The sequence below is a fragment of the Aythya fuligula genome, unplaced genomic scaffold (genome assembly GCF_009819795.1).
Source record: "Aythya fuligula isolate bAytFul2 unplaced genomic scaffold, bAytFul2.pri scaffold_31_arrow_ctg1_3, whole genome shotgun sequence".
Taxonomy (NCBI): Eukaryota; Metazoa; Chordata; class Aves; order Anseriformes; family Anatidae; genus Aythya; species Aythya fuligula.
The window spans coordinates 1-67,492 of NW_022473981.1; the positions used below are offsets into that span (position 1 = coordinate 1).

At 53.0% G+C, this 67,492-nt stretch overlaps 6 protein-coding genes across 9 annotated transcripts; 5 read left to right on the top strand and 1 right to left on the bottom strand.

Annotated features, from left to right (window-relative positions):
* Positions 1-428: 428 nt before the first annotated feature.
* CUNH19orf47 (chromosome unknown C19orf47 homolog) lies at positions 429-4,754 on the bottom strand. The gene is made up of 9 exons (XM_032207163.1): positions 4,710-4,754; positions 3,737-3,821; positions 3,464-3,551; positions 2,819-2,933; positions 2,635-2,710; positions 2,409-2,531; positions 2,004-2,153; positions 1,562-1,629; positions 429-1,154 (listed from the first exon to the last, which is right to left on the bottom strand). The coding sequence occupies exons 2-9, from the start codon at positions 3,753-3,755 to the stop codon at positions 756-758; spliced, it is 1,038 nt and encodes a 345-aa protein (XP_032063054.1). The 5' UTR covers positions 3,756-3,821; positions 4,710-4,754; the 3' UTR covers positions 429-755.
* An 85-nt stretch (positions 4,755-4,839) lies between these two features.
* On the top strand, positions 4,840-10,862 carry PLD3 (phospholipase D family member 3). The gene is made up of 12 exons (XM_032207151.1): positions 4,840-4,931; positions 6,295-6,346; positions 6,926-6,976; positions 7,091-7,209; positions 7,284-7,461; positions 8,382-8,502; positions 8,609-8,736; positions 8,933-9,133; positions 9,211-9,350; positions 9,424-9,589; positions 9,677-9,776; positions 10,640-10,862. Exons 2-12 carry the CDS (start codon positions 6,320-6,322, stop codon positions 10,831-10,833), a joined length of 1,425 nt encoding a protein of 474 aa, XP_032063042.1. The 5' UTR covers positions 4,840-4,931; positions 6,295-6,319; the 3' UTR covers positions 10,834-10,862.
* A 1,263-nt stretch (positions 10,863-12,125) lies between these two features.
* Positions 12,126-16,544, top strand: CCDC9 (coiled-coil domain containing 9; the record flags this gene model as incomplete). The annotated part of the gene is made up of 11 exons (XM_032207159.1): positions 12,126-12,197; positions 13,009-13,113; positions 13,364-13,471; positions 13,984-14,193; positions 14,291-14,374; positions 14,978-15,133; positions 15,215-15,375; positions 15,477-15,505; positions 15,601-15,706; positions 15,822-15,900; positions 16,413-16,544. Coding segments are annotated over exons 1-11 (1,173 nt in total), but the record flags the coding sequence as incomplete, so codon positions are not given.
* Positions 16,545-16,769: 225 nt separating this feature from the next.
* Positions 16,770-22,148, top strand: LOC116501551 (C5a anaphylatoxin chemotactic receptor 1-like). Of its 3 annotated transcripts, XM_032207154.1 has the most exons (5): positions 16,776-16,786; positions 16,939-17,019; positions 17,172-17,236; positions 18,506-18,620; positions 20,630-22,148. In XM_032207154.1, exon 5 carries the CDS (start codon positions 20,637-20,639, stop codon positions 21,687-21,689), a length of 1,053 nt encoding a protein of 350 aa, XP_032063045.1. In that variant the 5' UTR covers positions 16,776-16,786; positions 16,939-17,019; positions 17,172-17,236; positions 18,506-18,620; positions 20,630-20,636; the 3' UTR covers positions 21,690-22,148. The 3 variants fall into 3 exon arrangements, 2 of the variants coding, with proteins under 2 accessions (XP_032063045.1, XP_032063044.1); XR_004254452.1 differs by lacking the exons at positions 18,506-18,620; positions 20,630-22,148 and adding an exon at positions 17,433-17,656 and having other exon boundaries at positions 16,770-16,786; XM_032207153.1 differs by lacking the exons at positions 16,776-16,786; positions 16,939-17,019; positions 17,172-17,236 and having other exon boundaries at positions 18,075-18,620.
* Positions 22,149-23,052: 904 nt separating this feature from the next.
* LOC116501547 (C5a anaphylatoxin chemotactic receptor 1-like) lies at positions 23,053-24,030 on the top strand. Its single transcript, XM_032207148.1, has one exon. It carries the CDS (start codon positions 23,053-23,055, stop codon positions 24,028-24,030), a length of 978 nt encoding a protein of 325 aa, XP_032063039.1.
* Positions 24,031-25,311: 1,281 nt separating this feature from the next.
* Positions 25,312-36,015, top strand: DHX34 (DExH-box helicase 34). 2 transcript variants are annotated; one of them, XM_032207161.1, is made up of 19 exons: positions 25,312-26,019; positions 26,979-27,290; positions 27,698-27,961; positions 28,053-28,155; positions 28,229-28,446; positions 28,574-28,748; positions 28,833-29,026; positions 29,114-29,215; positions 29,332-29,571; positions 29,654-29,821; positions 29,928-30,039; positions 30,178-30,278; positions 30,365-30,610; positions 31,941-32,117; positions 32,198-32,321; positions 32,541-32,846; positions 33,081-33,268; positions 33,547-33,619; positions 35,993-36,015. In XM_032207161.1, the coding sequence occupies exons 1-16, from the start codon at positions 25,366-25,368 to the stop codon at positions 32,672-32,674; spliced, it is 3,324 nt and encodes a 1,107-aa protein (XP_032063052.1). In that variant the 5' UTR covers positions 25,312-25,365; the 3' UTR covers positions 32,675-32,846; positions 33,081-33,268; positions 33,547-33,619; positions 35,993-36,015. The 2 variants fall into 2 exon arrangements, with proteins under 2 accessions (XP_032063052.1, XP_032063053.1); XM_032207162.1 differs by lacking the exons at positions 33,547-33,619; positions 35,993-36,015 and having other exon boundaries at positions 33,081-33,293.
* Positions 36,016-67,492: the final 31,477 nt, after the last annotated feature.

The following is a 67,492-nucleotide window of genomic DNA, read 5'->3' on the forward strand; positions in this document are numbered from 1 at the left end:
GAAGGTAAGTCCAGATTTTGAACAAAACTAGGATGAGAAGCCCGGATTTTGAACAAAATCGGGAAGATAAGACCAGGATTTGAACACAACCAGGAGGAGAAGCCCAGAATTAGAAGAAAAACATGAAAATAAACCCAAAATATGAAGAAAAACGTGAATATAAGCCTGGATTTCCAATAAAACTGTGAAAAGAAAACCAGATTTCGAACAAAACTGGGATGGAAAGCCCAGATTTTGAAGAAAACTGGGACGGAAAGCCCAGAATTTGAATAAAACCGTGAAGACAAGCCAAGAACTTGAAAAAAAAAAAAAAAACATGAAAATAAACCCGGATTTCAAACAAAATTGGGATGGAAAGCCCAGAATTTGAATGAAACCACAAAAATAAATTCAGATTTCACACAAAACCGTGAAGATAAGCCCAGAACTTGAATGAAACTGTAAAATAAATCTGGATTTCGAGCAAAACTGGGATGGAAAGCCCAAATTTTGAACAAAACTGTGGCGATAAGCCTGGATTTCAAACAAAACCGTGAAGATAAGCACAGAACTTGAACAAAACCGTAAAATAAACCCGGCTTTCAAACAAAACCACAAAGATAAGCCTGGAATTTCAACAAAACCATGAAAATAAACCTGGATTTTCAACCAAACCGTGAAGGTAAGCCCAGAACTCGAACGCAACCGTAAACTAAACCCAAATTTTGACCAAAACGAGGACGAAACGCCCAGGTTTTGGCCACGTGGAGCTGGCGTCAGTCCGCTTTTTTCCCCAGTCTCTGGAAGACGCTGACGGCGCCGGCGTCGTCCATGCGGGCGCTGAGGGCGTCGCTGCTGCTGCTCACCTTGGCGCTGCCCCAAGTCCTCTTGATGGTCACCCGAAATTCGGGCTGGTTTTTGCTCCGGCTGCTGCTGACGCTGCTGTCCTGAGCTTCCAGGCTGCTTTGGGGGGGCTGCGTTTTGCCCCCGGCGCGGCGCCGGGGGGGTTCCGAGGTTTGGGCTTTGGCTTTGATGATTTTCCCCGTTTCGGGGGCGTCCTTGGGGGGTTTCTTGAGGACGCCGGCGTAGGGCAGGACGGAGCCTTCGTCGTCGTCGCTCTCCGCGTTCTTGCCGCCGGCTGGAGTGTCGCCCAGCCTGCTGAACACCCCTGTGGGCTGGGGGGGGAACAAGGGGGGCGTAAGAACAAAGTTTGGGTCCCCCCGCCCCCATTTTGGGTGCTGGCTTTGCCTTCACCCTGTTTGTGCAATAATGAAGGAATCCCCCCACGCGTTTTGGGGTGAAAATCACCAAAAAACAGCCAGTAAAATAAAATTCTCTATTTTTTTCCAGCTTCCAGAGCACCAAAAAACCCTACTGCATCCCAAATTGAAGGGTGAAAATTGAGGCATAGGAAGAGAATCATCATTTTGGTGGTCGGGCTCCACGATCCTGAAGGTTTTTCCAACCTAAATTCTACGACACCCGGGACCACCGAAGAATCCCCCAAATTTCCTCCAGTGCATTTCCAGTTTGGGCTTTTTCCTCAAGGTTTTCCCCCAAAACGCATCCCCGCTGCGCTCACCTTGCCAGCTGCCGTGTCTGCTTTTGTTTCAGCTCCCAGGCGGTCGAAAACCGATGTCCTCTGCAGACCTGGTGGGGTTTTTTTGAGGGAGAAAACACAGTTTTAAGAATTTTAGGGGGGAAAGTGGAAGAGGATGGGGAGGCACCGCCAGTGCACGTGAAAACACCGCAGAAATCCCATTAAATAAATGCTTCGAGAGTGGTTTCTGCTCCTCCTGGTGCCTGTTTTCCCTTTTTTAATTTATAAATGTGGTTTTTAGAGAAATAAAAGCCAACTTTATGGGTCACAGCAACTCGTTGTCTTTATAAAAATCACGTAATTGAGACGAGATTTTTTAATAGCTTGGGATCGCCGCGGAACGGAGGACACGGGGCTCATCCCCCGGGTTTTTGGGGCCCCAAAACGTCCCCGTGGTGGTACCGAGAGGCTGTGGGGTCGCTACCTTTGGCCGCCTGCTGCTCCAGGATCTTCTTGGTGCGCGGCGTGGTGCCCTTGGGCATGGTGATCACGTATTTGCCCTCCATCTCCGCCGTCACGCGGCGCCGCTTGGCTTGCACCGGCGCGGGGCTCCCGGTTTCCGCCTCACGCAGACCTCAGGAGGGGGGAAAAACCAGGGAGAAGCTCAGACCGGTGGCTAAAACAGCAAGAATTGACCCCAAAAGAGCAGCTGGGGGGGAAAAACCACCTCCTAAACCCCCACGGATTTTGGGAGAGGTGTGATTTGGGGCAAAAAGTCCCCCGGGGAGGCCGTGCGAGCGCTCCCTCTGTACTCAACACTCTTCCTCCCCACCCATGCTCTTCCTCCCTGCCCACCCTCTTCTTCCTCGCCCGTGCTCTTCCTCCCTACCCGCGCTCTTCGCCGCCAGCTTGTTGGAGACGGTGACGGAGATTTTGGAGGTGTCGGGCCGGCGGGTGGGGGTGGCGGGCGGCGAGTCCCGGCTCAGGCTGTTGGCGATCATGCGGGAGGCGGCTGGAAACAGAACCGGGGGGGCCACCGTGAATTAAAGCTCCCTAAAACGACTTTTTTTTTCTTAAAAAACAAGGATTTTCGGGGTTGTTGAGCCCGCACTCACCGCTGCTGGCATTGCGGCGCAGCTCCGCCGGCGCGCTCGGGGGGCTCAGCGCCTCGGTGGCCGCTTTGCACATCTCCTGCGGGGCGTGAGCTCCATCAGCACCCCTAAAATCCCCCCCCAACCCACCCTTCCCGGGCCAAAAACCAGTTCGTCCCAGTCCCAAACTGGTCAGGGAGGCTCGTACCTGCCTGTAAACGACTTTGGCGTGCTTGAGGATGGCGATGATGTCCCCCACGATGGTGATGCCCAGCTCGTTCATGATCTCCTTGTTGAGGTCCAGCAGCATGTTCTTCTGGATCCTGCGGGGACATCGGGAAGGAATCCGCTCCCAATGGGGCTGGAGGTTTGGGATAATCCCTCTCCTCCCTAATTACAAGCTTAATTAAACCCCAGCGAGCCTAATTAAGCCCAGGATTAATCCAGCAGGAGCTACGACGCGACACGGCGGTGCCAATAACGAAGCTCAGCCCAGATTAATTAAAAAAAAATAATGAAACGAAAGGAAAATTGGATGGATTGTTGGGTTCTGCTCCTCCTTGCACAATTTTGGGTCAAAAAGAAGAGTTTAGAGGCACAGAAGGTAAGAAAAACAAAGTTTGGCCCAGATTAATTATCAAAATGAGCAGAAAATGAGGCAGGCTGCTGGGTTTTGCTCTTCCTCGCCCAGTTTTGGGTCAAAAAGAGGAGTTTAGAGGCGTGGGAGAGAACAAAAACAAAGCTCGGCCCAGATTAATTAATAAAATGAGCAGAAAATGGGATAAAATGCTGGGTTTTGCTCTTCCTTGTGCATTTTCAGGTAAAAAACGATGGATTTGGGGGCTCTCCCCACCTGTTATCCACGAACATCACGGCGTAGTTGACGGCGGGGCCGGGGGGGATCCCCGCTTCCTTGAAGAACTGGATCCACTCCGACGTCGCTGCCAGCAGGACAAAAAGTTCCAAAAAAGAACAAAAACGAGTCAAATTAGTAAAATTCACAATTTATTCTCTGCGTCCACCCCCCTGCAGATCCCGTAGGGTTTTTTGTTTTTTTTTTTGGGGTGGTTTTGCAGGGTTTTGGAGCTCCCCAGCCCTTGTTTTTTTAGGGTTTTAGGACACTCACCCATTGTCACTGACACCATCACCGGGCCCCCCTCCCCCTGCCCAGGGGGGGGCACAGCGCCTGGGGCTCAGCCCTCGCCGCCTGCCTGGAATAGGGCAAGGGGGGGTGAAACACCCCCCAACACACCCCCAGACCCCAAATACCTCCCTCTAAACCCCTTTCTGCCCCCCCCCCCGGCCCCCATACCCCCCTCCAACCCCCCCTTGCCCCACAACTCCCACCCCCCAGACCCTCTTCTGTCCCCCAATGCCCCCCAGCCCCCAAAATATCCCCATCCAACCCCCCCAGCCTTCCAAATAACCCCCTCCAAACCCCCCTCTACACCCCCCCAACCTCAATACCCCCCCAGACTCCCTTCTACTCCTCTAGCCCCCCAAATCCTCTACTCAAAACCCCCCTTCTGCCTCCTGCAGACCCCAAATCCCCCCCAAAACCCCCTAAATCCCCCCCAGACCCCCAAATACCCCCTCCAAACCCCCCTTCTAACCCCCCCAGGTCCCCAAATACCCCCCCAGCCCCTCCTGCCCAACAGCTCCAAGCCCTCCAGGCCCCCAAATACCCCCCTTAGCCCCCATCTGCCCCCCCAGGCCTCTTCTGCCCCCCCCCAAGGCCCCCTCAGGCCCCCAATGCCCCCCTCCGACCCCCCCCCAGCCCCCCTTCTGCCCCTCCCAGGCCCCCAAATACCCCCCCAAGCCTCCTTCTGCCCCCCCAAAACCCCCCCAGGCCCCAAATGCCCCGCTTCGACCACCCCCCAGCCCCACTTCTGCCCCTCCCAGGCCCCCAAATACCCCCCTCAGCCCCCTTCTGCCCCCCCAACCCCACCCCAGGCCCCCTTCTGCCCCTCCCAGGCCTCCTTCTGCCCACCCCCGGACCCCAAATACCCCCCTCAGCCCCTCCTGCCCCACAGTTCCACCCCCCCAGACCCTTTTTTGCCCCCCAAAACCCCTCCAGACCCCCCCGGCCCCCCCCTCACCTCCCGGCCCCCGCCGCGCCCCATCCCGCCGGCTCCAGGCCCGTACCGGAAGTAGCCACCACCGAGATGCCGGAAGCAGCCAAGAGCGCCGCTCTAACCCCACGCACGCGCCGTGGCCGCTCTAGGCAGCGGCGGCCCCGTTGGGAGCAAAGGGCGCGGCGACCATAGAGACGACCGCTGGAGGACCCGGGGCCTCCCGCCCCCCCCCCCCCGGGACCTCCGGTACGGGGTGGGGGGGGGAACCGGGCCCCGGCCCTAAATAAGGCCCTAAATAGGATCCTGGCCCTAAAACAGTGCCTGATCCTAAACCTGCCCCCCTAGGCGTGCCCTAAATCGTGTCCCGGCCCCAAATCTGCCCAAATTTTGTCCTGGATTTTGGGGTTTTTTAGTCCTGGCCCCAAATGTGGCCCCGGTCCTAAATAACGCCCTGGTCCTGGCCCTGAACCCAGTTCTGGACCTAAATCCACTTCTGACCCTAAACCCAATTCCTAAACCCAGTTGTGGTCCCTAAACCCCCTAAATTCAGATCCTAAACCCAGATCCTAAACCCTTAAACCCAGTTCCTAAATCCGTAAACCCAGTTCCTAAACCCAGTTCTTACCCTAAGCCCAGTTCCTAAACCCCTAAACCCAGTTCCTAAACCGAGTTCTTACCTAAACCCAGTTCCTAAACCCCTAAACCCACTTGCTAAACCCCTAAATCCACATCCTAAACCCAATTCCTCAACCCAGATCCTAAACCCAATTCCTAAACCCTAAACCCAGTTCCTAAACCCAGTTCTGACCCTAAGCCCAGTTCCTAAACCCCTAAACCCGACCCTAAACGTGGCTCTGGCCCTAAATGTGCCCCAAACGCTGTCCTAATCCTAGCCCTAAACGTGTCTTGGCCCTAAACTGGGCTCCGACCCCAAAAAGGGCCCCGCAGGTGGCCCTAAATGTGTTCCTAACCCTTAACGTGCCTGAAATTGAGTCCTAATCCCAGACATGGCCCTAAATAGGTCCCTGGTCCTGAACGTACCCGAAACCTTGTCGTAATCCTGGCCCTAAGCGTGCCCCTGAACCTGGTCCTGATCCTAAACATGCCCCAAGTGTTGTAGGAAGCCTGGTCCTGGCTTTAATGCCTGCCCTAAACACGTTCCTGGCCCTTAACATGCCCTAAACATTGTCCTAATCTTTGCTCTGCCCCTAAATCTGTCCTTTGCCCTAAACATCCCTCAAATATTGTCCTAATCCTGTCCCTAAACATGTTCCTGATCCCAAACCCCTCTCCGACCCTAAATTACGGCTGGGAAAGGGCCAAACCCCAAATAAACCCAACTCACCCCCACCCACGGCCCCATCCCAACCCCGCTGCCGTCCCCGGGCGGGGTTTTGGGGAACCCTAAAAGCCCCCAGACAGGGTTTTGGGGAACCCTAAAAGCCCTGTTTTGGGGCGGGAGGGAAATAGGGGCATGGCCAGGCACGGCCGAGTTCCCCTCCCCGTCCCCGGGGCACGTGAGCGCGTCAGCCCCGTGAGTCAGCGCGGGGCTCGCTGTGGGGTGGCCCCAAAACCACTGAAATCCCGATCTGGTTTTCTTTTCCCACAGCCTCGGCCCCCGGAGACCCGCGACAATGAAGCCTTATGGGGTCTACGAGCAGGTACGGCGCTGGCGGCACCCCCAAAACCCCAAATTGGGGGGTCCCGAAGCTCCCTGCCCCTTGCTAGCACCCCAAAACCCCAAATAGGGGTGTCTCTGAGCTCCCAGCCCCCTCCTAGCACCCCAAAAATCCCAAATTGGGGTGTCCCAAACCTCCCTGCCCCCTGCTAGCACCCCAAAAATCCCAAATTGGGGCATCCTGAAGCTCCCTGCCCCCTCCTAGCACCCCAAAATCTCAAATTGGGGTGTCCCGAAGCTCCCTGCCCCTTGCTAGCACCCCAAAAATCCCAAACTGGGGCATTCTGAAGCTCCCTGCCCCCTGCTAGCACCCCAGAATCCCAAATTGGGGCGTCCTGAAGCTCTCTGCCCCCTCCTAGCACCCCAAAATCCCCAATTGGGGTGTCCCAAACCTCCCTTCCCCCTCCTAGCACCCCAAAAATCCCCAATTGCGGTGTCCTGAAGCTCCCTGCCCCATGCCAGCACCCCAAAATCAGCTTCATGACCATTTTTTTGGGGGGATTCACCCTAAAAAATACCTGCTTTGGGGTCTCCCCCAAATCCTCTCCGCCCCCCCTCGCAGCTGGAGCCTCCCGAGGAGCCGCCGGCGCAACCCGGCCGATTCTCACCCAAGGTAAAACCCCCACGCCGAAAAAAAAAAAAAAAACAAAAACAAAAAAACGGGCCGAAAACCCCTTTTTTTGGGGCTGGCTTCCCCTTTCTCACCCCCGGCTCGTCCTCTCCGCAGCCCGCCCTGCTGGCCGCCGTCCTCGTCACCCTCCTCTTCCTCTTCTTCATCCACTTCTTCCACCTCTGCTCCAGCTCGGCGCTTCGACGCCGCGCCGAGCCCTGCGCCGACCCGTGCCGGTGCGTGCGGCCTCCCCGAGCTCCCCTTGGTGTTTTTTTTTCCCAAATCTCCTTTTTTTCACCTTTTTTTTTAGGATCGTTCTGGTTGAGAGCATCCCCGAGGGAATGAGCTACGGCGGACCCGGGAACCCTTCCACTTTCGACGCGTGGTTGAACCTCGTCGGCGGCGCCCGGCGCAGCCTCGACGTCGCCGCCTTCTACTGGACCATGACCAACGAGGACACGCACACCCAGGAGCCTTCGGCCTCGCAGGTCAGCGGGGCGAGGATGAGGAGGCCGAGCTCACGCTTGGTGTGGTGAGCAGGGCTGGATGCCCCCCCTGCCGTGAATTATCGCGATAAACCACCGGGGTGGGAGCCGGATCGCTTTTTGCCGTGGGTTATCGCGATAAACCACTGGTGGGGAGCCGGATCCCCTGCTGCTGGATCCCTGACTGCTGTGAGTTATCGCGATAAACCACCAGCGGGGAGCCATATCCTTTGTTGCTGTGAATTATCGCGATAAACCACACTGATAAACCACACCAGATCCCCCTCTGCCATGAATTACCGCGATAAACCACCAACGGGGAGACAGATCTCTTGTTGCCATGAATTATCATGATAAACCACACTGATTGGGAGCCAGATCCCCCTCTGCCATGAATTATCGCGATAAACCACCAACGGGGAGACAGATCCCTTGCTGCTGTGAATTATCACGATAAACCACCAGTGTGGGAGCTGGATCCCTTACTACTGTGAATTATCGCGATAAACCACACTGATGGGGAACCAGATCCCTTACTGCCATGAATTATCGCGATAAACCACACTGATGGGGAGCCAGAACCCCTGCTGCCATGAATTATCGCGATAAACTGCCGGTGAGGAGCCAGATCCTTTGTTGCTGTGAATTATCGCGATAAACCACACTGATGGGGAGCCAGATCCCTTGTTGCCATGAATTATCGCGATACACCACCAGAAGGGAGCCAGATCCCTTGTTGCTGCCATGAATTATCACGATAAACCACCGTCGAAGGAGCCGGCTCGCGCCCGTCGCAGCTCACTGCGCGCGTCCGCTCAAGCGTTGGGTGTTTTTTATTTATTTATTTTTTTTTTTTTTTGCGTTTTCCGGTGGTTTTTGACCACTTCTCTCTTTTTTTCTCCCCCGCCCCCGTCTCCGAGCAGGGCGAGCAGATCCTGGAGGAGCTCCTCAAGCTGCCGGCCCGCGGCGTCTCCGTCCGGGTGGCCGTCAACACCCCGACCTCCAAATTCCCCCAGAGCGACCTGCGGGCGCTCGAGCTCAGCGGTGAGCCAACCCCCCAAAAACCGGGACGGCCTCGACGGGGTTGGGGGGCGACCCCGAGGGAGACCCCAACCCCGTTCCCTTCGCCCCCTTTCCCCCCAACTTGTAGGCGCCGCGGTGCGGACGGTCGACATGCCCCGGCTCACCCGGGGGGTGCTGCACACCAAATTTTGGATCGTGGACGGCGCCCACCTCTACATCGGCAGCGCCAACATGGACTGGCGCTCCCTCACCCAGGTGAGCCCCAATTTTAATGCAAAATTTCACAATTTCAACGCTCCCAACCACGCTCCTCTCCCCCCAAAACACAACCAGGCATCGCCACGGGGCCGGGACCCTCTGACTACAACCCGTCGCGTCTCGCAGGGGGACAAACGCCCCCCAAAATCCCCCTCGCCGCTGAGGGGAGGGGGTCGTTGGCTCGTTGGCGCAGGTGAAGGAGTTGGGAGCGGCCGTCTACAACTGCAGCTGCTTGGCGCGGGACCTGGGCAAGGTTTTTGAAGCCTACTGGGTGCTGGGTTTGCCCAACGCCTCCATCCCCGCGCCGTGGCCGGCGACGTTCTCCACCTCCTTCAACATGGAGACGCCGTTGGAGCTCAACCTCAACGACACGCCGGCCGCCGTCTACTTCTCGGTGCGGGCCGGGGCGGGTGGGTTTTTGATTTTTTGGGGGGGTCTTCGGCGTGCTGATGCCCCCTCCTCGCTCCGCAGAGCGCCCCGCCGGCCCTCTGCGCCCCGGGGCGCACCGAGGACCTCCGCGCCCTGCTCGGCGTCATCGACGCCGCCGAGGACTTCGTGCACGTGGCGGTGATGAGCTACTTACCCACCATGGAGTTCTCCTACCCCAAGAGGTGCGTGAGGCCCCGAAACACCCGAGCGCGTTGGTTAGGCTCACAAATAACGCTTTTTTTTTCCCCAAAAAAGATTTTGGCCGGCCATCGATAACCGGCTCCGGAAGGCGGTCTTCGAGCGGCGGGTGAAGGTTCGCCTCCTGGTGGGCTGCTGGCCCCACTCCAAGGCGGAGATGTTCCCCTTCCTCAAATCCCTGGCCGCCGTCGGCGACAACCGGACCCGTTACAGCGTGGAGGTGGTGGGTACCGGGCGGGGGGACGCCGCGACCCCCTGGCGTGTCCCCCCCTACCCCGTCCCGGTGACGTTTTCCACCCCGGCCCCGTAGAGGCTCTTCATGGTGCCGTCGAGCGAGGCGCAAGCCCGGATCCCCTACGCCCGGGTCAACCACAACAAGTACATGGTGACGGAGAAGGCGGCCTACATCGGTGAGCCCCTCGGCGGTGCCGGCGCCGAAAAACGGTGGCGGTGCTGGTGGGGTCGGCTCTTGGGGTGCCCTGGTCCCCTTCCTCTTTTCCTGCTCCTCTTCCTCATCCTCTGGCCCCCTTCCTCTTCCCCTGTTCCTCATCCTCTGCCCTTGGTCCCTTTCCCCTGCTCCTCTTCCTCTGTCCCCTTCCTCTTCCCCTGGCCCCTTTCTCTTTTCCTGCTCCCCTTCCTCTCCCCCTGCTCCCCTTCCCCATTTCCCCTTCCTCTTCCCCATTTCCCCTTCCTCTTCCCTGCTCCCCTTCCTCATTCTCTGGTCCCTTCCTCTTCCTCTGCCCCCTTCCTCTCCCCCTGCTCCTCTTCCTCTTCCCCTCGTCCCTTCCTCTTCCCCATTTCCCCTTCCTCATCCTCTGGCCCCCTTCCTTTACCCCGGTCCCTCTTCCCCTGTCCCCTTCCTCTTCCCCTGCTCCTCTTCCTCATCCCCTGGCCCCCTTCCTCTTGTCCCCTTCCTCTCCCCCGGCCCCTTCCTCTTCCCCTTTTTCTCTTCCTCTTCCCCTGCTCCTCTTCCTCTCCCCCTGCTCCCCTTCCCCATCCCCATTTCCCCTTCCCCATCCCCATTCCCCCTTCCCCATCACCATTTCCCCTTCCCCATCCCCAATTCCCCCTTCCCCATCCCCAATTTCCCCTTCCCCATCCCCAATTTCCCCTTCCTCTTCCCCATTTCCCCATCCCCAATTTCCCCTTCCCCATCCCCATTCCCCCTTCTTCTTCCCCATTCCCCCTTCCCCATCCCCATTCCCCCTTCCCCATCCCCATTTCCCCTTCCTCACCCCAATTTCCCCTTCCTCACCCCCATTTCTCCCCGCAGGGACCTCCAACTGGTCCGGGGACTACTTCGTGCAGACGGCGGGCTCGGCGCTGGTGGTGCAGCAGCCGGGGGGCGGCGCGGGGGCCACGGTGCCGGAGCAGCTGCGGGCGGTGTTCGAGCGGGACTGGAGCTCCCAGTACAGCGCCGACATCGGCGACGCCGCGCGCTGGGAGCGGCTCTGCGGGTCCCGCTAGGCGAGGAGGGGCTCCGGGTGGGGTTTTTTTTGGGGGGGAAAAATACTTTTTTTGGAGATTTTTGTTGAGATTAAAGGTGGGTGATGTACTGTCAGGTGGTGTGTGTGTGCTTTGGGATGCTCCGAGTGGTGTGCCAGTCCTGGGGCACCCCATAATCCCGGGACACCCCATAATCCTGGGACACCCCACGGTCCTGGGGCACCCCATAATCCTGGGACACCCCATGATCCCGGGACACCCCATAATCCTGGGACACTCCGCGGTCCTGGGACATCCCACAATCCTGGGACACCCCATGATCCCGGGACACCCCACAGTCCTGGGACACCCCATGATCCAGGGACACCCCATAATCCTGGGACACTCCGCGATCCTGGGACATCCCATAATCCTGGGACACCCCCTAATCCCAGGACATCCCACAATCATGGGACACCCCATAATCCCAGCACACCCCATAATCCTGGGACACCCCACGGTCCTGGGACACCGCACAATCCTGAGACACCCCATAATCCCAGGTCACCCCATAATCCCGGGACATCCCGCAATCCCAGGACATCCCACAATCCTGGGACACCCTGCAGTCCTGGGACACCCCATGATCCCGGGACACCCCATAATCCTGGGACACTCTGCGATCCTGGGACACCCCATAATCCCAGGTCACCCCATAATCCCGGGACATCCCGCAATCCCAGGACATCCCACAATCCTGGGACACCCCATGATCCAGGGACACCCCATAATCCTGGGACACCCAAAAAGCAGGGACCCCGAAAGCCATGATGTGGGGGTGATGGGGACTATAGGGTTATAGGATATAGGGTTATAGGGTTATTGGGGACAGGGGGATGTGGGGATGTTGGGATGGGGGATATCGGGATATGGGAACAGGGGGATGTAGGGATATGAGTGTATTGGGATATAGGGATACAGGGTTATTGGGGATGGGGGATATCGGGATATGGGGGTATTGGGATATGGGGGTATTGGGATATAGGGTTATTGGGATATGGGGACAGGGGGATATTGGGAGTTTTGGGACATTGGGGGACATGGGAATATTTAGGGACATTGGGGGGGCGATATGGGGTCGGTGCCTGGCCGGACGAGGTGACAGGCAGCTCATCCTGTCCCCTTGTCCCTCTTTGTCCCCTTTTGTCCCCAACTAACCCCAGCAGTGGGCCCCACAAACCCCCCTCGCTCTTTTAACACCCCCCTCGCCCTTTTAACACGCATCCACCCGCCCCTAACACGTGACCGGAAGCGGAAGCCGCTCCGAAGGCGGGACGAGGCGGAGCCTTCAGCGGACGCCCGGCGGTTGCGCTGCGGGGGGGGGGGCCCGGGGCGGCCCCGCCATGGTGAGGGGGGGGCGGGGGGGGGGTCCTGAGGGGTCCTTGGGGGGTCTGGGACAGGCCTGGGGGGGGTCCAAAGGGGTTGGGGGGGGTCTGAGGTTGGGTTTTGGGGTCTGGGGGGGGCCAGAGGGGATCTGGGGGGCTCTGGGCTGGGCCTCAGGGCCTGGGGCAGGGTTTTGGGGTCTGGGGGGGGGCAGAGGGGGCCTGGGGGGGGTCCAAAGGGGCCTGGGGGGGTCCAAAGGGGTCTTGGGGGGGTCCAGAAGGGGCCTGGGGGGGTCCAGAAGGGGCCGGGGGGGGGTCTTTGGGGTCTAGGGGGGGTCTGGGACAGGCCTGGGGGGGCTTTGGGGTCTGGGGGGGGTCCAGAAAGGGCCTGGGGGGAGCCGGGAGAGGCCGGGGGAGGTTTGGGGTTCGGTTTTGGGGCCTGGGGGGGTCCAGAAGGGGCCTGGGAGGGATTTTGGGGTCTGGAGGGGGGGGCTTTGGGGTCTGGGGGGGTCCAGAAGGAGCTTGGGGGGCTCCGTTTGGGTCTGGGGGGCCTCTGGGGCTCAGCTTTTGGGTCTGGGGGAGCCCCTTTTGGCTCTGGGGGGGCCCCTTTTGGGTCTGGGGGTGCTCTGGGGCTCAGCTTTGGGGTCTGGGGGGGGTCCATTTAGGATCTGGGGGGGCTCCAGCCTGTGCAGGGGGGGCTCTGGATCAGGCCTTGCAACCTGGGAGGAGGATTCCCTAGGCCTGGGGGGGGGGGGGGGGCTCCGTCCCCATTTATCCCTTTTTTTTAATTAATTTTTATTTATTTTTTTTTTTTTTTTGCCCCCCCCCCCCCCAGGCGGCGGCGCTGGACCTGAGGTCGAAGGAGGAGAAGGACGCGGAGCTGGACAAGCGCATCGAGGCCCTGCGCAAGAAGAACGAGGCCCTCATCCGGCGCTACCAGGTCCGGCCCCCCCCCCCCCAAAAACCCGAGACCCCCCCCCCAAATCCGCCCCCCACTCCCCAACCCCCCCCCAGCCCTTTAATCCCACCGGATTAACGCCACGAGGCCGCTTAATCCGGGATTAAGCCTTATTAACGCGTCCTTGGCGCCCCTATAAAACCTTTTAGGGGCTTCACGGCTTGGGGGGTGCTTTATTTTGGGGTGGGGGGGCTGCTGATGGACCCCCCCACCCTTTTTTGGCCCCCCCCAGGAGATTGAGGAGGACCGGAGGCGAGCGGAGCAGGAGGGGGTGGCGGTGACGGCGCCGCGGCACCGGCGACCCCCCGAGCCTGAGAGGCGCAAGGAGGGGGGGCTTGGGGTGAGGGGGGGGTCCGGGGGGGGGGTCCGGGAGGGATTTGGGGGGGTTTTGAGGAGAATATGGAGGGTTTGGGGGCTTTGGGGGGGGTCCTGAGGGGTTTGGGGTGGTCCTGAGGGGTTTGGGGGGGAATATGGAAGTTTTTTTTGGGGGGGGGGGGCTGAGGGGATTTGGGGGGGGGTCTGAGAAGTTTTTTGGGGGGATTATGGAGAGTGGGGGGGGGTTGGGGGGTTCTGAGTGGGTTTGGGGGGGAATATGGAAGATTTGGGGGGGGTCTGTGGGGTTTGGGGGGAGTCCTGGGGGGATTTGGGGGGGGTCTTGGGGTGAGTGGGGGTTTGGGGGGGTCCTATTTTTTTGGGGGGGGGATTTGGGGGCGGTTTTGGGGGGCTTTTGGGGGTCATTTATGGGGCCAGACAACATGGAAGGCTCTTTTATTTTTGGGGGGGGACACTTTTGGGGTACGGGGGGGCATTTTGGGGCACTGTCTCCCCCTCACCCTTTTCCCCCCCCCATAGGAGAAGCCCGGCCGGACCGAGCGGAAGCCCCCCGCCGCCCCCAGACCCCCCCGCGGCTCCACCCCCCGCCCCCCTGGCCGCCCCCCCCGGGGGGAGCCCCCCCCGGCCCCGAGGGAGCGCGGTGCCCGCGGGCGGCGCTCGGGGGGCCGGGGCGGGGGGGGGGCTCTTGGGGGGTCGGGGGGCGACGCCGGCCCCGACCGCAAATCCCAGGTGGGTTCGAGGGGTTTTTTGGGGTGGGGGGGTGGGGGCTTAAAGGGTTTGGGACCCCCCCCCCCACTAAATTCTTCCCCCCCCCCCCTCTTTTAAGGAATGGGAGGAGCGGCGGCGGCAAAACATCGAGAGAATGAACGAGGAGATGGAGAAAATCGCCGAGTATGAGCGCAACCAGCGGGTGAGGGGGGGTCCCTGTCGCGATATGGCTCCCTCCTGTCGCGATAGGGCTCTTCCGGTCACGATGGGGCCCCCCGTGGTTATGACAAGGCCCTTCGGGTTGTGACAGGACCTCCCTTTATCACGACATGGTCCTCTCCCATCGTGATAAACCTACTCCTGTCGCGACAGGACCCCCCTTGTTCGCAATACAGCCCCCTCCCATCACAATACGGCCCCCTCCCTTTGCGATATGGCATCTCCTGTCATGATACGGACCCCTCTATCACGACACAGCCCACTCCCATTGTGATAAACCTACTCCTGTTGCGACAGGGCCCCCCTTGTTCGCAGTACGGCCCCCTCGCTTTGCAATAAGTCCCCTCCTGTCATGATACGGCCCCCTCTATCACGATACAGCTCCCTCCAGTCGCGATATGCCCCCTTCTATCACGACACTGCCCCCTCCTGTCACAATAATCCCACTCCCATCGCAACAAGACCCCCCTTGTTCGCGATACAGCCCCCTCCCTTTACAACAACTCCCCTCCAGTCGCGATATGCCCCCCTCTATCGCGACACAGCCCCTTCCTGTCGCGATAACCCCCTTATTTCCCCCCCCAAGGACGGGCTGCAGGACCGCAACCCCGTGCGCAGCTTCCTGGACGACCCCCGGCGCCGCGGCCCCGCTCAGGACGAGCGCCACGGGGGCAGCCGCCGGCACGGCCGCAACTGGGGGGGCACCGACTTCGAGGGGGTCCGGGCCGGCTTGGAACAGCGCGTGAGTCCCCCACGAGGCTTTACAGAACCCAAAAAAAGCCAAATTTGGGGTTTTTAAGGTTTTTTTGGGGTCTGGTTTTAGGGTCGTCGCCGCGCCGCCCCCACCATGACCGGCCGCGAGCGCGCCGAGTACGCCCGCTGGAAGCAGGAGCGCGACGAGATCGACCGCCAGCGCCTCGCCCGCCACCGCCAGCCCACCGGGCAGTGGCGCCGCGAGTGGGACGCCGACAAGACCGACGGCATGTGGGTGCCCCCCCCCGACCCCAAAACCCCCCTAAATCCCCCCAATTTACCCCCCACCCCCCCTATTTTACCCCTCGCCCCAATTTCTCCCCCCCCTGCAGGTTCAACGACGCGCCCGACGCCGAGCACGGTGCGATATCACCTCGATTTACTTAGATTTTTGGGGTGCCCCCCCCTTTTTTCTTAAAGGGGGGGGGGCTCTAAGCGAGGCTCGCCCCCCCCCAGAACCCCAAAAGCGCCCCCCCAAGCCCCCCACTTTCGGCGAGTTCCTGCCCGCGCCGCGCAGGAAACGGCAGAGCCACGGGCGCAACCCCGGCACCAAACCCTACAGGTGAGCTCGGGGGGGTTCCCCCCCCCCTTTTTATTGCCCCCCCCTCAAATTTCTGCCCCCCCGGGGCTCTGATATCGCCCCCCCACCCCCAAATTTTGCCCCCCCCCCCCCCAAGCATGCACGACGACCGCTGGGAGGAGGAGAAGGAGCCGGCGGCGCAGCCCGGCGGTGCCGATGGGAAGGGGGCGCAGGAGGTGAGGCTGAGACCCCCCCCCAAAAAAAAAAGCCCCCCCCCATTTTATGGGGGTCTCCCCCCCGTAGAAAGATGCCCCCGGTTGGTGTGCTCCCCCTCCCCCTGATAAATCTGGCCCTGTTTTTTTTTGGGGGGGCCACACATCTACCCCCAAAGCTCCCCCCCTTTTAGGGACCCCCCCCAAAAGCTCTCCCCTTCTGGGGACCCCCCCCCCAAAAGCTCTCCCTTTTTGGGGACCCCCCCCCAAAACTCCCCCAAAAGCTGCCCCCTTTTTAGGGCCCCCCCAAAAGCTGCCCCTTTTTAGGGCCCCCCCCAAAAGCTCTCCCCTTTTAGGGACCCCCCCCCAAAGCTGCCCCCCTTTTAGGGACCCCCCCAAAAAACTGCCCCCTTTTTGAGCCCCCCCCCCCCGAAAAAAAAAAAAGCTTCCTCCATTTTTTGAGACGCCTCCCCCTGTTTTTCAAACCCCAATTTTTGGGACCCCCCCCCCCCTTTCCTCTCTGTCCCCCCCCCCAGCTTGAAGCAGCTCCCGGCGGGACCCCCCCGCAGCCCCCCCCCGGCCCCGAGGAGGACGAGGACGAGGATGAGTGGGAGGACGTCAGCGAGGAGGAAGAGGACGATGAGGAAGAGGAGGAAGAGGAGGAAGACGACGAAGGCAGCAGCCCCCCCTCCCCCGCCGAGGCCGCCCCCCCCCTCCTCAGTGCGTCCGCCCCCCACCCGCCCCCCCCAGGCTTGGCGGGGGGGGGCTGCCCCCCCCTCAGCCCCCTGTTCCCCCCCGAAAGCCCCCGACCCGTCCGCGACTGGGGCGAGGAGATGGACCTGGCCTCCCCCCCCCCCCGGCGGCCTGAAGGGTGCCCCCCCCGCGGCCCCCCCCCCGGCACAACCTGCAGGTAAAATTTGAGGCGGGGGGGTCACAAATTAAATGCGTGTGTGTCCCCCCCCCCCTTCTTCAGCACACACTGATTTGTGGGATTTTTTTTTTTTTTTTTTTGGGGGGGGAACCTCCTAATTTGTGCCCCCCCCCCCCCCCCTTCACATTTAGGGCTGAGCCCCACGGAGCAGCTGGGCCCCCCCGGGGGGCTTCCAGCGCCCCCCCAGGACGCCCCCCAGCACCCGACACAAGGTGGGAACAGCGATAATATTTTGGGGGGGGGGGGGACACGCAAACACCACAACGCCACCTCCCAAAATTTAACGGGGGGGCTCTAACCACCCCCTATTTATTTTTTATTTTTTTTTTAATTTTTATTTTTTTTATCCCCCCCCCCCTTACAGAAACTCTACAGCAGGACCCCGAGGGCCCCCCCCCCGGCACGGTGGAGATCACCGACTTCCAGCGGGTGCGTTTCCGTAAGCGCTCGCCCCCCCCCGCCGCCAGCTGACCGCCCCCCCGGCCGTCCTCCTGCATGCCGCCTCTTTCTTTTTCTTTGGGGGGGGGTCTTCTGGCTTTATTTTTCGCCGGGGGGGGGGGCTTGCTGTATGGCTGTCTGTCTCTCTGTCTGTCCCACATTAAAATTTTTGCCTCCCCCCACACAGCCCTGAGGTCGCCGCCGCAGCTCCTGTTTCCCGTCGTGTCCCCCCCCACAACAAAATTTTTATTTGGGGGGGGGGGGCTCCCCTAAATGTTGTCCCCCCCCAATATTTTTTTTTTTGGGGGGGCTCCCCAAAATCTGGTGCCTGGTTTTAGGGTCCTCGTGTTCCTTTTGAGGTCCCTGCTCCCCCCCCCCACACACACTTCAAGGCCATGGAGATGGGGGAGGGAGCAGGTGATGTTCCACCCCCCCCCCCCCCCCCAAAATTGCCCCATTTTGGTGTTTTTTTTTTTTGGGGGGGGGGTATTTGTAAAATAAATCTCAAAAACGCCGCTGCGCCTGGTCCCTGGTGCTGGGTCCCCCCCCCACAATGAAATTAGGGGGGTCCTGGACCCCGTGGGGGGGTCCGTGTCCATCGAGGAGGAGGAGAAATGAGAAGATTTTGGGGTGAAATGAGAAGATTTGGGGTGAAATGAGAAGATTTGGGGTGAAATGAGAAGATTTTGGGGTCCTGGGGAGATTTGGGGCTGAAATGAGAAGATTGGAGGGCCTGGGGGGTGCATTTGGGGGTGAAATGAGAAGATTTGGAATCCTGGGAGTGGATTTGGGGTGAAATGAGAAGGTTTGGGGGCTCTGGGGGTGGATTTGGGGGTGAACTGAGAAGATTCGGGGTCTCGGGTGGAGATTTGGGGGTGAAATTAAAAGATTTGTGTCCCCAAGGGGAGGTTTGGGGTGGGGGGTGAAATGAGATTTTGGAACCCTCGAGGGAATTTGGGGGTGAAACTAGGAGATTTGGGGCTTGGGATGGGGTGAGATGAGGAGGGCTAGGGCTCTGGATGAGATTTTGGGGTGAAAGGAGGAGAATTGGGGTCTGGGGGGCTGCTCGGGGAGGGCAGCGGCTGGGCGCAGTGCCCCGCGGCGATGGGACGCGGACGGGACCAGGATGCTCAGGGCACCACCTTGGATTTCCCCCCCCCCCAAAAAAATATAAAATAAATAAAAATAATAAAAAAACCCACAGAATTTGGGGTTTCACCACCCCCATTTCCTCCCATTTCGGGTCGCCACCCCACCCAGCCCTGGTGGCCCCGCCACCGCTTCCTCTTCACCGCCGGCATAAAACCGCGCTGCCCCGCGGCCCCCATCCTTCGTCCTCAGCGCCGGGAGAGCGGCCGCAGCCCGCGGGGACCAGGTGAGCCCCCAAAATCCCCACCCTGACCCCGGTGGGCTCCAAGGTTTCCCCCTGGGTGGGCTCCGACCCCCTCCGTGCGCGCCGGGGGGCTCCCGGTGGAGCCCCTTGGTCGCGTTGCGATGCTCGGAGGCACCAAAATTCATCTCCGTGGGGTCCAAATCCCCTCCCTATGGGCACTAAATCCCCTATAGGCACCAAATCCCCTATAAGCACCCAATCCCCTATAAGCACCCAATCCGTGGTTGCGTTGTGCTCAACCCAACTCTTCCCCATGATCTCCTCTTCCACATCGCGCCCTCCTCCTCGCCCTGGGGTCCCATCCCCGGCTCCGAGATCCCAAAACCCTCCCCACCCCGTTATCCCCCCCCCCCCCCCGGGGAAGGTGCCCCGGTGTTTCCTCACCCGGCCGCTTGCATAAGGCAGGAGGAAGGAGAAGGGCTCGCCAAGGAAGTGGGGAAATCGCGAGTTCCTTGGTGACGGCGAGGGCGGAGGTGGATGGCGAGCGGGAGGAGGCTCTTGTGCAACGCCGGCTCCTTGGGGGGCCGCTGGCCCCGTGGAAGAGCGGCTCTGTAGGGTCAGACGGAGAAAGGCGGCTCTGTAGGGTTGGAAGGGGAAGGGCGTCTCCGTAGGGTTGGATGGGGAAGGGCATCTCTGTAGGGTTGGATTGAGGAGAACGTCTCTGTAGGGTTGGGTGGGGAAGGGCATCTCTGTAGGGTTGGATTGAGGAGAACGTCTCTGTAGGGTTGGGTGGGGAAGGGCGTCTCCATAGGGTTGGAAGGGGGAGGACAGCTCTATAGGATTGGAAGGGGAAGGGTATTTCTATAGGGTTGGATGGGGAAGGGCGTCTCTGTAGGGTTGGATGGGGAAGGGCGTCTCTGTAGGGTTGGATGGGGGAGGACATCTCTATAGGATTGGAAGGGGAAGGGTATTTCTATAGGGTTGGGTTGAGGATAACGTCTCTGTAGGGTTGGATCGAGGAGGACATCTCTGTAGGGTTGGGTGGGGAAGGGCAGTTCTGTAGGGTTGGAAGGGCATCTTTGTAGGATTGGAAGGGGAAGGGCGTCTCTGTAGGGTTGGGTTGAGGAGGACATTTCCATAGGGTTGGAGGGGGAAGGGCAGCTCCATAGGGTTGGAAGGGGAAGGGCATCTTTGTAGGGTTGGGTGGGGAAGGGCGTCTCTGTAGGGTTGGACTGGGGAGGAGATCTCTGTAGAGTTGGGTTGGGAAGGGCAGCTCCATAGGATTGGAAGGGGAAGGGCATCTTTGTAGGGTTGGATGGGGGAGGACAGCTCTGTAGGATTGGAAGGGGAAGGGTATTTCTGTAGGGTTGGAAGGGCATCTTTGTAGGGTTGGATGGGGAAGGGCATTTCCATAGGGTTGGATGGGGGAGGACATTTCCATAGGATTGGAAAGGGAAGGGCATCTCTGTAGGGTTGGATTGGGGAGGAGATCTCTGTAGGGTTGGGTGGGGAAGGGCAGCTCCATAGGATTGGAAGGGGAGGGGCATCTTTGTAGGGTTGGAAGGGCGTCTCTGTAGGGTTGGATTGAGGACGTCTCCGTAGGGTTGGAAGGGGAAGGGCAGCCCCGTAAGGATTGGAGGGGAAGGGCATCTCCATAGGGTTGGGAGGGGAAGGGCAGCTCCTGGGTCCTCCCCGCATGGGTGGAGAGGTCCCTTGGTTGGAAGAGGGCGTGAAGATGAGGGGTTGGGGTTGGGTTGGGTTGGGTTGGATTGGGTTGGACGCAACCTTCGGAGATCTCCCAGCCCCTTCCACGATCCTCCACCAGATCGCGCTCCCCATCTGACCCAAACCTCTCCTTTTTCAGCCTAAAACCTAACCCCTTGACCAGTGCAGCCTTCTCCACGAGCCCCTTTCGATATCGAGGGCCACCACGAGGTGTCCCCGCGCCCTGCTCGTGGCGGGGACGCGTCCTACGGGGTTGACCCCCGAGGGCGAAATCCTTTTCCCACCGCCACCTCCCCTCTCGCCCCGCTAACGGGGTTTGCTCCTAGGTGCACGATGGACTTCCAGAGCTACAACTACTCCAACTACTCCGGCATGGAGGACTACAGCTTCGAAGATTTCGGCGACTACGAGGTCCCCGCCAGCCACCGCGCCGTCCTGGCGCTCTACACCATCATCTTCCTCCTGGGCGTGCTGGGCAACGCCGCCGTCATCTGGGTGAGCGGCTTCGAGCTGCGGCGCACGGTCAACGGCGTCTGGTTCCTCAACCTGGCGGTGGCCGACCTCCTCTGCTGCTTGGCCTTGCCCTTCCTGGCCCTCCCGCTGGCCCAGGACCACCACTGGCCCTTGGGGGGCTTCGCCTGCAAGCTCCTGCCCTCCCTCACCATCCTCAACATGTTCGCCAGCGTCTTGCTCCTGATGGCCATCAGCGCCGACCGCTGCGCCCTGGTGATGCGGCCGGTCTGGTGCCAAAACCACCGGACCCTGGCGGTGGCCCGGGGGGCTTGCGTGGCCGCGTGGGTGCTGGCCTTCCTCCTCACCCTCCCCTCCTTCATCTTCCGCGATGCACGGCGGGACCCCATCTCCGACAAGACGACGTGCGTCTTGGAATACGCCGCGGTCGGGCGGCACCAGCGCCTCACCGAGCTCCTCATCGCCGTCTCCCGCTTCATCTTCGGCTTCCTCGTGCCCTTCGTGGTCATCTCCGTCTGCTACGGGCTGCTGCTGGCCCGCGTCCACAGCAAGCGCTTCACCCGCTCCAAGAAGGCCACCAGGCTCGTCCTGGTGGTCATCGTCAGCTTCTTCGCCTGCTGGCTGCCCTTCCACGTGGTGGGGCTCATCCTGGCCTCCGCCCCGTCCTACAGCGCCTTGTTCAAGAGCGCGGTGGCCGTGGACCCGGTGGCCACCGGGGTGGCCTACATCAACAGCTGCATCAACCCCGTCATCTACGTGGTGATGGGCCAGGACTTCAAGGACAAGTGCCAGCGCTCCTGGCGCGCCGTGCTGCGCGGCGTGATGAGCGAGGACCTCTCCGGCAGCACCCTGGGCGACAGCCGCGTCAAGACCAAGTCCACCGCGGACGACCAGAGCGTCAGCACCAACGTCTGACCTCCTGCCTGAGGCCGCCGCCTTCTCCTCTTCTCTTTTTGGGGAGGGGTCTGGATGGGACCCGAATCTACGAGGGGATGCGTTCGTCGTCCTCTATCCTTTTTTTTTCCAGAATGGGGAAGCTGGAGGGTCAAAGTAACCGACGTCTTGGCCTCGTGGACCTCCTTGGAGGCTCTCCGGAGGCCACCACGCTCCAGCCTCCTGGAGCTGCCTCCTCCTCCGAGCCTGGACCCTGTGCCCCACTCCCGGCCCCATAAAAACCACCTGAAGCCCTCCCCGCCCCACGTCCCCGTGGGGCAGCGAGCTCTGAGGTGAGGCTGAGCCTCCCCCCGTTGGGCAAAATCCACCCCAAAGCGCCGGGGCGCGGCGTGCCCCACCAAAAAGGGGTCACCCCCCACTTCGCCCCGGCCACCTCAGCCCCGTGCCTTCGCCGTAGCCGCGTCCGACGTCGCCAATAAATCACCGAGCCGCTGTGGGTTGCGTGTCCTCGAGGTGTTCCTTGGGTCGCTCTCCTTGGGGTTGCTTTTTGGGGTTCTTCTTGGGGTTCTTCTTCAAGGGGTTGTCCATGGGTTGTTCTTTGAGCTGCTTTTTGGGGTTCCTGGGATTCTCTGGGGGTTGATCCTTGGGGTTCTCCTTGGGGTTCTCCTTGGGGTTGCTTCTTGAGCTGCGATTTGGGGTTCTCCATGGGGTTGTTCCTTGAGCTGCTTTTTGGGGTTCTTGGGATTCTCCAGGGGTTGCCCTTTGGGGTTGCTCCTTGGGGTTCTCCTTGGGGTTGCCCCTTGAGGTTGCTCCTTGAGCTGCTCTTTGGGGTTCTCCAGGGATTTCTCCTTGAGCTGCTCGTTGGGGTTTCCCCCCCGGGGAGGGCGATGCAGCCCTGGGGCTCCTCCACCCCATCAGAGCTCCTCCACCCCTGGATGACTCAGGGCACGTGTGGGTGCGGCGGGGAGGGACACAGCTTTTGGGATCCTGCTGGGAACGTCGGCGGTGTTGTGAGCTCCGGGAGCGTCCTTGTGGGGGTAAGTTGGCACCCAAAATCTTAAAAATTCAAATTAAAAAAAAAAAAAAAAAGGTAAGAAAAATAAAATCGGGGGGGGGGTGTTCTGGCTCCTATAAAGTGTTGAGCAAGACCTGCTCCTGCAGTTCTCCTTTTTGGGAAGATTTTTGCTGCTGGGGCAATTTTTCGGGGCCAGATGACGCAAAGGTCCCATCCCACTGCCCGGAGGTTGCTCAAACTTCTCGTTCCGGAGGGGACGGATCCTGACCTGTGGTCAGAAAGGTCCTCGTCGCGGTGGCAGCGGTGGAGACGTCTCCGAGGCCCCCCAAACTCCACCTGGGGTGACCCCGGCGGGGACCCGAGCGGAGGATGACGCCTTCGTGGGACCTCGGCACCGACTACGCCGACCTCGAGCTCAACTTCACCGCCCCGGCTTTCGAGGAGGCCCCGGGGCTGCCCCCGGCCATCGGGGCAGCTTTGGGGCTGGACGCTTTGGCTTTTCTCCTGGGGGTCCCGGGGAACGTCGCCGTCATCTGGGTGAGCGGCGTCACCCTCCGGCGCACGGTCAACGGCGTCTGGTTCCTCAACCTGGCGGTGGCCGACCTCCTCTCCTGCTTGGCCTTGCCCTTCCTGGCCCTCCCACTGACCCAGGACCACCACTGGCCCTTGGGGGGCTTCGCCTGCAAGCTCCTGCCCTCCCTCACCATCCTCAACATGTTCGCCAGCGTCTTGCTCTTGACGGCCATCAGCGCCGACCGCTGCGCCGTGGCCACGCGCTGGTGGCACCGGACTCCCCGGAGGGCGCGGAGGCTCAGCGGGGCGCTGTGGGTGCTGGCCTTCCTCCTCAGCCTCCCCTCCTTCCTCCTCCGCACCCTGCGCCGCGACCCCTTCTCCGAGAAGACCACGTGCGGCCTAGACTACGCCGCGCTTGGCCGCGGCGCCGAGCTCGGCCTGGCCGCCCTCCGCCTCTTCGCCGGCTTCCTCGGCCCCGTGGTGGCCATGGCGGGCTTCTACGGGTGGCTGCTGGCCCGCGGCCACCCCGCCACGAGGCCGGTGACCACCGTGGTGGCCTTGGTGGGCTGCTTCGTGGGCTGCTGGTTGCCCTACCACGCCGTCTTGGTGGCCCTGGCGCTCTACGCGCCCGGCGCGGCGCCCTACAAGCGGGCCTTGGGCGCCCAACCGTTGGCCATCGCCTTCGCCCACCTCAACGGCGCCCTCAACCCCCTCCTCTACGTGCTGTTGGGTCGGGGGCGCGCCCGTTCCCTTGGGGGGCGCCTGGCGTGGGTGCTGCGGGACGGGGACCCCCCCGGTGACCCCAGTCCTTGTACCACCGAGGATGTGGTGTAGAGGTCAATAAAGGGGGGTTGTGAGCTGGGGGGGTTGTCCCTGAGGGGGTTGGGGACAGGGTGGGGGGGGGGTAGTGGGGATGGATGAGGGTGGGGGGTGGTTGGGGACAGTGGGGGACAATGGGGGTGGTTGGAGATGGGTGGGAGCAGTGGGGGGCACTGGAGATGAGTGGGGACACTGGGGGTCAATGGGAATGGTTGGGGACAGTTGGGGGTGGATGGGGACAGTGAGGGGCACTGGGGACGGTTGGGGACACTGAGGGTCAATGGGGGTGGATGGGGACAATGGGGGACACTGGGGACTGTTGGGGCCAATGGGGAACAATGGGGATGGACAGGGGCAATGGGGATGGGTGGGGACACTGAGGGATAGTGGGGGACAATGGGGATGAATGGGGACAATGGGGACATATGGGGACATTGGGGACAGTTGGGGACAATGAGGACATAGGGGGTCAATGGGGACAGTGGGGGGAAACTGGGGTGGCTGGGGACACCGGGGTTGACTGGGGACAATGGGGGTGGTTTGGGACAATGGGGACAACTGGGGACAATGGGGACATTTGGGGATATTTGGGAACATTTGGGGAATGGGGGTGGCTGGGGGGCAATGGAGACATTTGGGGACAATGGGGGTGGTTGGAGACAATGAGGGTGGATGGGGACAATGGGGACATTTGGGGATATTTGGGGACATTTGGGGAATGGGGGTGGTTTGGGGACAATTGGGGACATTTGAGGATATTTGGGGACATTTGGGGACAGCGCCGCTCTCGCTGCCACCAGCGGCCGAGACGCCCCGCCCCCTCCCCTCCTCGCCCCGCCCCTTGCATGCATGACCACGCCTCCTGAAGCATAACCACGCCCCTCCTCCGCCACGCCACGCCCCCCGCTCGTGGCCACGCCCCCTTCCTCCCGCCTCGGCGGGGCTCGGGCGCCCCCGTGCGGCCTGGAGGGGCCGGGACCGGGACCGGGACCGGGAGCGGGGCCTGGGGGAGCCGGGAGCGGGGCCTGGAGGGGCTGCGACCGGGACCGGGGCTGGGAGCGGGGCCTGGTGGAGCCGGTACCGGGGCCTGGGGCCTGTGGGAGCCGGTACCGGGACCCAGAGGGGCAGGGACCGGGGCCTGAGGCCTTGGGGGGTACCGGGACCGGGGCCTGGAGGGGAAGGGACCGGGGTCTGGGGGAGCTGGGACCGGGATTGGGACCAGGAGCGGGGCCTTGGGGTGCCGGTACCGGGGCCTGGCTTGGCTGAGGCCTCAGAGAACCGGGCCCAGGCCCTGAGGAAACCCAGCACCAGGCCCCAAGGCCCGGAGGCTTCGGTCCTGGTGGAGCCGTGATGGAACCGGAGCCGGGCCCGTCTCCCGGTGGCGGAGCCCCGCGGTCGTCCCGGTGGGACTGGGACTGCCCGGTGGCTCGGCGGAGGCTGGAGGAGCTCTACTTCCCCCGGCGGGCCTGCCCCGAGGAAACCCGCAGCTTCTGGGCCTTCTTCGAGCGCCTGCGCCGCTTCCAGAGCCGCCGACCGGAGCGGGAGCCATCGTGGGACGACGCCGAGGACCGGCCACCTTCTCGCCGCCTCGGCTTGCCGCGCCGCTACCACCCCCGGCACCGCCTCAACCTGGCGGTGCCCAACCCGGAGCCGTCGCCGAGCCACCCTCGGGTGCCCCGGGAAGCCCTGCAGGAATTCCTCGACGCCTGGCTGCTCTACCTCGACTTCGAGCAGAAGCGGAGCTTCGCCAAGCTGGCCAAGCTGCAGCGGGAGCGCCAGGCTCTGCCCATCGCCCGGGCTCGCCAGCAGCTCCTGCAGGCCGTGGCCAGCAACCAGGTGGTGGTGGTGGCCGGCGACACCGGCTGCGGCAAGTCCACGCAGGTGCCGCAGTTCCTGCTGGCCGCCGGCTACCGCCGCGTGGCTTGCACCCAGCCCCGCCGCATCGCCTGCGTCTCGCTGGCCAAGAGGGTGGCCTTCGAGAGCCTGCAGCAGTACGGCGACCAGGTGAGCTGGGGATGATTTGTGAAAGAAAGGAGAAAGGAAAAGGTAAAAAAAAAAAAAAAAAGGTTAAAAGGAGTGGTTTTGGCACGGCAGAGCGCTTAGAAGGCGATGTGCGGCGCTGCTGGGTTAATATTTACCTAAAATGCTCAGCTTGGGAGCATCATTGGGGACCATTTGTAGAAAAAGTAGGAAAAAAAAGGTGATAAAAAAACGATTTGTAAAAAAAAAAAAAGGAAAAAAGTTGAAAAAATAAGGTAAAATGAGTGGTTCTGGCACAGCAGAGCGCTTAGAAGGTGATGTGCGGCGCTGCTGGGTTAATATTTACCTAAAACACTCAGCCTAGGAGCATCATCGGAGACAATTTGTAGAAAAAGTAGAAAAAAAATGTAATAAAAAAACGATTTGTAAAAAAAAAAAAACAACAAAAAAGGTTAAAAAAAAAAGGTAGAAGTGAGCAGATCCAGACAGCAGAGCGCTTAGAAGGCGACGTGTGGCTCTGCAGCGTTTATATTTACATAAACTGCTCAGCTTGGGAGCATCATCGGAGACAATTTGTAGAAAAAGCACCAAGTAAAAGGTAAGAAAGAAACGATTTAAACAACAAAAAAAGAAAAATGATAAAAAGAAAAATGATAAAAAGAAAAATGATAAAAAGAAAAGGTAAAAGTAGAAAGTTAAAAGTAAAACGAAAGGTAAAAGTGAGCAGTTCTGGCACAGCACAGGATTAAAATTCCTCTTAGTGTCTTAAAATTGCTTTTAGTGTTTCAACCCTGCTTTTTTTAGTGTCTTAAAGCTCCTTTTAGGACAAATAATTAAGGAATAATTAAGGAACCTTCCGCTTGGACATGGGATGCTTGAGTGTCGACTGTCCCTGTCGTGCTACCCTGGACCGGGCTGCCCGGCGAGCGCCGTAAATCCCATTTTCTCTCTTTCTGCCCCATTTTTCCTCTCCCTCCCCCCAGGTGGGCTACCAGATCCGCTTCGAGAGCAGCCGCTCGCCCGCCACCAGCATCGTCTTCCTGACCGAGGGGCTGCTGCTGCGGCAGGCGCAGCGGGAGCCGGCGCTGCCCGCCTACGGGGTGATCATCGCCGACGAGGTCCACGAGCGGCACCTCCACGGGGATTTCCTCCTGGGGGTCCTGCGCCGCCTGCTGCCCGCCCGGCCCGACCTGAAGCTGGTGCTGATGTCGGCCACCATCAACATCCGCCTCTTCTCCGACTATTTCGGGGGCGCCCCCGTGCTGCAGGTGCCCGGGAGGATCTTCCCCATTTCGGTGAGAGAGGTTTTGGGGCTGGAGAGCGTGGTTTTGGGGCTGGAGAGTGTGGTTTTGGGGCTGGATCAGGTGCCCAGGAGGATCTTCCCCATCTCGGGGAGCGCAATTTTGGGGCTGGAGAGTGCGGTTTTGGGGCTGGATGAGGTGCTGGGGAGGATCCTCTCAATCTTGGTGAGCCCAGAGTGCAATTTTGGGGCTGGATCAGGTGCCCAGGAGGATCTTCCCCATCTTGGTGAGCCCTGAGCATGATTTTGGGTTGGAAAGTGTGGTTTTGGGGCTGGATGAGGTGCTGGGGAGGATCTTCCCCATCTCGGGGAGCACCAAGCGTAATTTTAGGGCCGGATCCCAGCTCAGGACCATCCCCAAACTCCTCACCTCCCCGTTTCTTGACTTTTCGCCTCCCCCAGGTCATCTACGAGCCCATCCCCAAGGAGGAGGCGGCGGCGGCAGCGGGGAAACCGGAGCGCCTGGACCCCCGGCCCTACCTGCGGGTGCTGCAGGCCATCGACCACAAATATCCCCCGGAGGAGCGCGGCGACCTCCTGGTTTTCCTCAGCGGGGTGGCCGAAATCGGCGCCGTGCAGGAGGCGGCACAGGTCTACGCCACGCAAACCCAGCGCTGGATCGTGCTGCCCCTGCACAGCACCCTCTCCGTCAGCGAGCAGGATAAGGTGGGCGCCACGAGGAGCTCGTGTTTCCCCTGCCCTGATGGAGTTTTGCCGAGCTCCTTCGTCCTCCTGCCCAATTTTTGCCCCCCCTCAGGTGTTTGATGTTCCCCCTCCTGGCGTCCGAAAGTGCATCCTCGCCACCAACATCGCCGAGACCTCGGTGACCATCGACGGCGTGCGCTTCGTGCTGGATTCGGGTGAAGCCTCGCCGGCCTCGGGGGGAGCCTCCTGCTCCTCCCTGCCCTGCCCTGACCTTCTCCATCCCTCCAGGGAAGGTGAAGGAGATGAGCTACGACCCCCAGGGCAAGCTGCAGCGCCTGCAGGAGTTCTGGATCAGCCGGGCGAGCGCCGAGCAGCGCAAGGGCCGCGCTGGCAGGACGGGACCCGGGGTCTGCTACAGGCTCTACGCCGAATCCGACTACGACGCCTTTCCCCCCTACCCCGTGCCGGAGATCCAGCGGGTCGCGCTCGATGCTCTGGTCCTCCAGGTAACTGGGTTCCTTCCCCCTTTTTTAGGGTGCGGTCGGAGCCCCCAAAAATAGGTGCTTGGGATTTTCGCAGCCTAAATATCCGGGCTGTTTTCCTTCCACGAAGCTCTGCCCGCTTCTCCCCCAGGTAAAAAGCATGGGGCTGGGCGACCCCCGCACCTTCCCCTTCTTGGAGCCCCCTCCCTCGGCCAGCCTGGAGACGGCCGTGCGCTACCTGCGGGAGCAGGGGGCCCTGGATGAAGCCGAGGAGCTGACGCCCATCGGGACGCTGCTGGCCCAGCTGCCTGTGGACGTGGTGGTGGGTGAGTGATGGTCAGGGGGAGCGCAAAACCCCCCCAAAACCTCCCTTTTAAGCCCTTGCCGCGTCCCTTTTCTCCGTCCCGCAGGCAAAATGCTGGTGCTGGGTGCACTTTTCGGGCTGGCCGAGCCCACGCTGACGGTGGCGGCGGCGCTGAGCGTGCAGTCGCCCTTCCTGCGCCTCTCCAACGCCAACCCCGACTGCGCCACCGCCCGGCGGCCCCTCGAGAGCCCCCACGGGGACCCCCTGACGCTGCTCAACGCCTTCAACGAGTGGGTGCAGGTGAGGGGGGCGAGGAGATGGTGGGATGGGGACGGGAAACGGCTCCGTTTTGGGGCCGGTACCGGAGCCCGCGGTGTCCCCGTGCAGGTGAAGTCGGAGCGCGGTGGCAGCTCGCGCAAGTGGTGCCGGCGGCGGGGCTTGGAGGAGCATCGGCTCTACGAGGCTGCCAACCTGCGGCGGCAGTTCCAGGTGAGGGCACAACGGAGCCAAATTCACCCGAAACCTCCCCATTTTTTTATTTATTTTATTTATTTATTTAACCTGCGGGTTCTCAGCGACGTTTCCTCCTCCTCCCCAAAAAACAGGAGCTGCTCCGAGACCACCGGCTCCTGGAGGCGGCCCCCAGCCGGCCCAGCGACAGCTACAGCCGGCAGAGCCGGCACCGGGAGCGCCGCGAGCTGCACCGGCTCTGGCGCCACCACACCGAGACGCAGGGACGGAAGCGCAAGGTGCTGCGGCTCCAGGATGGCACCGCCGGCTCCTCCGGTGAGGAAGAGGAGGGAGCAGGCGCCCGCGAGCCCGGTGAGCGCAGCGTTGACATCCAGGTGAGCCTCGGCTCCAGTTCCCTCGCTCGGGAGGAGAAATTGGGCCCCAAATGAGCTCTTGGCACCTTCTCTGTCCCCGCAGGATGTCAAGTTTAAGCTCCGCCACGACGTGGATGAGCTGCAGGCCGTGTCTGGCTCGGTCCTGTCGCCCTCGCAGCTCGCCCTGCTCAAGCTGGTGCTGTGCAGGGGGCTCTACCCGCAGCTGGCCGTGCCCGACGCGCTCAACAACAGCCGCAAGGACTCGGATCAGGTGCCTGTCCCCATCCACGACCAACCCCTCGGATTTGGGGGGCTCTGCCCACGCTCCAGCTCCTTTATCTGGGGGCTCCGTGGTGCTCATCCTGCTCTCGCCGCAGATTTTCCACACCAAGAGCAAGCAGGGCGTCGTGCTTCACCCGTCCTGCGTCTTCGCCACCAGCCCGGAGCTGCTGCACGCCAAGGAGGTGAAGGAGCGCGGTGGGACCAAAGGTGGGCGACCCCGATCAGCTTTTTCCGCACCCATTTTTGGATGGAGAGCCCCTCCGGCATCGGGATCTGCCCCCCCCCAGTCGGTGGGGACGGGGAGAGGCTCAGGACCCCCCTGAGATGCCCCTCGTGTCCTTGCAGAGGACGGGCTGAGCCGCCACCACCAGCTCCTCGCCTTCGTCTCGCTGCTGGAGACCACCAAGCCCTACCTGGTCAACTGCATCCGCGTGCCGGCGCTGCAGGTGGGCTCTCGGTGCTTCCTCCTCCTCCTCCTCTTCCTCTCTGCCCCCTTACAGCTCCTCAAACCGTCCCTGCCTCGCTCCTCCAGGCTCTCCTGCTCTTCTCCCGCTCGCTGGACACCAACGCGGACTGCACGCGGCTGGTGGCGGACGGCTGGCTGGAGCTCACCCTGCCCGACGCCGCCGCTGCCCTGCGCTTCCTCGCCACCACCCTGCAGCTCCGAGCCTCCTGGGAGAAGCTCCTGGACCAGCAGCTGGACCCCGGGGGCGAGGAGCCCAGCTCCAGGGACCTCTCCGCGCTCAAACGGGGGCTGCTGGAGTTCCTGGGGATGGAGGTGGGGGCTGGACGGGGGCGGTCGCGACGCGCGGGGTGGTTTTAGTGGTTTTTCGGGGTAAAAGTGAAGGGGAAACACCACAGGGTGGTGGTGGCATCATGGAGCACTGAGCTGGTCCCAGTACTGTATACAGGATACGTATATCCCTAGTAGATATACTATATATACAATTATATCTTACTGTATATACTGTATGCTTATATCCCTAGTAGATATACTATATATAAATGATATCTTCCTGTCTATATAGTATACATATATCCCTAGTATATATACTATATATATAACGATATCTTACTGTATATGCAGTATATATATATCCCTAGTATATATACTATAAATACAATTCTATTTTACTGTCTATACAGTATACATACATCCAAAGTAGATATACTATATATAAATATCTTACTGTATACACAGTATATGTATATCCCTAGTATGTATACTATATATACAATTCTGTCTTACTGTATATGCAGTATACATATATCCCTAATATATATACTGCATATATAATGATATCCTACCGTATACGCAGTATATTTATGTCCCTACTATATATACTACATATATAATATCTTACTGTATACACAGTATACGTATATCCCTAGTAGATATACTATATATACAATTATATCTTACGGTATATGCTGTATATATATATCTCTAGTATATATACTACCTATACAATTCTATTTTATTGTCTATACAGTATACATATATCCATAGTAGATACACTATATATAAATATCTTACTGTATATGCAGTATACATATATCCCTAGTATATATACTGCATATATAATAACATCTTACTGTATACACAGTATACATATATCCCTAGTATATATACTGCATATATAATGATATCCTACTGTATACGCAGTATATTTATGTCCCTAGTATATATACTGCATATATAATAACATCTTACCGTATACACAGTATACATATGTCCATAGTATGTATACTATATATACGATGATATCTTACTGTATATACAGTATATATATATAGTATATATAATGTATATATGATTCTATCTTCCTGTATATACTGTATGCATATATCCCTAGTATATATACTATATATACAGTGATATCTTACCAAGGAGGATCCATCCAAACACCACGACCATGTTTTAATTTGGGGGGCTCATGGAGCACCCACACGGGCTCTGGCCTCCCCCCCGGGGTGCCTCCAGCCACAACCCCGTGGCGGTGCTCGGTCACGCACCCCCCAGGGCTTCACGTCGGGGTTAAGGCTGGCCCCAGGAGATTTTTGGGGAGCTCAAATGAGATTTTGAGCATCTCCTCGTGTCCCCCCAGGCACCGTACCGCCTGCGCCAGCTGACGGGGCTGGAGAAGCAAGCTCTCTACGTCGGCCCCCAGACCGTGCCTGCAGCCCCCCACCTCCCAGGGCTCTTCCAGGGCACCGAGCTGAAGCCTGACGAGGTGAAAGGCGGCCACAGGGTGACCGAATTCCTCACCTACAACTGCCTGGCCGTGAGTACACCCTTCTCCCACCCTCTTTTACATCCTCCTGGGGGTGTGTGTCCCACTTATATCCTTGTGCCCCCACCCAGACGGACACGGACCTCTACAGCGAGTGCCTGCGGACCTTCTGGACGTGTCCCCACTGCGGTCTCCACATGCCCTTCACCCCACTGGAGAGAATGTGCCACGAAAGTGCCTGCCAGCCCACCGAGGGTGAGCCCCCCGGGGCTGAGACTGGGGACATTTGGGGACAGATTTCCTTGGGGGGGGTTCAGGGAGGGTTGGTAAAGGGAGAAGGGTGGCGGTGATCATCACCATGCCCTGAAAACGTGGCACAAAATAAAGAGTTTTGGGATGGGGATGGAATAAAAAGGTTTGGGGGATGATCCTTAAAGGGTTTGGGGGCTGATCTTGCACTGTCTGCCCCCGCAGCCCCCCCGGAGGAAGAGGCTGGGAGCTCTTCCAAAACCTCTGCCCTGCACCGGCTCTACCACTGCGACATCTGCCAGCAGGACTTCACCCTCACGCCCACCGACATCCTCCGGCACAAGAAGCAGCACCAGTGAGCCCTGCTCACTGGGACGCCAGCCCCGAGGGCTTCAGAGCCTCCTGGGGAGGGTGGAGACCCCCAAAATTGGGGGAGCCCCCTGCTCTGCTGCCCTTGGTGTCCTTAGAGACATCAGCTGCATCCTCGAGGACATCGCGTGGGTCATCGGTGACACTGTCACGTTTCCTCAGGTTGGGAAAACTTGATTTAAGTTATTTTTTTGATATTAAATATAAATAAATGTGTTTTGTTTTTTTTTTTTTTTTTTGAGAAGCTGGGTGCTGTCCTGGTGGTGGGGACAGGGTTTTGGGGAAGTTTCCCCTGCCCCGTGCTGCTGTACAGCGCGGCTCAGCCAGTGTGTGGCACTCCCACACCACATTTCATCCCCTGCCTCCTCTCCTCCTCTCGCTGCATCGCTGCAAAAGGCACTGACAGGGCCCGTGCCACCACGTCCACGGCGTTCCCAAGACCTCGAGGAGCCTCAAGACTCAAAAACCAACCCCAAAACCCCACGACACTGCTGACAGGTGACCCGAGCGCCCCTGCTGCGTTCCCCTGGGAGGTCTGCTTTCAAGCCGTGGCTGCAAAAATGCCATTTTGGGGGCTGAAAATGGTAATTAATTAAAAATGAAAAGCAATCTGGTGGTATTTTTAGCTCCGTGGCATGCTGCGTTTTATTTGCCAGGAATTAAAAAAAATAATGCAGCTCGAGCGACGTCGTGACACTTCGGTGTAATGAACTGCTCCCAGAGCAAAGTTTCTTGGGATTTTAATTGTTTTTTTTTTTTAAGACCCGCAGCTTTTTGTGCAGATTTAACTCTTGCAATGGCTCTGTGGCCATAAAACTAGTGATAGAGGGGAAAAGGAAAAGCCTGGATTATTTTTTTTTAGCTGGCAAAGCAGCTCGAGCAGCCAGGCGTGGCGAGGGAGGATGCTGAGCGCTTCCTCATCCCCTTTTTTCTCGGTAAATTGAAATTTCTTCCCTTTTTTTCACCCCTCGGCTCGCTCCTTTGCCACGTGCCGTTCGCCTTGCCTCTTTGCTCGGGCTTATCCGCAGTTAATTACCGCTCGGGCCCAGGTAATTCCTGGCAGGAATTAATTAAGCGGGCGCTTCGCTAAGCAGCTTATTGGGGTTTACAGGCAGGGGGATGCTAATTCGGGTGGTGGAAGTGGCCTCCCCCCACGGTAAGCATCCTTCTTCCCCTCCCCACCACCACTTGCTCGGCTTCCTTGCTTCGCTCGGCTCCGACTTTGCTTCATTTATTTGATTTTTGGTTCTTTTTTCACCTTCGAGCAGGGAGGGGGAGTCCCCGTTGCCATGGCAGCGGGGCGGGATGGGAGATGCTCCTGCCATAGCGACGGGAGATGCTCCTGCCATGGCAACGAGCATCACGGGGGAGCTTGCAGACGGGTTTTGCTTTATTTTTTGCTTTTTTGGGGGAAAAAATAAGCCCCACTGCTTCGCTTAACCACCCCTCCCCGTCAGCTGCACGGCAGAGGGCGACGCGAGTTGGGCACCGAAAATATTCAATGGTTTGGGCTTGGAAAGAGGCAGCTCCACATCGGGTTGTAGAAAAGCCAAAAGGGGACCCAAATTTGCCCAAACTTGACCAAACTTGGGCCCCCAAGCCAACTGCACGTCCTCGCCTTGATGGAGAAAACCCAACAGCCCTCCCCAGGATTCGTCAGGGCTCCCATAAAGCTCATGGCATGGAGGAAAAAGGAGGCGAGGGGCTAGAGGAAATTGCCTTATTTCTTTTAAAATCAGCGAAAATAAAATAAAAACTAATTTACACGACCGAAAATTAATCAAGGCGGCCGTAACGAGGGGAGATTCATTTGCTCGGAGCCCTGCTAATGAAAGCCACAAATTCAAACCCCACGTGCTAAATCGCACGTGCTAAAATCGCTCATTTTTTTTTTAACAAATTGCTAAATCCTCTGGATTCCCAGCCCTGTGGCATGGGTTGTCCACTGGGGAACATCTCCCAGCACCAAATCCTGCGTGAAAACACCCTGATATTTAACAAACCTCATTAAAACGCTTCCCCCAGGAGGATTTCCCACATCCTTAGGCCACATTTTCCAACGGAATGGGAAATTTGGGGTTGATTTCATGAAAAATATAAGAGCTCCAAGCTCTTCCGCCCTGTTAATGACCTCGTTTTGTTCTTTGCAATCTTCTTATTACCACCCTCGTCAGTGCCGTGTAGGTTAAGGCAATCGCATTAACCTCTAATTGAACCCAAGGCCGTTGTTTGGGGATAATTAAGCCCCATCGTTAGCGAGGTCGAGAGGGAACTGAACGTCGAGGCCAAGGCAGAAAGCTCCCAGCTGAGCTCTGGCTTCCTGGAAGCAGGGGTGGCGTTGGCCTTTTTTTTTATTATTATTTTTAAGGGATTTCTCTGAAATTTAACCACTTTAAGAGTGGCGAAGGGATGGAAATCATCGGCGGAGGGTGTGCTCAAAGGAAACTCGTGGTCTTCTTCCGTGCCTTTGTGTGCTGGAATTAGGGGTGGGGGATGAAATTAGGGGGTGGGAGGTGAATTTAGGGGATGGGAGGTGAATTTAGGGGATGGGAGATGAATTTTGGGGGTGGGAGGTGAATTTAGGGGATGGGTCAGGCTGAGCTTGCCCGGAGGAGGGCAAATGGAGCTTTTTTGGGATGCTCTCTTCTCCAAAATTGATTTTTTTTGGAGATGCCACCACTACTCCCTCTTCCCAGCACCACCCTTGTGGGATGTTCCAGCTCCTTTTGCTCTTTTTTTTTAAAAACAACCAACCAAAACACTCATTTTATCCCCAAAACCCATTTTTTTTCCCCCTGCAAACCCCTCGCCTTGCAAACCTCCAGGACCAGGGAGCCCCTGCTGGCAGCATCACTGCTCATTAACCCAAGCCCCAAAAACGACGGGAGCTCTGCAAAATCCCTGCTGGAACATCGCAGCTCAGCCCCTTGCTGCCAAAACCATTTTCTTTTCGAGCAGCTCCACGGCTTCGACGCCGGGCAGCTGTCACCTGAAAGGAGACGAGATGGGAAAGGGATGAAGTTGAGTTTTTTTTTTTCTCTTTTTGAGGGGGGAGCGAAGGTTTTGCAGTCCCCCCCCAGACTATTTAGCAGGGGAAGGATGTCAAGAGGAGGATATTTTATGAATTTGACAATAAGGGAGTGTGAGAGTGTGAGAGCAGGGGAATGGCTGCAGCCCAGGGGCTTGTCTGCGTGCACCGACTTAATTCAGATTAATTCAGCCTAAAAGACTAAAAATATGAGATTTTGCGTTGACAAAGTGCAGTAAAAATGCTAAAACTCTCTTTTTATTTATTTATTTATTTTTAGGAACTTCCATTTGCTCGCCTATCAGACAAAATGAAAAGAGCCAGACATCATCACCACTGGTAGGAGAGCGCTTTTAAAAATTAAGAATCAGCACAAATCTCGCTGCTCTTTCATCATTAACAACGGCTCTGAAAAAAAAAATAAATAACTAAAATAAAACCCACACTGCTTTATCCTGTTTTACTGCTATATTTGTCCATAAAAAGACCTTTTAAGCATAAAAAAAGCTGCGCTGTGCCGTAGCAGCCCTGGGTGGAGAAGCCCCACGAGGCTCCACGTCGTTTTGGGTGGAAATCCTGCGGGATGGGGATGGAGAGCATCCATCAAGCTCAATTTCCCCGCGCTGATTTTGCTGCGTGTGCAAGCATCCACCTCTACCCACCAACCTTCCCGACTGCAATCAGCGTTTAATTAGCTCCATGCTCATCTGTGCACATATGCAATAAATTGCTGCGCGTGCAAGTTGGCAGCACGGGGCCAAAACCAAGTGATTCTCCGCAGCATCTGCTCCGGTTTCCTTTCCTAAGGAGAGCCAAGATCCCATCTTCCAAGCCCGGTGCTGTACTCTGTGATGTTGCCCATCGGTTCTGAGGGCAGTGAGAAGAGGAGCTGGCTGGGAAAGAAGAAAATAATTCAAAAAAAAAAAAAAAAAAAAGGAGGAAGAAAAGGTGGGGAAGTGCTAGAAATAATTTCTGCTTCAAGGCTGTACAACTGCAACCTCTGTGATTCTGAGATAACCCTGGGTTTTCCCCAGAATTTCTTCATGGTAAGCTTTCTCCCAGCACAAGACTCTATTAGCAGGGTATTTTTCTCCCCAAAATGCCTTTCTGGTGGTGATGCACAAGCTCAAAGCGTGCAGCAGATGCGATCAGATTAAACCTGCAGCAAGCAAACACGGGGGAAGGAGAGGCTGAAACGAGATTACACAGATAATTCGATTAAAATTTCCCTCCTCGTGCAGAGAGTGCTTGACGGACAGCTCGAAGGACGGCTTAATTACGGTTTTCAACCTGTGCGGAACCAGAGATTTACTGTGCTGCTCCAGTTATTAACTCAGATTTCAGAGGAGCAAGTGATAAAAAAGATACTGCGGGCTTGCTGGTGCATTTCTGGGGAAAAAAAAAATAAGAATCTGAGAGAGAGCAGATTCTGACAGCAGATCTCTCTTAGTTGGGTGGATAGAAGAAGATCCAGCTGTTGGAAGCACAAAGCAGATGCACCATGAGCAAGGTGACAAAGAGGTGATAACAAGAATAATAAATAAATAATAATAATTAAAAAAAAAAAATCACAGATAAATCTTGAAGAGCTGGGTACAAGCAGAGCTGCCAGGGCATGAAGTGTCGCCATGAGATGACAAAAACTGATGTTTCTGCATCATTTTTGGTGGCTGTCCTGAGCAGGGCAACCCCAGCTCATGCAAGCACAACCCTCGTCCTCAAGCACCACCAGATATCCACGGAGGAGATGAATGATTTGAGTATTGGCTACTGAAGACAAGAAGACACTCTTCCACGTGCCGGTGGGATGGTTCCCCAGCACCTGGAAGGGATTCAGCACCAAAAAACCACCAGGATTCATTGAAATCTCTGCCAAGGCTTGGGCTAAAGGCCATCGGTGTCTCCCATCGCACGTCGCTCGTACCCAACGTTGGCGTCACTCGTTGCTTGTGCCCAACGCTGGCATCTCCCACTGCTCATACCCAGTGTTGGCATCTCCCATCACCCATTGGTTCATACCCAACATTGGCTCCTTCCGTTGCTCATCGTTTGTACCCAAATTTGGCATCTCTCATTGCTTGTGCCCAACGTTGGCATTTCCTATCGTTGCTCATTGGTTCATACCCAACATCGGCATCTTCCATCGCTCATCGCTCATACCCAATGTTGGCAGCTCCTATCCCTTATCAGTTCATACCCAGTGATGAAATCTCCCATCACTCATCGGTTTGTACCCAACATTGGCATCTCCCATCACTCGTTGGTTCATACCCAACGTTGACGTCTCCCATCGCTCGTACCCAACCCCAACCTCACGTGTGGGCACCAGCTCTCAGCCCCCACGTTTGGGTGGCGTTGTGCTCATCGTTTCTCCAGCCAGTGATTTTTCTCCAGCCTCCCATTAAGGTGTCGGTGCGTTTGTCACCGTCCCCTCATTGATTTTCCCCGGGGAAGATGCTGGCAGGCGCGAGCCCGTGATGGATCTGCCCACTTTAGCACATCGATGCTGCCGAAGCCATCACCGCTCTCTCCGCTGTTTGTTATTCTACATCTTGAAGGATTTGGCCGATTCATCTGGGAGGTGAAGAGAGATAAATAGCATGGGACAGACAGTTCAATTACGCCTCTGCTGAGGATGGCAATGACCAGAAAAATGTCAAGTTTCGGTAGTGGCCGCGAGGACAGTGCCCTCCGGAGAGCAGGGGACTTGCGAGTGAGACGTTGGTGGCCCAGGACTGCAGGAGAGAGAGGATGAGATCCATCTAAAGCCGTTCTTGTACCATTCAGCCTCCAGAAAAAGAACCTCTGATGATTATTTTAGGGGCAGACAGCTGCTGCTCTTGCATCGTGCAATTTAGGGCCGCCTTCCTGGGAGGTTTTTAAGGCTTGCTGTCACACGCCGGGTCCCACCACTGCTTTGCACAGTTCACAGACGAGTTAACACAACCTCCAGCGAGCGTGGTTTGCTTGGAAGTGGCTGTGCACCAGCTCCTTTCACAGCTTTCCTCCTACCACCCCTCGAGCTGCCACACAATTAAAGATAGTTCATTTGCAAGGGACCTGCAAGCATCATCAAGTCCGACTGCTTAATTAATCCCAGCCCAACCGGAGGATCCCTCCCGACTCAGCGTTGCACAGGAGCCTGTTTTGCCTTCAGATCCTTCCTGGCTTGTTCTCTCGGAAGCGAAGTGACCCTTTTTTCACCTGCAAAAGCCTTGAGGAGGCAGCCGTACCCTCGCCACCCTACATGATGGAGCAGGCGGGAGCGGTGATTTATTACTGGTCAGCACGACGTGGCGGCTTGCAGCTAAATAGGAGCCCCATTAAGGCGAGACAGGACGCGGATGGAGGACCTGCCACCGACAGCTCTCAAGGCTGCAAAGCATGGCAGCCCTTGCATTTAAAAAAGAAAAAAATAAAAAAGTGATTTTTTTGGGGGAAAAAAATGTTTTCAGTGCAGCTCCGGAGTTTTTGGGGCAGGCTGCCCCATGCCATGCATGATTAAAACCACAGTGTGAGAACTTTTGCCCAAGTTCTTCTGCTTTTTGTGCTGCTGAAAGCTTCCTGAAATCGCTCTGCTGTGGGAACGACGCAGCTCGTTAGGGGGAAAAATCAGCCACATGCAATTACGACCGACGCAAAGCTCTGAAGCCAAGTAATGCTGCGGATCACGTATCAGCAAAAGCTTCTCCGAGGGATTTGTTCCTCCCCTCTCTTACCCGAGAAAGCAGGGTCAAGGAAAAACCCTATTTATGTGCTACTTCTGGGGGCGGGAGGTCAAGGAGAGCTGCCCAAGACAAGAGAAATGTTGTTCCAGCTCGTTAAAGCACCGTGAGCAATCACTGCTGCAGCGTGCAAATCGGAGCACAATGCAAGGTCCTCAGGCTTTTTGCAGCTGGTTTTGCTTGCAGGCGTGAGCTGAGGCTCGAGCCCAGGGGAAAGAAATGATTGGTTTGGGAAAAAACGAGGGAATTTTGCAGCAGGGTTAAGTAGGGTTGCAGCAGCAGAGAGCACGTGGAGCCTGCCAGATCCTCCTTGGAGGTGCTGGAGTGGCTTCAGGAGAAACCTCCCAAGCCCCAGTCAAAAAAAATTAAAGGAAAAAAAAATACCAGAAATACATAAAACTCACAAAATTGTTCAACAATCCCAGCTGGGAGGGGTGATGGGGGGTGCCCACCTCTCAGCAAGGCCACCTCCAAAATTTTGCTCAGTGTCCTGCTGCGTGCGGCTCTATCCCAGCCCTAAATTCATCTTCTGGCCCTAAAACCTTCTGCAGGATGGACGGGGAGGATGAATGGATGGATGAAGCACAGGGGATAATCTTGAAAACAAACAAAATTGGGAACGTGCTACAAAGACATTAATCCACTCCCTGCTCCTTTGCTTGACAGCTGCGCGTAGCCCTGAGCCTACACCGAGTAAATATGTCCTTTAATAAAAACCTATAAAGGAAGAAGCTTTGCCTGGATGTTGCCTGCAGTGCTTGGATCTCGTTACCCATCACCCACCATCCAAAGTGCCCAACTCATCCCTCCTAATCCCCACGTTCGTAAGACCCATCTGCATCCCGCGGATTATTTTCCATTATGCATCATTAGTCCCGGTATTTACAGAAGAGCCGAAGTGACAATGAAGATCATTGTTTGAAGCACCCAAAATCCTTCACATCGCGTGTTTGCTCCTGGGATATCCGCAGTAATTGAAATGTGGTCTGGAAACAGAAAAAAAAACCATGGGGGAACGCAGCTCGTTGGTTTCTGGAGAGGGTGAAAATGGCAGAGACACCTCTCAGCCCCAATTCTGGAGCATCCCTTTTTGGGAAACAAGCACAAGATGAAGTCCACCAAGGCCAGGTTTGGAGGGAGGAGGGTGAATTCCCATCCAGCCTCTAGGTTATATTTCAGCAGGGGGCAGAACACAGCCGTGGTTCTTTCATTTCTTTCACCCTCAGCGCTCAGTCGTGGAATGGTTGAGGTTGGAGGCACCCCTGGGTGCCCAGCACCTTGTCCAGCACCCTCTGCAGATCTCCGCAGAGGAGGCACCAGCATCTTTCCGGGCAGCCCCTGCCAGCACCCCACCACCTTCTGAATCACAAAATGGTTTGGAAGGAAACCTCCTGGGCTTTGTCCCACTTTGTCCCCCACTGCCTCTTGTCCAAGCAAAGAGCACGGAGAGCTGTGCAAGGAGCATCCTCCGCGTGCTGCACGAGGAAGAGCATCCCTCGGGGAAGAAGACCACCACCTCCACCTTATCATCTTCCCCACGGCACAAGGGAGACCTGCTGAGAAAAGCAGAGCATCTTTTATAGGAGGAACCAACCCCTCCCTTGCCAGTCCCTAGCACCCCCCTTCCATTTTCCCACCCCAAGGAGCTACTTCCACATACGCCGCGGTCTGGCAGCCACCCAACGGCACTCATTAAACAGGAGCTGCTGCTGCTGCTGCTGCCATAAATCAAGGAGCTGGCAGCTTGTTCTATGCGGGGAGCCGGGCTATGTTTAGCCACCAGGCTCCTGGAATAGCATCCGTGCCCAGGTCGGGACCGCACACCTGCGGGACGAGCGAGGGGTCCCTTTGGGGATGGGTCCTCAGCTCCTTGCAATCCTCAACGTGACATTTTAGTACAGATGCCCCTGCTGCAAAATACCAATAGATGCAAGCAGCTTTCACGAAAAGCTGCCCCTGTTAAAGCTTTTTTTTTTTTAATAATTATTTTTTATTTTTATTTTTCAGCGTCATCAAAACGCAGCTTGCCGAGAGGCTCTGTTAGCGGCGAACACGGCGGATGAGCAGAGAGGAGCAGCACTGCAAAGCCACGGGTGTTGCTATTTCTTCCCAGCTGTGCAAGCACCTTTGGAGCAAAACCGTGACCCAGATTTCCACGTGCTTCCCCTGCAAGCAGGGGAGGAAACGAGGTGACACATCACAACACGGAAATCCAGGGATTTTGTCCCATTTCGTGCCAGAACTTCAGGGGACATGCAGGAGCAGTTGTTACAGGTCTGAGCAGCGTGCCAGCAGTCGCAAATATTGCTTTTCCTCCCCAAAACCCAGCTCTTCGGAGCAGCTTTTGGCACAGTGAGGTGTTTCGTGCTGTGTGTGCACACAGAGTGCTTCTGCTCGGGGCGAAGCAGCCCAGCATCTGCTCAGAAAAAAAGCTACTCAAGGGGTGCAAAAATGCAGGAGTTGGGAAAAAAAATCTCGACTGCAGAGGTTTGCGGAGCAGTGACTGTGGTCCATGCTGAGGTTTTGTGCTTGGGCGTTGGGATGATGGGGCTCGAGGTCTTCTGAAGTGATGCAGAGCATCCTCTGGTCTCTGGCATGGACGTGGAAATCCCCCAGGCACAGCAGGGAGAGGAGGGGATGGCTCCAAAAAAAATACCACGCAGGTCCAGCACGGTGCAAAATGCAGCTCGGGGGCTGATGGACACCCCCTGGCTCAGATCTCCAGGGCTGCTCCACACCAGCAGCCCCTGCAGAGGCTTCAAGATGCAAAAATTAAAAAAAAATTAAAGCTCTCAGCCCCAAATTTCACCGTTTCCTTCTCCCCAGGGAGCAGTCGGGCGATGCTGCTGAATTAGCAAAGGCGGTTTTTCCCCACGGATGTGGATCTTCTCACAAGTCCTGCCACCTCCTCCAGACAGGACAAAGCTGCTGAAGGATAAACCGGAGCTGAGGATTCACAGTCAAGCAAACAGAAAGGCTTCCAGCAGCGAGCAAAAATGCAAAGGATGCCAGCTCCTCGGCGCTGCAGCTCCAGCCAGCATCTTGCTCTCCCTGCTGCCAGATGGTTTTGGCCACACCGGCACCGCGCCGACCCACTCCTTGCTCTCATCTGCATCCTGCTGGCAAGATGCTTGCCAGACAAAAAGAATAAATTAAAAAAAAAAAAAGGCAATTTGTTTAAGCCAAATTTCTCGGAGAACACCTGGAAGCTGGCAGGTTCTTCTTCCCACACAGCTGGTGGAGGTGCTGGTCTTTCAGGCATTCCTCTTCCCTCTCTGTAAGCTGAATTATTAATCCTAGAGCATCAGCTGCTGGCACGGGAATGGGACAGGAAGGTCCAGCCCTTTAACACCAAGGATTAAATAAAACACCAGGGCAGAGATATTGTTTGTTGCTGTTAAGATATGAAGATCCCATGGGACTGTTTTCCACCTCCCTTCAATCACATGGAACTGTGGAATAGTGGAATTATAAAATCTGAGAATCGTGGAATTGTGGAATCTGAGAATCACAGAATCATAGAATTATGGAATCTTGGAATTATGGAATTGTGGAATCTTAGAATCACAGAACTGTGGAATCAGAATCTTGGAATCACGGAATCACGGGATCTTAAAACCACAGAATTACAGAATTGTGGAGTTACTGAATCACGGAATCTTAAAATCACAGAATCACAAAACTGTGGAATTAGAGAATCACAGAAAAATGGCACCTTGGAGTCACAGAACCATGGAATTGTGGAATCTTAAAACCACCGAATCACAGAATTGTAGAATCAGAGAATCACAGAATAGTGTAATCATAAAATCAAGGAATCTTGGACTCACAGAACTGTGGAATTACAGAATCACAGAATAGTGGAACCTTGGAATCACAGAATCATGGAATAATTTAGGTTGGAAAAGCCCTCAGAGATCATCAAGTCCAGGCGTGATGGATCCAATCACATGCAGAGCTGTGCAAGGTGCTTTTCTCATTCTGCCGTGGAGCATCCCCTCCATCGACAAGGATGGTGAGGCACCAGGGCTCAGCTAGCGAAGGATGAATTGTCACTCGCATGCACCCTGATAAAAAAGAACACAAATAGCGCAGAAACAAACCGGATCGCTTATGGGATGGAAAATTCACAGGGCAGTGCTTCCATTTAAGTTTTCAATTTAGAATTTAATTTGCTCCTCGTACACGGGAGCAGCAAATTAGTTGCCGTGATGGAAAATTTGCTTACAGCAACAAACCGCAGTGTTATTTCCTCCTAAATATCTTGCTGAAAGGGATGATCGACTCGGACATTTCTCTGTCTGCACCCGAGTCCCCTTCAGACACCTCAGGAGGAGGGTTGAATTTCGAGGAGATATATTCCATGGGGGTTGAATTTTGAGGAGATATATTCCATGGGGGGATGAGGTTGGAAGAGATATATTGCTTTCTATTAAACTACGTTCCTCCAAAGGTCTGCTCTCCAAAATATCCATCGTATGCTTAAAAGAACCATCCATAAAACTCTTATCACCCATGGGAAGTCTTCTGCAGCACAGTTTTCTCAAGCCAGTATCAAAAGATTTATTAAAAGCCCTCTCCATCCTCCTTTTGTGCTGTGTCAAATCCTTTCAGAAGCCTTCTTGTGACAACGGTTAAAAATTCACAAATTTTAGCAAGAGACCCCCAAAAAATCTAAAACATCTCCCTAAGATCCTCATCAGTCCTTGTCACAGCTTTCAACATCTCCATCCCCTTCCATGCCATGGGGACATGGAAGAAAACGCAGGAGTCCTTGCATGCTTGTGTACAGCAGCTGTTAATTGCTCAGGTGCTTCGTTAAATGCAAGCAAAACCACAATTAAAACTCCTGTTCCTCCTGCAGGCTGGCCCTTGAATCCGTAACAACCTGTCAGGTTTCAAAACGAAATCCTGGATTTTTTTTTTCCTAATACCAAATAACATTTCATTATTTCTCTAAAAAGGTTTTAATTTCTTAGAATAATTGCTCCAGCAATTCAGCCAAGAATTTTTTTCCCCTTTTTCTGTAACCTGAGCTGATGGAAAATTGCTTTCATTTAATTTAATTACAGCTGTGGAATAATGCATTAAATATGCGCTCCCTTTGTGTTTACTCTTATATTTGAGAGCTGGAATTAATTAGTCCTTAACTTTGAAAAATATCTGCAGCTAGCCACTATGTAAACAGCGCAAACACTTCAGCAACTGCGTGTTGAGGGCTCAACCAGCCACAATTTTTCCTCCCCCTGACTCCAAGGGAGAAAAATAATATTGTCAAAGCATTCTGCCTTATAGCAGCAACCACATCCAACGTGGGCAGCGCAGTAGCACGGGGCCACGGATGCTTCCCTCCAGCCCACTGCAAAAACAGATCACAAAGAAATAAGAAATCATTAGCTGGATGCAGGGAAAGGAGGATTTCTGGCTCCCCGAGCAGGTTTTTGGGTTATCAGAGAGGATGGAGGGTTTTGCCTTGAGTAATGCTGGGAAGAGGTAAGAATCCCATATGGTGCATCATGTAAAAAACACTCCAAAAACGTCCACCATGTGACTGTAAAGCTTGCAATGGGAAGGTTGGGTCCCAGAACATGTCGTTCCAAAAAAAAAAAAAAGCCAAAAGTGTCCTACAACGTGTCCAATGCCACACTTGGGTGCTTAATAAGCCACAATTTGGCAACGCCGCAAGACCACCCCAAAGACAGCCTCACACCAAAACTCTCAAAGACCTCAGACCACCATCAGCACCATGGCTATTAGGTTAATTAATCCAGCCTCCCATATAAAACGAGTTTTCTTTGCTTTATCTCCCATCCGTGCCACCCTCCGGCAGGTCAGAGAGCTTCTCACACAATATTTTCCCCTTGACTTCCAGCCATCCCTTTTTTTTTTTTTTCCCCATTTTGTTGATTAAACAGCTGGCATCCTCCCCGCTCCTCTCTCCAGCCGTTGCTGTGAGCTGCCCTGCCTTTTCGGTGCTTCTTCCTTGCGTCGCTTCCAATTTTTCAGAATCCTTCTAAAAACACCGTTTTGGTGCCAAAAGCAGTGTTCCGTGCCGGGGCTGTGAAGCCACCTTCCCCTCCTCTATCACAGCGCTCGTTTCTGAGGTTTTTGGCATCATCCTTCGGCTTTCCTCCATGCAGGAGGAGGAAGGAGGCAACGATGGTCTAGAAAAAGCTGATTTCAGTAGAAACTAGCACACGAAATCTTCAAATACTCACTCTACCTTAGCGCACGCCAGGAACACGGAACACAGCCGTACATTATCGCTTAATTGCTGACAAATGTCTATAGACACTTTCTATTAACTCACTCCGTGCAATTTAGCCGAAGGCAATGGGGTTTACAAGGAAGGCAAGGTGCTTACCTCCTCCAATTAAAACCAAATTCCGTGCCCTCTAACAAATCCCAAATAACTTCGTAATTTGGACCTTGCTCCGCTATTGCCACGTACAACCCACGGGTCACTAGAAGAGGGAGGAAAGATAATGCTTTTATTTATTTATTTATTTATTTTATTTTAATTCAGGCTGAATTCATACAGCCCTTGGCCTCATTTTTTTTTTTCCTCCCTTTGCCAACGATTTGCAGATGAAACAGCAGCTAGCAGGGGGTTTATTGCATGAGAGCTGTATCGGCAGCTTCTCATTAATCTAAGTCAAAAAAAGGAAACAGCAAAATACCTACTTGAACACATCCTGCAACCTGAAATAGCCCAACGAGACAAATAGCCCCAAGAGGCCAAATGCACCGAAATAACTCCATCATGCTCAAAGTCCTGTTGGGTTCGTTGCTCCAAGTCACTGGAAGCCAACCTCTCCTCCTCCCCTTTGTCCAGGTGATGTAATTATAAGTGCTTCTAATTGCTGCTTTGCAGGGGCTGATAATTTGGTTTTAATTTAGCTCTAAAAACATATTCTTTCCTTTTTTTGAACCCTTTCTACCCAAAGACCAAGTGCCTTGCCCAAAGACCGTGGATCCTGACCAAAGACTGGGTCCTGCCCAAAGACTGTGGGTCTTCCTCAAAGACCATGGATCCTGCTCAAAGACCATGGGTCCTGCTCAGAAACTGTGGGTTCTACCCAAAACCATGAGTTACACCCAAAGACTGTGAGTTTTGACCCAAAGACCATGGATCCTGCCCGAAGACCATGAGTTTTGCCCAAAGACCATGAGTTTCACCCAAAGACCATGAGTTCTACCCAAAGACTGTGGGTCCTGCTCAAAGCCCCTGGGTCCTGACCAAATACCATGAGTTTTGACCCAAAGACCTGTCCAAAGACTGCGTCCTGCCTACCTTCAGGCCCCTCCTTGCCAGGGCACCCTTCAGGTTCTGTGGCTTTTCAGCCCCCATCCTGAAGGTCTTGCGCTTCGTGTGGCTTCAGCGGCATATAATTAGCCCACTTGGAAGAAGTTCAGTGGGGAGGATGAGATGCTGAAGGATGAAATTAATTGCTTCAAGATCAAACAGAAAGGAACCGGGATGGGAAGGCGTCAGGCGCATCCCAATGAGCTGGAGGTTAGCAGCGCGCACCCCTGAGAGCTGCGCGCTTGCCGAGGAAAGCTTTGTGAGCCAAGAACAAACGCTGAGCCATCCTCCACCTCCTGCTGTCCCAGGGGACAGGAGCCTCAGCACTGCCTGCAGCTGTCATCCGCATCGGGAAAGCGGAGGAAAGAGCCTGGTGGATGCCGTCTCCTGTCTCAAAGCATCCCTCTTCACGGAGAGGATGGGCCACCAGGTCACCACCACGGTGCTCCTGCTCGCCGCAGAGCTTTGAGCCCAAAGGGTTGGGCTTCACTCTGCTTTTTGGTTGGGGAGAAAGAACTTGGCAAAGCCAAGGAGGAGAAAAATCAGCACTCTGTTGCAGGGATGCTCCCAGCTCCAAGTCCTCCCTCGCTTGCAAGGAGCAGGATTTGCCCCAAATCCACGTTAAAGCAGGGCACGGCTCTTGGCATCTTGTTCCCAAGGCTGGTGCACCCCAGGGACCTCAACCAAACCAAGAGGTGTTCAAAGAGGATGGGAGAAGGAAGCCCACCAAGCTGGAGATCACTTTGTCTGCTCATAGCACCCTCAGCACCCATGCTCAGCATCATCAGCACCATTGGCTTTCCAGAGGGGATGTTGAGTTTCACACCCAGAATTCCATCACAAGTGTGAAAAAGGCTTAAAATTTAGTGTTTGTTCCTTGTGCCGCCTTTGCAAGGAAGAAGCTGCAAACACGCATCCGTGCCAGGGCTTTCCAGCCAAAGCACAGCTCAGATCTGAAGTGTCCCAGAAGAAAATCTCCCTCGTGCCATCGTGTCTTCGGGCAGGAAATTCTGATTGAGCACCAGTGCTCGTGGAGATGAAGCTCGCGCCGGAGCAAGCCTGGAAATGTGGAGATGTAGGAGTGATAAATGTTGGATCTGGAGGTAATGTTGGCTTGTGATAGGCAAGGGAGCTGCAAATACATCCAGCTTCTTGGAGACCATCTCAGTCCTTAGAGGCAGAGCATCCCTGGGCTGCAACGAGACCCAGATCGAGGCGGTGTTGTGATGATTTGGAAGAGCAATGCTGGCTTATTTTAAATGAGTCGGGCTGCAAATCCTTGCTCTGACACAGGTTTTGTTGACGTATTAACGAGCAATAAAGAGCAGGGAGAGGGGCAAGCCAGGGACAAGCCCAGCAGCCAATACCATGAGCAGTGCTCAGGCAAGGCTCAAGGCTCCACAAAGCTGATTTTCAATCTGGATTTTCCACACGACATTTAGAATATAAATATTTAGAATATAAATATTTAGAATAAAAATAGAATAAAATAGTTTAAATGAAAATAGTTAAAACACAGTTAAAACATAGTTAAAATATAGTTAAAATATAAATAGTTACAATATAAATAGTTAAAATATAAATATTCAGAATGGAAATAGAACATTTAGCCATTTGAAGATAATTAAGAACACCTTAATTAAGAGAAGGTACATGCCAGAGGCTCCAGCCCTTGGTGTGCCTTCATCCATGGTCCTCAAGCATCTTGAGGACAGCTGGGACCAGAACAAGAGGCTCGTCCCCCAGCCACTTCCCTGTGTGCCCAAGCACATGGACCAATTCTGCTTCCAGCTGAAGCTGGAATACCTATTTCTGGCCAATTTCAGGAGGAAAGGTAACTTCTGAGAAAAAAAAATCAGTCGATGAGGGCCAGTACAAGAAACCGCAGGAGGTGCCTGGGGCAGCGCTGCTGCTCTGGAGCAAATTAAGTGAGATTGGATCTTTTCGTTACCCGATTGACACCTACTTAGTGGTGCCATAGGGCAACAAACTGATTTATTTTCAGTGGCTGGAGCAGCAAGATGGCAAAAAAGGCTTCTTTTTTCCAAGGGAAAACTGAGCACCACCCTTGTCCCTTGTCATCGCACGGCGCTCTCAGCATCCACCACCGCCAACGGAGACGTGCGACACGAGCTACGCTTGTGCAAGCAGATCTAATTTTACACCTTTTCATGCAAAAACGCCTTTCTGCTTCCTCCAAAAAATAAAAACGCAGCCCGTGGAAGTGAAAGCACTGCAAAGCTGCGCACGTGAGGTCTGCTGGGAGATGGTGTCACTGCCTGGTGTTGTCCTACCAGCACCAAAGCACCACCCAAAGACACAATTTGGAGAATTGGGTGAATTTGGAGAAGCAAGACTCCCAGTGCTTATTGAGCTGCCATTTCTGTTGATGCTGAGTTCTGCTTGCTTGATAGCACCTTGCCCCTGGCAAGAATTGCACCATCCCTCTTCAAGGCCAGGTTGGATGGGGTTTTGGTGGTTGACCTAGTGGGAGTTTCCAACTCAAACCATTCTGAAATTCTACAATTCTATGATTTTAAAATTCTACAATTCTATGATTCTAAAATTCTACAATTCTATGTTTCTATGATTCCACAATTCTGCAATTCTATGTTTCTAAAATTCCATGATTCTACAATTCCATGATTCTGCGCTTCTATAATTTTAAGAATCCCCAGGCTCTTGATGGTTTTTCTAAGTGTTTTGTGATATTTCCTCAGGAATAACAAGAAAAAGAAACACAGCAGACAAGAAGAAACACAACAGGCAAGAAAACAAGAAAGTGTGGCATGGTACATGTCTAGAAAAATGAATACCACCTGATTAACTTATGCAAAACATCATGTTTGGACAAAAATCCCCCCAAAATCCCCCCTGAGGATGCCAGATGCATTGCTAACCTTATTTTACGGCTTAGAAAGGGGGGCAGGAGCCGAAAGCAAACCCAGGACTCCCAAATCCCCAGCGCTTGTGACGGCTTAGAGGAATTAGTTTGGAGAGGTTGGTTCTTGGACCTGCCAAGTGCAGCAGACTGCCTGCCGTGCCGCATTTAGAGCCTCAAAAAGCCTCCTTCAAATGTCCGTTTGGTGATCCTAAAAAACATCTTGAGCTCTTGGAGCCCTCCCATAGCTCCAGGAGGAAGGTGAGTGGACCAAGAGCTGCTCCTCCGTGCCTGCAAACCGTCACCCAAAACACACTGTCAACAGCCTTGACACAACCTGCTATTAATAAGTCTCTCGTTTCATACACTACTTAAAATGCTGGCTTTTTCCTCTTTTTCTTTTTAATCTTCCCAGGAAAATGGTGTGACAAACAGGCACTGAAGACCAGAAAATTATATCAGCGTCTCCACTGGGCCTTGTAAGAATCATTCCTCCTTTAAGTGCGCTCTTGAGGACAATATTTATTCAGATTAAAAGCCAGCGCTACGTATTTCTGAGGGATTTCTTACAGTATTGATTAAAGGCCTGTGTTTGAGCTGGAATGGGATAAGTTCTATTTTCTGTGTGCAGAAGTGCCAAATGCTGGCAGTTTAGGTAGCCACGATGCTGGAGATACATCCCCAAACTTGGAGTTTCTCAACCCAGCCTGCTGGCGGCTCCAGCATGGGATGGTCGAGGTGGGCAGGGCCCCCTGGGTGCATCTGGTGGCCTTACTGGTCATACTGGGTCTGGCTGGGATGGAGTTGAGCTTCTCCATAGCAGCTCGAGCCCATCACTGCTCCTCATTCTGCCCCCACAGTGCAGAACACCTGAACTCCACCGGAAACTGGGAGACACTTTTAATTAATTAATTAATTAATCAATTAAAACAAATGCATTGACACTGAGAGCAGAAGAAATTGTTCTAAGCACCCTTCCCAAACAAATGCATTAAAGCTGGGAGGTTTGTGAGTTAGGTGGGTGAGCTAGCTATCGAAGGGTGCCGAGATCATTTTGGGTTAAAGAATTGTGTTTTTGTACAGGAATTATGGGATGCTGTGACAAGAGGAGTGGGTGGGAGAGGGCGAGGACTCCAAAAAAGGAGGAAGCCTTGGAAGAGAAAGGAACTCGTGGCATTCAACAAGCAAGCAGCGAGCCACAGGTTGTGCACTGATCCTCCTGATGGAAGGACTCCAGCCCTTGGCAATAAGCAAAAGCAGAGCCACGAGCAGCAAAAAGCCCGTTACCTGCTCCATCAGGAGCTGCTATAATAAGCAGCTCCAGAGCCATGGCAACTAAATATCCCAAAATCCCGGTGTCGAGGATGCTGCTGCTGCCAGACGGCACTCACAGCTAAGAACAAGAGGCATGTGCGGACCGACACATGCATCGGTGTGCATCATTTTGCACACTTATTCCACTGTTTTGGGTGAATTTGGGGTTATTTAATATTTATTTAAAAATTTGAAGTAAATAAATATTTATTTTTTTATTTTTATTTTGGGTTATTTTGTCCCACGCAGGTGGCCAGCTCCACCTTTGCAAGCCCGTAAGGAGTCCTCATACAGACATCCAAAAAAAAAAAAATACAAAAAATAACTCACAAAAAAACTCTTGAGGAAGCTCTCCTTACAATTAATATTCCTAAAAATCAGTTGAGAAGCTGTCTGTCGCTACAGGACCTGGTTCAATTGCTCCAGCTTGAGTCAGAGCAAGGCAGAGCAGCAGGGATTTTTTTTATATATATTTTTTTGATGCTTTCACAGCCCTGCCTGCACGAAGGCTTCTCCCCCATCAGATCTCGGAGCACAAAGACTTTGCCAGCCAGAGATTGCCCTGAAAGGTCAGGGCAGGCATCACAAAGAGCCACACTGCGAGAGCTCCTGGTCCCGCTGGGCAGGGTGAGCATCCTTCAGTGTCCGGACACCGGCAGCCAGCTCCTCGCTTAATGAAGATAAACGACAGCATTCATTTAAAGTGCATGAATGGGTCTGCATCTGCAGTTTGATTCGGCTGAATAGGCCTCCCGTCATAGGCGGTGCAAATTCTTCCCCAAATGATGCTGGAGTTTCACGTGCAGAATGATTCATTTTACATCTTTTTTTTTTTTTTTTTTCTTTTTTTTTTTTTTTAGAAAGATTGGAGATTAACATTGTCTCCCTGTCTGGAGCACGGCTCTGCTTGGCAATGGAAGAAAGCAGACTAGAGAAACCCCAGAATGTCTTTAACCCAGGTGTTTTGGCAAAAGCAAGAGCCCAGCTAGGAGTCAGAGCATGCCAGGCACTCACTTAGCAGCATCAAACCTTAAGGTCAGAAGAAAATAAAAGCCCTGTGACAGCAGAGGTTGCAGAAGGTCGTTTACTCTCGATGTTAGAATTATTGCGAGCAGTATGGGGAAACACCAGGATGCTCAGAGCTGACCAATGTCTATTCTGGGCATCACAACAGCTAAAGCCACCCTAAATACTGGCTGAAGATGTCCCTGTTAAAGCATTTGGTCCACGGTTGCCCTCGTGTCCCTGGGATTGTTTTTCTCCTTGTTTTTTTCTGGATGGTGCAAGCACGTCCCAGACAAGGTGACAGTGCAAGGTTGGTGCTGCCACCACCTCCCTTTAGCATCTGCTCCTGTTTTTGTCCAGCACTGGAGCTTTGGGCTTTGCTTTTTGGATGTTTAATGGGGAGGGGAAGGTGCTGCTTGTCCTTCGCTGCTTGGGCTGAATTTGCTTTTGTAACTGAAAATCGTTGGAAAATGGGAGACCAGGAGAAAGTGGCTGAAAAAGAGGCTGGAGGAGAAAAACATCAGGCAAGGAAAATGCCATCGTGCTGCCACAGCCCCCTGTGCTCCCATCCCCTTTTTACATCCCCAGCCCAGAACCATCCTCCTCACCCCCCAGCAGCTCGTCGGCAGATGTGGCTTGGCGTACAACCTGCAAAAGAGAGGAAAAGTAGGTCAGCATCGAAGCTGCATCCCCAGCTGCATCCCTTGGGATGGCGGGGAGGTGGAGGCTGCTTCGAGCATCCGAAACGTGAGCAGCCCGATGCTCAGCACAGCTCGCTGGGCTTCCAGCAGAGATTAACCCTGCCTAGCGCCCCGAGCGATAGAAATGATGTGATAAAGTCTCCAAAAACGTCACCACGGGGGAATTTCTTGAATTTCTTCCTTATGCTCCAGGATGCCTCCGTAACGAGCAATCTGTCTCACGTGGTGCCATCATAATGTTTAACGTAGGTCTTCCAGCCCACCAGCTTCTTGAGCTCTGGTTCTGGCTCTGTCCAGGTGAAAAAGGAGCTGCTAATGCAAATTCCCCAGGGCAGCTGTAGAAATTCTGCTGCTTTCTCCTCTTTTTGTCATTTGAACTGTTTCCAAGCGCTTTTTCCCTTTTCTTCTTTTGTCCCCACAAGACCCTCACGCTTGTGGCAAAAAAAAAAAAAAAAAAAAAAAGGCATTCTCTGCACTTTCAGGCAGAAAAAGGTTAGAGAGCACCTGAAAAACACACACTCAGGATATCTAATTTATAGCCCTGTTTATCAGCCTGGAAGACGCAGCCAGCTGGAACAAGGAGGAAAGGTAAAACACTTGGCGAAGCAGGTTTGAAAAATCTGAAGGGTCTCCTTCCCTTTCTGCTACAAGGTTAAGAGAGGAAGCCCTGAATTTTCAGAGCAAACAGGAGAAAGGCAACTATTAAGATCCACAAAGCACCTCCAGTAAACATTGGGAAATCCACAAAAAAGATCCCAGGTATTGACCTGGCCTCTGTCACAAAAGATGCCCTCTGCACAGACCTGGCAATCAAAATGCAAATAAAAGAAGACAAATTAATACAATTTAAAAAAATAAAATAAAATTGAATGCCATAATCTCACAGCTGGCAGTCACCACGAAGAGTACCTGCACAGCTCGGCCCCTGAAAGGGAAAAAAAAAATGAAAAAAACACCAAAAAAGGGGGTAAAAAGGAGGCTGCTGGTGAACCAAGAGAAATACGACACTCAGAATTTATTTGCAGCCAGGTATTTTCCAGATATACAAGATATTTGACCTCATCCACACATAAGCAGGACAACATTGGAAAAGCATCATCGCACAAATCAACAGGCTGCACCTAATGGCCTTTTTTTCCATCTGCAAAACCTCCACAGCAGGGGACAAGGCTGAGCTGAAGTCCCAGCAAGTGCACGAATATTGTAGGGACAAATATAAAGAGCCAGACGATCTCAGTTTGGGTGAAAAAGACCAGAAATGACCAGAGGTGGGTGCAGGGAGTCTAGAAGTCCTGCATGAAAAAAATAAATAAATAAATAAATAAAAAGTGGTTTCTCCTAGGAGGCAATTCTGTAGCTGAAAATAGTTGGGAGAAAAAAAGGGAAAACAAGCATGTGCCTTCTGAGCAAAGGCGGTGGAATTTACTCGGGGAGCTGACAGATCCATCGCCCATCAACGGAAAGGTTGTTTTACTTCCCTCTGCAGGCTTTAGGAGGATTAAGAATAGAATCAAACATTTCCACGCAGCCCTGTGCTATGCCAGCATAAAGTGAGCTTGCAATTAGCCCCGACGATTTCCACGGTGGCAGCAAAGCTTGCAGAAAAGTGGCTGGACCCCAATGACCAGCACCATGTGCAAGGAGATACTGGAGAGGTGGATTTGCCCAAGAGCAGGCCAAATACGAGACCACCTCATCTGGGCTCTTGGGGTTAAGGAAATAAAGCTTTGTGCCCCCCAAAATTGGGGTGATTCATCTGGTAAGTGCTCCACTGTGTGCTTTAATCTGTCCCATGCATGGGGTCTGTGCTGGGAAAGGCATCCCAAAAAAAAAAAGCAACACTGCATATATAGATCTCTCCTGCTGCAAGGAAATTATTATTATTATTATTAATAATTAAAAAAAAATACATTTCAACTGAAATCAGGAGCTCTACAGGGAGACAGAACCCAGCTTCAGACACGTGTCCACTTCTTCCCCTCTCCCGAAGAACTGAGCTCTTCTGAAGCGAGCTCTCACTTCAAAGGGGATACTGAAATAGCAATGCCCGTTTGGGTTGTGTTTAAGCTTTCTTGTTCTTAGGTTGAGTTAAGCCAAAGTGATGCTGAGAATTTGATTTACCCTAGCTGGAGGCTTTATCTAACGCTGTGAAGGCATTGTGTTAATTTTAGTGCAGGATCCAGCAAAAATGAAAAAAAAAAACCACAAAAATTAAATAAATAAAAAATAAAGCATGAACTTAAGCCAAGCACGTACTTCTGGGCAAACTGCTCTGCGTAGCGAAGCCACCACTGAGCTGCAAATATCACTGCCTGGCATGGAGGTGCCACCATCTGCCACCTCGCTGGGAGGACCCTGTGCTGAATGAGCACGAGGAGGCAGCTCGGAGATCTGCTGGCTCCAGGGGACGTTCCCCAGCCCGGATCGCGCACCCGGCTTGGCACAGGCTGCTCTGCTTTTCTTGGGTGAGAATTACAGAAGCATGGGATCGTGGAAGCACAGAGTCATAGAACTGTGGAATAACAGAATTATAGAATCAGAGAATCATGGAACCGTGGAATTGTAGAACCGTGGAAATGAGGAATTGTGGAATCACAGAATCATAAAACCATGGAACCACGGAATAATAGAATTATAAAATCATGGAGCCATAGAATTATAGAACCATGGAACTATGGAATAATAGAATTATAGAATTATAGAATAATAGAATTATAGAATCATAGAATTATAGAATCATAGAATCACAGAACCATAGAATCAGAATCATGGAATTGTGGAATCATAGAGCCATGGAATCATAGAATTTAGAGAATCATAAGATTTAGAGAATCGTAGAATTTAGAGAACTGTAGAATTTAGAGAATCGTAGAATCGTGGAATCGCAGAATCATGGAATCACAGAATCACTGAATTGTGGAATAATGGAATCGCAGAACCATAGAGTAACAGAACCACAGAATCACAGCATTAAAGAACCATGAAACTGTGGAATCATGGCATCACGGAATCACAGAACTGATTTTCAACACACAAAAAATCTCTACGTGCTCGGGGAGGGTGAGAAAAGGAAAATCAACTCAGCCTCCAGCACCACAGGAACCTGGCACATGAGTGCCATCACCGCAAAACCCATTTCCAGTCAAGCCAAGCTGGCTCTTACACCGCTCAAAACCCTTGTTTGAGCATAAAATTAAGCTGCTCAGGTGTCCACACCTATTTTGGGTAGACATCGTCCAGATGTCTCTCTCTGAGCAAACAGTGTGCTTCCCCCTGGGTGTGAATGGGAGAGGTGTGATGGAAGGGTTACATCCCATCTGCAGGAGAATTTCACAGGTATTCATGACCTGAGCAACGTTTTTCAAAGACAATGTGTTTTTTTTTTTTCTCTTGAAGCTTTGGATGAAAGAATATTTTCCTTGCCTCGGGCAGCAGCCTGGCAGATAGAAAGGGACAGCAGCAGCAAGCCAACAGAGCAGAGCACAGTTTGGAGAGAAGTTCAGGATTCAGTGCAGAAAAAAATAAAAAATAAATAAAAAAATCAAGTTTCTTCTTGCTGAAAGCAGACAGATGCAAGCTGTTAGCCCTGCTGTGCTAGCCCAGCCCAGCCAAAAAGAAAAAAATCCAACCAAAAAAAAAAGAAAAAAAGGTCTGATCATTTGTTCTCATGTTTATCAAAGACATCAGCAGCTTTAAGAAGGCAGGGCCTGACCATTGAGGTCTCCTCTTGCCCCTCTATGATAAAACAGGCAACTTTATAAAGCAGTTTGTACCAAAAATATTTTTTCTTGAAAAAAACAACAAAACAGAAGTTGAGAAGGCTCAACATGGCTGTTTCCTTGAAAAAAAAAAATAGATCAGTAAATAAAATGAAGGATGCAGGAGGGGGCACACCAAGAGACATTTGTGAAAGACATATTGCTAGTTAGTAGGAGCGGCGGTAACAACTTGTCTGTGCCATCATTCATGTTTCAGATTTCTTGCCTTCTCTCGAAATCTTTAATTAAAAGTGTGACTAAGTCCCTGGCTGCTGCAGGAAAAAATGAAGCCTGGTGCTGACAAATAAGCTGCAGCAAGCAGAAGGGGCTGGCTCAGTCCTGCTGAGAGCGGTCCTGCGACCCCCACCAGGACCATGTGGGGCTCACAACGATGCTGCTGCCTTGAATAAACCCCCCCAGGGCTAGGCGTGATGCTCTTTTTTCCTCTCCTTACTTTTTTTCTTCCCACCTACCTCTTGTGTCTCGGTCCATTTTGTCCAGCAGCTGAGCCCAGTGCTCTCCAGCAAAGGTTTTTCCCCCCTCCCAGCTCCTCTCCATCAAAGTGTCCTGCAAGAAGAGGGAAAATCCTTTCATCCACCAGGCAAATTGTCCCCAAAGGCAGGTGGCTCCAGGGCCACGGCTGTTTTGTGCAAAAACATCTCATGCAGGCCCCGCGCCATGTCCTCCTATTCACAAAAAGCTATTTTTGTACACAGAATGACCCCCCTAAACAAACATCTCAATATTAAAGTTTATGATCTGTGGCTATCCAGAAAAGCCTCTCCTTACCACGGGGATGTTTTAGTGAAAGCTCTATAGCTCAATAAAACACCAAGTTATAAAAGCGCCATCTGTTTCTTTACATTTTCCTTCCATCTGGGTATTTTACAGAGATTTTTACAGCCTTTTGCACTTCTATATACCTCTTTCAAAACATGCGTGCTAAATGGCAGGATACCCATTCGAGATCCAGGGAAGGTGGGGAGGTGGGAAGCAATACGGGACTCGAACGATATCCTCGAGACATTTCAATTAACGCACGAGATCTACACCTCAGCAGGGCTGGATTCCTTCAGTCTGCTTTATTTTTGAAATGGCAGGTGAAATACAATTTGCTTTTTGTTTTGGAAATGGAAGGTGACTGCAGCGAAACACAATTTGCTTCTTCTGTTTAATAAACCGTCTCCCTCGGGCTGGGAGAAAGGAGTGATAAAAGAAGAGGGGGCTGCTTGGGATTTAAAGGAGCATTTAAAAGACTTCAGTGCGGATGGGAGCACGCAGAAGGCGGAGAGGGGCTCTCATCCCTTGGCACAGCAAGGGCTCGGTGGCGGTGATGCTCTTCCCACCAGCAGACCAGAAGATTAAACAATAACCAAGACAAAAGGACAGCAGGTCTTCTTTGTGCCAGCACTGCGTTGTGCCAACCCCAGACAAGCTTAAAGACTTGCTACGCAGCTGTGTTTTTTTGTTGTTTTTTTTTTTTTTTCCTTGCATTTTCTCTCTCCCTGGAGCCACAAGAGGAAAAGCACCGCATAACACCAGTGCTTGTTGTTCAGGCTTGAGCCCTGTGCACAAAAGCCCCAGGGTAGGCATCACAACGTCACGATGAGACACAGAAGAAACCTCCCTGCTGCTCCTCCCCGCTGTGCAAAACGAAAAACTTGCATAAATGTTTGAAAATTGACCCCTAAGGTCATAGCAGCATTTCATTACGTGAACTCAATCCTCTGCTTTCGGTACCAACTGGTGCCACAACAGACCCAAGGAGGTGAGGAAGCCAGACGCCACCTTCTGCATTCTATCGTGTTCTCAAACATATATTACCAGGCTTATGCACGGCCAAAAAAATTAAATTTCTGCTCAAACAGTGTGGCCGTGATGTGCCTCTCCAGGTCTATCCACAGGCGTGCTCGTGGCTTGCAGCCCTTGACAAAAGCAAGCAACCCCCGCTGCTGGAATATCGATCAATAATTCCAAGCGCTGCTCGCCTGTCTCACATTTTCTCCCCAAGTCATCTAAAACCCTTTATTCAGAGGTGTATTTTTTTCTTTTTTTCTTTTTTTTTTTTTTTTTTCCTCCCATGTTTACTTACAGCAGTCTGTGGCAGCAAAGGGGGAATAGCAGATCGTGCCACGAGGTGTTGCAGCAGGAGGAATTTGGGTCGAAGCGACATGGGACTGGGTCCCAAAAGACAACAGGGGCAGAATTGGACTGGCAGTTGACATGGTAAGCAGGATTTCCTCCAGGATGATGCATGGGCCACCCCATTTTTCCAGGGGTAAGCCTGCTGACCCTTTTTTTTTAGGGAGTTTTATGGCTTATCGGATCTCCGGGGTTATTTCTGGGGGGGTTCTGCAACATGGCAGTGCTATTGAACACCGCGATGTAAGTGAAACCAATGTGGAAATGGAGCCTCCAAATGGGGCACCCATTTTGGCAGGCGGAAAAAGGGGTCGGAGAGGTGGAAAAAGGGGTCAGAAAGGCAGAAAAATGGGTCAGAAAGGCAGAAAAAGCCATGCACATGCACCAGGCTTACAAAAAAGCTGTTAGCACTCGGACACGAACAGTGCCACTGGCCCCAGTTATCACACAGACAAGTGAGAGATGACTTGATTACAGCACATCATATCCTCAGAGGAGAAAATACCAGGTATTAAAGGATCTTTAGAAGTGGGGGAAGGAGCTGTATTGCAAATCAATGGCTAGAAGCTCCGGTCGGCAATTCAGATTAGGAGCAAAGCTCACGCTCTTAGTGATGAGTAGGATCGGGCTTTGAAGCAAACCTCCACAGGAGGTTGAGGATTTGCTGCTCGCGTCCCGAAACAGAGACTGGGTATTTCAGGAAGGGATGCTGTGCTCCAGCATCTTCCCTTTCTGTCCTTTGCCCAACCTGATTGCGGATGTTACACGAGTGAGAATTCAAATGCAAAGATCTAGTTCATGAAACAAAGCAAAGCCCCTAGTCAGAAACCTGGTTCAGGTGCAAGCTGACTCTGCATATAGAACCACTATTAAAAAGTCGCTTACTTTCAAAAAATTGTGTACCTACCGAAGCACCACGTGGGTCAATCTAGACTGACCCTGGACATTAATGCAGTATTAACTTCTATTAAAGCCCATAGAAGAATTTTGCTCTTGAGGCTGCTGCTAAGTAAGCAAGGAGGAAGAAAGCTTGGTCTTTGCAGTTGTTAATACAGCAAATACATCCATTGGTTTTAATTATCCTTGGGAAAAGTTAAATTAGCTGATAATAAGTGGGACCATATGGTCTTTCCTTGTCCTGTAAGCATACTTAATTAAATCCCATTAAAGATATCAACAAACAGAATCGCTACCAGATACATTTTAAGACAAACTTGCAAACTGAATGGACTTGCATTTCATTTCCAACTCCGGAGCCAGCAGCTGATTTCCATTTACAGCTTGCCTTTTTCCCTCTGACACAGAAAACCATGTGCAAACCCCTCTGAAATTCACAGTTTGGTCTTGATGTGCATCCTTAGGGCACTTCCCCTTTTCACCCTGTGGTGCCTGTTGCCTTTAATAGGCTCTTTTTGAGGCGATGTAAGCTCTAAGCCACCCAAACTGAAAAAAAAAAACAGTGTTTAGTGCAGCTTTTTGGCTTTATTTTCACTCCAGGAAAGTGAGAAGCCTGTGTCAAAGCCCGGTGGAGCCACACTGTGTGTGTCCACCCATCAACTGACCCCCAGCTCTTACCCATCACATAGACTGCATCTCCTCCACCATCCCCAACCACTTCAAGCTCCCTTTCTCATTTCAAATTGGTCTGGAAAACATTTTTCCTTCCAGAAACATCACCAGAGGCTTTACCTGCTGCAGAGGTGGCCACCACCATCACCACGTAGCAGCACAGCAGGCGGCTAACCTGCAGCATCCACAATCTCTTCCCAAAGTCAATGAAAATCGACACCTGCCCCTCAATTCTCGCTGTTTCCATCCGGCATGAATATTCATGGCACAGCTGATATTGGCTTGTGGGGAATCTCAACCCTGGTAATTATTCCAGAGACTCTGCACATGATGAAAAATTAATTAGATTTTCTGCTAGTTTATTTGATGTTTTCACTTTAAAAAAAATGCTTCAATAAGAAAAATATTTCTTAAACCCGTGTCACATGGGGAAAAGTCAAAATTATGCACAGCTCCTGCGCATTGTTTGAGCCCAAAGCCCTGGCAAAGGAGCTCCAAACCCTTTAAATCATTTACAATGCACTGGGGCTTGGAGGATGTTTGGCCTCCAGCACACAAAGTGAAGCTGAGGAATAATTTCAGGGAAAGTGTTAAGAGAGTGGGACTGTTGGAAAGGTGGGAAACCTTCAGAAAGGGCCACAGCGATACCTTGGAGAGGAACAGATCCTGCTGGGGACCAGCTCCTAGAAAAATATCCCATGGATGTGCTGGAAAATTTGTTTGCCTCTTCCTTTCCAAATTCCTCTAGGAAAAACAAATCAGCCTCATGTGTGTTGAAGAGAAATCCATCAGGTCAGGTACCAGCAATGGGTGGACAGCAATGTAATCTTTTTATTAGCGTCTGTGAGGGGAAAAAAAAAATAAAAATAAAAATCAGCATCTTTATTTAATGAGGAAGAGTCCTCCGCTATTAAATATTGACAGTACATATTCAGAAATTAAATGAAAAATTCATTTTTCAGAAGCTGGTATGGGGGGGAAGAGAGGTGAATAGCTCGGGGGCCTCCCTGCTGACAAAGTCAACAACAGCCCAAATCACTTCCAGTGAGAACATCTATCACTCACTTTTCCACCTCTTCTGGGTTGATTATTTTGCAGGATGAGGGTGGAAGCAGAGACCGACAGAAGCTCTTGAAATACTGAGCACCACCACAGAGACCAGAAACTTATGATTTTAAGCCTCATTCTGAAATTAAAGTGAATTAACCAAAGGTGTTGCTGTTGAAAGGAGGACACGTCCAGGGCTTGGTGGGAATTTGTTTTCCAAAGCAAGGGTTTATAGAGAGATACAGATATAGAGATATAAATATAGATGTATAGACATAGAGATATAGGTAGAGATAGAGATATATAGGTATAGAGATATATTTAGATATAGGTAGAGATATAAAGAAATATAGAGATATCTCCCAGTTGTATTCTATTTATATATAACACACACACAGAGATATTTGTATCTATTGATAGATATATGATATCTATAGATAGATAGATATACAACATATATCAACAGTATATGCTTGGAAACCCTCCCAACAGACTTTTAATCCTAGTTGTCACTCTGTCTAGGCTGGGCACACTATGTTGCTACCAGGAATGAAGCAAGATGCCTTCACAAGCCACGTTTGGTTGATACAAATATCTTAATCGATGCAATGAGCAATACCCACGCTATTACTGTGAGATTGCCTCTTTGAAATGAATTAAAGAAGGAGAGAAGGAAAAAAAGGAAGGAAAGAAGGAAGGAAAAAGGGAAGGAAAGAAAGAAGGAAGGAAAGAAAGAAGGAAAGAAGGAAAAAATGAAGGAAAGAAAGAAGGAAAAAAGGAAGGAAAGAAAGAAGGAAAGAAAGAAGGAAACCAGGTTTTATTTGGGCTTTCAGCAGCTGAATTGCTTCAAAGCTGACACGATGCAGAGGACAGCGGGTTTGCTTGCAAACATGATGCTGTCGGACACAGAGGGTCACGGGTGCTGCCCTGCACCTCGGCAGTGCTCAGCAAGCAAATAAAACCCGAGAAAACACAAAGCTGCTCCAGGAAAGGGGCTGTAGCGGTCGCAGGTTTGGTGCTTTTGCAGAAAGCCCGTTTTCTGGAACAGAAACAGCACAAAATACACCAAAAAAAAATCCCTGCTCTTCTGAGCATTGACAGCAGTTTTATATCGGTTTGGCCACTTTGGTTCTTCGGGCTATGCTGTCAAGCAGGATTAAGATCCAGGCTGCTAGTGCAGTCTCTCTCCGAACAGCAGCTGACTACAGCAAATAATCTTCATCAGCCAGGGAAAAAAAAAAAAAAAGAGGAAAAACCCCAAGAAAATGCCAGTTCTGATCCTGCAGGCTCATGCTGGTGTAGATCTGCCCCAAAGCCAGCTTTTGGTTGTGGGAAGGGTTTTGGTGTCCAGACTTTCCCCATAAATCAGCGGAGACACCAAAAGCACGGCGGGGAATAGAGTCCGGTCTGGGATGTGCATCGCTCCCGTGCGCGGGTTTTTTAATGCCTGGCTTTTAATTGATGTTTGGAAAAAAAAAAAAAAAAAAAGGAGACTTGATGGAACTTACCTCTCCACCAAAAAAAGTGCGGCGGCATGATGTTAAAAATAGAATAACCTTCAGCGTCAGAGCGGGTGCCTCCTGCATACAAATCGAGCCAGAGGAGATGGATTAAGAAATGCTTTGCGCATTCCTCATTTATCAGGCATCTCCTCCTAAAGCTGTGGCCCGTACAAGTCCCGTAAATTTTCTCCCAAACTCATTTCCTTTAGAGAAAAGCTCGATATTTACCACCCTAAAAAAAATATCACCCCCCCCCCACACACATTACCCATCATTATTTTGTTGTAACCACCCTGAGTAAACGTAGACCATAATTAACCCCAGGAAAATAATAAAAAAAAAGGGTATCACATCATTCAGCAAAGCCATTACATCTCAGAAATGGCTGCAAAAAAAATATTTATTACTTCCTATGCAATGCATAATGAGCACGATTCAAATCAGAGCCAAACTCAGTGCTCCGGGTCACGTCATGGGCTCATTTTGATTTTATATAGATTCTATTTTAAACTTTCGATGCCACTAAGACGCTAATTTGAGCATACCCAATTTGAAGTTAGCCGTAATTAAAATTTCTGCCTTGCAATTGCATGGGACACTAAGAGAAAACATGCCAGCTGTCCCCCAGACAGTGCAATTAAAAGGCAGGAAAAGAGTCGGAAATAGATTTTTTTTCCCTCCTGACCTCGCTGTTGGATTTTTTTTCCCTGTTCGATGGATGTTTTTGTGTGCTCATGGGCCCGCCTTGCACCGCCTTCACATGAGGATGCCGCAGAGTGGATGCGGGTGAACTCCTGCAGGTTTCCATGGTCTGAGCTTCAAGGACCAGCTCTGTGAGTGCTGTTCCGGTTATGTAGTTTTTTTTTGGCTTTTTTTTTTTTTTTCTGTGATTTTTTTTTTTTGAGCGTGCTTGAATAAAAGTATATTTCTTCCATATTTTGTGGTTCAAAGGTCAATGCCTGACACTGAGGCTGAAGCATTCTCTCTTTTGTGTCCCCGGAGAAAGAAAGACATTATTTTTTTCATTGCTGCCTAAGACACCTCCCCACCCCTTGGTGTTTTTCCTTCATTAACATCAAAGGAGGAACACTTTGCAGCCCGAATACAACCCAGCCATCAGCCCAACATCTCCATGAGGCGTCCTGCAGCCCTGGAGAATTCCCACAGCACCTGATGTTGTTCTGTAATACCCAAAAGTGGGGTAAAAAAAGGGGTTGTGGGGGGAGTTGGGGTGGGTCTTCACCCCCCTTCACACAAATTTATGGTGGGGTAATGGGGGAAAGCCACCCCAAAGAGCACACACCGACAAGCAAGCCTAAAATCCCCCCTGTATGGTGCCAGAGGGACCCTTGAGAGCCCATAGAAGGTGCCACCATTGTCACATCTCAAGATTTTCATTATATGCTCATGGGACTCGGCTGGGTCTGTGCCATGAGTTGTTCTCACCATCAGAGGTATTCACCCTCGAGGACTTTGAGCCTCTTCCAGGATACACCTCTTTATTTAAAGCCACCTCTTTCAACACAGAACAAGTACTCCCCTTCTTCCCATGCACACAGGAACGCTGTGGGTTTGACCACCCTGCTGCCTGGTTCCCCTTCTCCTGCTCAAGTTATTTTGGAGGTTTTAATTTCATTTTTGCAGGGAAGGGCAGCACTTTCTTCCTTCACGAGGTACACACTCCCTGCTTTGCATAAGCTGCTATTACCAACTATTATACAAATTACTTAAGCTGCAGCTATTAGACTAAAAATACAAGATGATCCTAGCTATAATGATAAAAGAGCAAAGAAAATATCTCTAGGGCATCAGACAGTCGCATGAAAGGAAAGCTTTGCCACTCTATTTTCCATTGCTCCTCCAACTAATGCTCATAATTAAGTAAAAAGGGGAAAGTCTTTTTGCTCTGCTGTTGTCTCTCTCTCTCTCTCTCTCCCTATTAAGCTATTTCCTTAATCAAGTCGCTTTCAAAGTCAAACTACAACAAACAGCCTCCCCTAGGGGATGCGTGGCCCATCACCAGTCCTTGAGTTAACTGTACTTACACACCAATCACCCGAAAAACAGCACAGAAAGTCTCTCTGAGGTCAAGTTGTGCGTGCATTTATGTGAGCCCAGTCTCCTCTCGATTAAGGACCTTGCTGAGGAAGACTGGAGAAAAGCAGAGCACGAAAGAAGAGAAGCAAGAAGCCCAGCTTGGATTAGTTGTGCCCTTTTGCATTGTTCTGGCAGCATAGAAAATGAGTTAATCATTGTTTATTTCTCATTGTAAAGGTGAGAGCAGGATAAAGTCGTCTTTGCATCTTGAGAGCCAAGAAACCCCACACTCACTAAGTAGAAACTCAAGAAAAATGCACAACTTATCCCAGAAAATGGCTCCTGTTCCCCAGAGCTTCCCTTCTGCAGTTGATGCAATGAAAAACCTCATTTTCCAAAAGCCAACCAGTTTGTGCTACAGAAAGAAACACCCAGAGGAGGAAATCACTGATAGTTCCAACCGTGGTAGGAAGAGTTTGATCTCACACCCCAGCACCCTTCATACTTTTAGAGCCACGGCATTTGGGGTTGTGCTTGAGAAAAAAAAACAAAACAAAACAAAACAAAACAAAACAAAACAAAACAGATTTGGTCACTCTGCCTGCACTTGTCATGAAGCAGCAGCAGATGTATTAATATAATATAATATTTTTATTATATATTTGTATTTTCACCTCTGGGAGGATTGTTGCACGGTGGGGATGAATCCAGCCCAGACCATTCTGCTTCCCAAATGCTCCACAACCACTCCCTGCATTGAGCCTCAAAAATAAAGAGTCGACTTCACCCAGAAGCCAGAGCATCCCTGCCAAAACAACCTGCAGCTTCTTTGCCATAAATCACCCCATCAGCAAGACCTGTCCCCAAAAAAACGTAGTGGGTCTTCTCGTTTCCAGACTGGAGGGGAATGACTGGACTGGAGAGGAGCTCATCCATCAAGAGTTTCTCTCTCCAGTGCAAGAAATGCTCTTAGAGTTCACCTTCAAGGCCATTACACCGTGTTAATGGGAATATTCCACAAATCAATTAGCGGAGGTTGCTCATCGTGTGTGACCACCAGCCTTACTCTGACCGTCCCCAGATGCCCTGGAGGGACCTGAGGACTGGCATCCCCAGCCACCCCCTGATCACTCCAGCCTTATGCTGGGAAGTTCTGGTGTTCTCAAGCACGAGCACGGGGGACGAGGTGGAGGTGGCTTTCCTCTGCTCTTCCTCAACTTGCAAGGCTTCAGACGGCTGCGTCCCCATCCTCTCCCACCCTGGCAGCAGGCTTTCACTCCCACTCAATCCTCTCGATTTCTATTTGAGAAAGTCATGACTAACACCATTATGTCCATTCCCAAACAGATGGATAATAAGATCATCGACAGGGAGAAGGTTTCCGCCAAGCACAATTGGCACCGCAGCCTTTTTCCCCTTATCACCAGCTGTACATGTTGTTCTTCATTTTCTACTGTTCCTCCTCAGCTGTGGCCCCAGGAAAACCATTTTATGGCCTCGACAGGACCTCCCCTAGACCAGCCTCTGCATGGTTCTGCTACCTCTGTTGTACAAAAGCTTTACTTGTATTTACATGAAAGTTAGTGGCTTTCCTTCTCCCCGGCTGTTGGTTTTGTTTGGCAGCTTGGATGAAGCGGAGGCAGTGGTGGCAAGGAAGCCTGTACCTCCTTAAAGCCTTAAACCTCCTTTTTCAGCCCAAAATCACCACCTCCTGTTTCCAAAAGGATAGAAATTTGCCCCCAAATTCTCTGCTATTTTTTTTTTTAAGTTCAAATAGGAAAAAAAAAAAAAAAAAAAAAAAAAAAAACAGCTCCAAAGTAGGTTGTTTTGTATTTCCTAGGAGGAAGCTATGGGGTTTTTCCACCTCTGTACAGCAAGCTGACAGACCGTGTTATTAAATCATATTGCGTTACGGAATCCTGAAATTGAACTAGTTGAACATTATTTCCGCCCGTCCTAAGTATCCACCTGCCTGTCGGTTCCATTCGCGTCGAGCTTTTGAGCTGCTTTAATAATTAAAAAAAAATATATAATGAAGTCATTCTTACAGCACTTTGTTAAAACTTAATATGCGAAGGAGATGATTCAGTACTGAGGCAGCACGAAAAGTGGGTGAGAGACAACATATAACCAAGTGACAAAAAAAATATAATACAATAAAAAATAAACGGAAAGCGGCGGCTGAACTATTCACCCGAGTCCAAAACAAGCTCGTGTTCCTTGCAGGTTCAGGACCTGCAGCTTGCTTCAGACAAGACAAAAATTGCCAGCATGCCTCTCCAGAGCTTTTCAATATCATACAGAGCTTTTCACTTCAGGATTTAATTTCCTTTCTCCAGGAGCCGTTCCCCATCTCCTGATGATGGGAGGTGGCATTCGGAAACATCCAGCTGCCTGCTGGAGGATGTCTGCCCACCCTGCAGCAACTCTTTCCTAAAGCAAGTTCAAAAAAATAGCAATAATCAAGGCTGAATTAAAAAATTTCTTCCAACTATTCTGGCACGTTACTCCTGAGAATGGGAGCAGTAGCACATTGCACACAGCAGTAATACCTTAAACGCTTGTTTGATTGGAATTGCTCTGTTTGCAATTATTTTCCCTGAGAGTTACTTAAATACTGAAGCCACAATATGCCAGCGCCAGGCCCCCAACCTTGCTTCCTGAAAGAAAAATTAAAACCGCTTCCATTGAGAGGGAAGATTATCACTTCAAAACCCCATTTAAAGACAATTTTGCCTGCTCTAGGGTTGATGCATGAGCCTGTAAATCCTTCCTGACCACTTCAGGGCAGCA

Coding starts and splice junctions, on each gene's coding strand:
- LOC116501547 (XM_032207148.1), top strand. CDS start 23,053: ATGACGCCTTCGTGGGACCTCGGCACCGACTACGCCGACCTCGAGCTC.
- CUNH19orf47 (XM_032207163.1), bottom strand. Junction 2,934..3,463: donor GTGATGTTCGTGGATAACAG/GTGGGGAGAGCC, acceptor ATGTCCCCGCAG/GATCCAGAAGAACATGCTGC. Junction 2,711..2,818: donor CCAAAGTCGTTTACAGGCAG/GTACGAGCCTCC, acceptor CACGCCCCGCAG/GAGATGTGCAAAGCGGCCAC.
- LOC116501551 (XM_032207153.1), top strand. CDS start 18,265: ATGAGATTTTGGGGTGAAAGGAGGAGAATTGGGGTCTGGGGGGCTGCT. Junction 18,621..20,629: donor CCGCAGCCCGCGGGGACCAG/GTGAGCCCCCAA, acceptor GTTTGCTCCTAG/GTGCACGATGGACTTCCAGA.
- DHX34 (XM_032207161.1), top strand. CDS start 25,366: ATGGAACCGGAGCCGGGCCCGTCTCCCGGTGGCGGAGCCCCGCGGTCG. Junction 26,020..26,978: donor TGCAGCAGTACGGCGACCAG/GTGAGCTGGGGA, acceptor CCCTCCCCCCAG/GTGGGCTACCAGATCCGCTT. Junction 27,962..28,052: donor CCGTCAGCGAGCAGGATAAG/GTGGGCGCCACG, acceptor GCCCCCCCTCAG/GTGTTTGATGTTCCCCCTCC.
- PLD3 (XM_032207151.1), top strand. CDS start 6,320: ATGAAGCCTTATGGGGTCTACGAGCAG. Junction 6,347..6,925: donor CTTATGGGGTCTACGAGCAG/GTACGGCGCTGG, acceptor CCCCCCTCGCAG/CTGGAGCCTCCCGAGGAGCC. Junction 9,134..9,210: donor CGGCCGCCGTCTACTTCTCG/GTGCGGGCCGGG, acceptor CTCGCTCCGCAG/AGCGCCCCGCCGGCCCTCTG.